Source organism: Chenopodium album, chromosome 10 (genome assembly GCF_948465745.1).
Source record: "Chenopodium album chromosome 10, dcCheAlbu1.1, whole genome shotgun sequence".
Classification (NCBI taxonomy): domain Eukaryota; kingdom Viridiplantae; phylum Streptophyta; class Magnoliopsida; order Caryophyllales; family Amaranthaceae; genus Chenopodium; species Chenopodium album.
Genome location: NC_137843.1, coordinates 12797901 through 12869989, shown reverse-complemented (window position 1 = coordinate 12869989; position 72089 = coordinate 12797901). Strand labels below are relative to the sequence as shown.

At 34.0% G+C, this 72089-nt stretch overlaps 6 protein-coding genes and 1 long non-coding RNA gene across 11 annotated transcripts; all 7 read right to left on the bottom strand.

Moving 5' to 3' along the window:
- Positions 1-6680: 6680 nt before the first annotated feature.
- LOC145563600 (scopoletin glucosyltransferase-like) lies at positions 6681-8479 on the bottom strand. The gene has a single exon (XM_081624047.1). It carries the CDS (start codon positions 8392-8394, stop codon positions 6934-6936), a length of 1461 nt encoding a protein of 486 aa, XP_081480173.1. The 5' UTR covers positions 8395-8479; the 3' UTR covers positions 6681-6933.
- Positions 8480-14253: 5774 nt separating this feature from the next.
- On the bottom strand, positions 14254-16012 carry LOC145564835 (scopoletin glucosyltransferase-like). The gene has a single exon (XM_081625018.1). The coding sequence runs from the start codon at positions 15742-15744 to the stop codon at positions 14254-14256; it is 1491 nt and encodes a 496-aa protein (XP_081481144.1). The 5' UTR covers positions 15745-16012.
- A 1785-nt stretch (positions 16013-17797) lies between these two features.
- LOC145562263 (uncharacterized) lies at positions 17798-24246 on the bottom strand. Of its 3 annotated transcripts, XR_014094304.1 has the most exons (4): positions 24026-24246; positions 21456-21656; positions 19782-20073; positions 17798-18515 (listed from the first exon to the last, which is right to left on the bottom strand). It is a non-coding gene; the product is annotated as an uncharacterized LOC145562263 (long non-coding RNA). The 3 variants fall into 3 exon arrangements; XR_014094305.1 differs by lacking the exon at positions 21456-21656 and having other exon boundaries at positions 17805-18515; positions 24026-24236; XR_014094303.1 differs by lacking the exons at positions 21456-21656; positions 24026-24246 and adding an exon at positions 20750-20908 and having other exon boundaries at positions 17806-18515.
- A 1142-nt stretch (positions 24247-25388) lies between these two features.
- LOC145563599 (inorganic pyrophosphatase TTM2-like) lies at positions 25389-35376 on the bottom strand. 2 transcript variants are annotated; one of them, XM_081624045.1, is made up of 12 exons: positions 35154-35376; positions 33945-34307; positions 32791-32905; positions 31612-31807; positions 31412-31525; positions 31125-31298; positions 29461-29655; positions 28644-28766; positions 28445-28566; positions 26832-26946; positions 26440-26712; positions 25389-25927 (listed from the first exon to the last, which is right to left on the bottom strand). In XM_081624045.1, exons 2-12 carry the CDS (start codon positions 34285-34287, stop codon positions 25697-25699), a joined length of 2001 nt encoding a protein of 666 aa, XP_081480171.1. In that variant the 5' UTR covers positions 34288-34307; positions 35154-35376; the 3' UTR covers positions 25389-25696. The 2 variants fall into 2 exon arrangements, with proteins under 2 accessions (XP_081480171.1, XP_081480172.1); XM_081624046.1 differs by having other exon boundaries at positions 33945-34299.
- Positions 35377-36887: 1511 nt separating this feature from the next.
- On the bottom strand, positions 36888-38475 carry LOC145563597 (peroxidase 11-like). The gene is made up of 4 exons (XM_081624044.1): positions 38193-38475; positions 37889-38080; positions 37594-37759; positions 36888-37424 (listed from the first exon to the last, which is right to left on the bottom strand). Exons 1-4 carry the CDS (start codon positions 38418-38420, stop codon positions 36985-36987), a joined length of 1026 nt encoding a protein of 341 aa, XP_081480170.1. The 5' UTR covers positions 38421-38475; the 3' UTR covers positions 36888-36984.
- Positions 38476-40503: 2028 nt separating this feature from the next.
- On the bottom strand, positions 40504-45137 carry LOC145563596 (uncharacterized). The gene is made up of 2 exons (XM_081624043.1): positions 44809-45137; positions 40504-41409 (listed from the first exon to the last, which is right to left on the bottom strand). Exon 2 carries the CDS (start codon positions 41381-41383, stop codon positions 40577-40579), a length of 807 nt encoding a protein of 268 aa, XP_081480169.1. The 5' UTR covers positions 41384-41409; positions 44809-45137; the 3' UTR covers positions 40504-40576.
- A 2461-nt stretch (positions 45138-47598) lies between these two features.
- On the bottom strand, positions 47599-65112 carry LOC145563595 (ceramide synthase 1 LOH3-like). 2 transcript variants are annotated; one of them, XM_081624041.1, is made up of 7 exons: positions 64771-65112; positions 62809-63035; positions 62563-62718; positions 58593-58778; positions 56571-56755; positions 48183-48249; positions 47599-47976 (listed from the first exon to the last, which is right to left on the bottom strand). In XM_081624041.1, the coding sequence occupies exons 1-6, from the start codon at positions 64906-64908 to the stop codon at positions 48224-48226; spliced, it is 918 nt and encodes a 305-aa protein (XP_081480167.1). In that variant the 5' UTR covers positions 64909-65112; the 3' UTR covers positions 47599-47976; positions 48183-48223. The 2 variants fall into 2 exon arrangements, with proteins under 2 accessions (XP_081480167.1, XP_081480168.1); XM_081624042.1 differs by having other exon boundaries at positions 48190-48249.
- Positions 65113-72089: the final 6977 nt, after the last annotated feature.

Here is a 72089-nt window from a genome sequence, read left to right as displayed (position 1 = left end):
AATTATTATATGCCAGTCATTGATGAATACTGCACTAACTGATGCAACATTGTAATGGGTGACCGACAAACTCAATATTTTTAATGTCATCTAGTATCACAATTTCTATGGTATTCGACTATTTAGCGACCCAATATCAATCGTTGGTCCTTACAGGTGTCTATATGGTACTTTGTACAGCCGTTTGTTAGAGAAAACATAATAAAAAAAAAAATAATGAACATATAGTTATATTGAAAAGAACATATTATTAAAATATAATGAACATATACTTAAAATAAAAAAAACATATTATAATATAACAGAGTAAAAAGAACATATTTGTATCAAAAAAGAATGAGAAGAATATATGTCCATGTACTTTGATTGTCAATGTAATGTACTTTTATTTGTGTCAAATTTTTCATTGCATATTGTGAAATGTTCTTTGAATTTTATCTTCAAATTATAAAGGGTACATATAAATAACGTTCATTACATACTATTATCATGTTTTTTTATTAATATTACAGATGTTCTTCGGATAATAAAAAAATTTAAAAAAAAAAAAACTATATGTTCTAACCGCGTTTTTTGTATGTATCAAGCGTAGTACAGCCGTCTGTACCTTAAAATTTTCAACCAAATATTACCTATACAAATCTCTTTCTCATTCTCCCTTTATTTCCCCAGTTGTTATACTTTTGTCACTTCTATTTGAATTTAGGTTCAGCCTGAACGGTTTTACAAGGTTCAAAATATGATGAGGCCCAAGCTGTACATGGCTTAAAATTTGATGAGCCCAGTTTATCTATAAATGCTTATTAACTCTTCACAATAATTAGGTTAAGTCCCGTGCCATACACAGTCATATTTAAATTTTTGCAATAAATAACGGTATTAAATCAATAATGATTTATCCAATAAAATATTTGTAACAAAATAATTTGAATTTTTGGACCTGTTTACATTTATTGAGCTGAATTGAACTGAACTGATTAGAGTTAAATGAATTGAATTCAACTAAAATGATTTGGAGCTAAAGTGAAGTGAACTGAACTGAATAGAGCTGAAATAAATATTTTATAAGAGAAGGAAATTAGGAGCTGAATTGAACTGAATGATTAGAGCTGAACTATACTGATTGGAGCTGAATTGAACTGAACTGAAATTAAGCTGAAGTGAACAAGCCCTTAATATATACCAATACCAAATACGTAAAAGTTATTGCATTAAATTATGTATATATATATATATATATATATATATATATATATATATATATATATATATAATAGAAATTTAGAAGTTATATATAAGGTTTTACATAAGAAAATGAAAATATTAGCTCAGGTTAGTACTCATATACGAACTCATATACATTTGACCTTATATATTGTTGACACACTTTGACCGGTATAATTTGAAATTTAATTGATTTTATTTTACTTTAGGATAATTAGTATTCCATAATTAACTTTTTAAAATATAATTTTAGTGAATAGTAGGTTATTTTTTTTAGAATAATCACATGAATATGTAGAGTAATTAGATTGAATTTTCCAATATATGTTATGTATAATATAACAAAATGATTTCATTCGGTTGTTCTTATAAATGTTATGTATAATTTAAAGATTTATACTCCCTCTGTTCCTGAAAGTTTGATTCACTTTGCACTTGCACGGTCTCTAATGAACATCTTTGATCATTAATAACTTCGCCTAAGAATAAGTAAAATTTTTAAAAAGTTGATATTTGAAATTTTTTCCATAAGAGGAATCTAATAAGATCAAACTTGTTAATTTATTTTGATTATATAAATCATAAAATGTGGTCAAAGTTATTGTATTTTGACCACATGAATAGTAAGTGAGTCAAACTTTTAGTAACGGAGGTAGTACAAAGTATGCTAGCAAAATGATTTTTCTATTTTAATAAAAATAAATTTTAGTCAAATGATAAAATTAAAGTTGGAGAAAAAAATTGATAGTATTATAATAATCTTGGATAATAATATATTTCCAATACCTTTTCAATCTACATTAGCATCTTTATAACTAAAAGTTTCCTAGTATATAGATTATATGTAAAAAAACAAATGAACTAAGTATAATTGGATTGAATACGTTGTCAAAATGGAAATAATAAGTATCATTACAAATTCGCAAAAAAAAATTAAAAAAAAAATGGGCGGGAAAATTTTTAACCAAGAAGTGACAAGTGTTATTTCTGGTTTCGTATCTTACATTCATATTTTAACTTAAAATTTTCAAAATACCAAAATATACTAAAATACAGAACTGTTCATAACAGAATACACAAATATCATTAACAAAAAACTCAAAATTATATGAAATTCCGAAACTCAAATCTAGCCATGGTAATTTAAATAATGGGATCTCATCGAAAAATAATCATACCCGTTATCTTAACCACCTTCTCCTCGTCGAAACCGCCTTTTCCAGCTTCACTTCATTGAGGAAACTCCATTAACTAAGCTTCAAATTGAAAATTGAAGAAAATGAAATTTGAATTTAATCTATGGTGATCAACAATGGTGATGAAGGAATTCAATCTATAATGATAAAAAAAAATGGTGATAAGACATTTCAATCAGAAACAAAATGATGAATGAATTCAAGAGAGAGAAAAATAAACTAGAGAGAAAAATAGAGGAGAAAAAAATGAAAAGAGAGAAATAAAAAATTAGAAAAGTGTGAGAGGAGGAGAGGAGAAGAGAAGGAATATGTTTTTACTTAGTGGTTCACTTAGATAAAATTTTGCGATTGTTCATATATTTTAACTAAATGTTCAATATTACAGACGTGGTGGACCTATTATGGTGCACCTTAAAATTTGCGAACTATCTAGTGTTATACAAGTTAATACTCGAGACTTGTTCTCTTCAACTTGTTTCAAAGACTTATTACATATTCCTTAATAAATTCAGGTCAGATCAAATCAGAACAAAACTATTCAGATCAATCAGATTAGAAGTTTTAATTATTATTTACTTATTACTAAATGCCGTTAATTGCGTATTGATTGTTTTTTATTAAAATTACATATTTAAAAAGTTCATAGTGAGATGAATCTAATAATATCCATTTTGATAATGTTTTTGCTTTATACGAAGTATATAATTAGTATTAAAATACGGTTAAAATTTAGTCAAATTATTAAATTAGATTAGACCACATCAGATAATATAAATTCAAATAAGACCCTATTAAAATCATATCAGATCTCCTTATTTCAGGTGAAGATAATAGATTCGGTTGTTGGGCTAAATGGTACGGTTATGCGCTTGTGTTTTTTTGTTGTTACAGGTTTCAGGCTCAAGAGATTTTTTTTTTTTTTTTTTGAACTTCCAGCTCAAGAGCATATTTGGCATCTTGTCAAAAAAAAAAAAAAAAAAAAAAAGCATATTTGGCATTGGCAGCACTTAACTTTCTGATAACTTATCTAACAATTCTTTTGGTTGCATTTTTATTTCTGTTGTTATTACTCAAGATAATTTTTAGTAGGCTCTTTGATGGTATATATTTGATTTTGTACTTGACATATATTTGATTTTGTAGTGTGATTTGATTGGCCCCTATGATATTTTATGGAGTAATATTTTGTATTTATTTGCACCGGCTTTAATTTAAATTGTGAGTTTTGTAATTTGATTGGCCCCCATAAGGATATAATGTCAAGATCCGGCACTGGTTATATTTGATAGATTTTGGAATGCTACATAAAATTAATTTCAATTTTGATATCAAGAACAATCTTTCACTATTCAGTATGTACATAATTGTGTCTTGTTGATTTGATTTTTTTGTTTTTTGATTGAAAAGTTCAAGGAGATAGATGATACGAGGTTGATAAGAGGATTTTCAGAGGGTACAGTGTCATACCATTGCTAAAATTTGGGTTCCGTCACTGTGCACTCTCAAACTACTAATAGTTGATAGTTTGGATTTTGCTATTTTAAAGAATGTGTTAAGTGATTTTGAACCAAAGTTCTTTTTTTGTATTTTCTTAATTATTATTATTATATATATATTTTTTTTATATGGGTCATTGCTTAATAAAGTCTTAAATAGGTCAGAATAAAATTTGATAGATTTTGGAATATTAAGTAAAATAAATTTGAATCTTGATATTAAGAACATTTTTTAATTTCACGATTACTGTGCGGTACGTTGTTGTGTCTTGATTTATGTTTTTTAATTGAAAAGTTTAAGGAGATGGGCTTGTTAAGAGTATTTCCAAAATATACAATGCCCTTACATTGTTAAAATTTTGACTTCGCCACTTTACATATAAATCGTATATGAAATGTAAAAGAACAATTTAAGCTTATATGCTTATGTCACTTAACATTTGAGTATATTTGTTTTTTCTTCTCATATTTGAATGCATACTCCAAACAAATTTAGTTTTACCTTATACATACTCACGGGCACACAATCTAAAGGAAGTACTAGAGCATGTTTGGTAAGAGTAATTTTAAGCTAAGGTTGGAAACGGATTTAAATAAATTATAAACGTTATCAAATTTAAGCGATTTCTTTCATTATTTAAACCAAACAAATAAAAAACTAACGGTTAAATAATTTCTTTCATCTCCTTTTTTGTTTCCTTTTTCTACTCCATTTCCAATATTCATACCAAATGCCTCCTTACATTAGAAGTGAACAAGTGATAAATTTGATTCCTGCAATTTAGTGAGTGTTAAAAATGGTGGAAATAATAAGAAAGTAAAAATATAAGAAAAACGTTGAATTAATCTAACGCTTTCTCATTCAGTTGAAAACTAACAGGTGCCTATCATATGGATCGACTTGCAATAGGAATTGAAGGATTTCACTAAAAAAAATAGGAAACTAAAAAAAACATGCAATGCTACCTAGGATGAATATGCCTACTATTTAAGATCATGCACTAAGACACTAACTATCTACATAGAGTAGCTGTTGATACTATTCCATGATTATAGCCCACTATTACTCTACTTAATTTTCTAATTTGACTAAGTAACAATATTAAAACTAAATAAGTAACCAACTTTGAAGCACATACCCCTTTGCTTCAAAGTTTGTTAAAAATAAATTAATGAAGCATGCACTTTTCTTCAACTATAATGCACTTCTTATCTTGCACAAATGTTGTTGATACACATTATTACCAACCATCAATGTTTGCTTCTTGATGCACATCTCACCAACATACTATTTGGATTTTGAAGTACATAAAATTCTTTATGGTGCACTTCTCATCCACAACTCTAATATAGATTCTTTTTTACGTCCACTTGTGCCATGGTCGTTTTCTCTTCACCTTTGGACTTACAATTCTTTGCCATGTACCAAAACTTTTTAAAGTTAAAACACTTATGTTTCCCCTTATGCCAACAATCTTTTTCCTCATGACCAATTTTGTGACAATTGTTGTATTGAAGGGACTTGCCTTTCCCCTCTTGATAAGGAAACTTTGCTAGAAGGACTTTTTTACTCTTGTTTTTAACATTTTCATTTCTCATAGACCTCCATGGACCTCCTTTAATGAAACGCATGTAGTGAATTGATCAACTCCGAAACTGTCAACTTTGAGAAATTTTTTTATATCTTCAACTGAAGAAAGTTTAGTTTTGTACCTTTCCGGAAGATTAACAAGAAATTTGTCCACCACTCTTTGACTGTCATTTTCTCCGCCGAGTAATTTGATTTGATTTTCGATGGACATTAGTCGACTCCCGTATTCCTTGACACCTTCACTTCCTTTCATCCCCATCATTACAAACTCTCCTTTAAGGTTCAAAATTTGCATGAGTTTAGTTTGACAGTTTCCTTCATATTCCTCTTTAAATTTTTTTTCCCATGTTTCTTTAGGAGTATCACAACTCATAATAATTGTGATGATTTCCTCCGATACCTTTGAATGTAGATGACACGAAAGTTCCTTTGCTATTTTTGCCATAACCACATCATATTTTTTTGATTTGGGTTGTGGTTGGATTTTGTGATCAAAGAGGAATTAGATAAACACCACTCTCAATTGCTTCCCATAAACTCGTGACTTTCAAATATGATTACACTTTATCAGCCCAAGTATAATAGTTACTTTTAATGTGAGAATGGAAAGTGAAAAATTGTTTGGGTAGACATTAGAAATTTTTTATGTACTCTCATGATTTTTTTAACCTCACAAGTCCTATGGATGATCGTCAAAATGGCTTTTGATACCAATTTGTTGGAAATAGAAGTCGAAAATAGAAGAAAAACAGTGAATTGAACTAATGCTTCCGTATACATGCAATTGAAAACTAACAAAGGTGCCTATTACATAGGCTTACAATAGGAAGAATTTCACTAAAAAAAAGGGAAACTAAAAAACATGCAATGCTATGCGGGATGAACAATGTGCCTACTATATAAGATCATGCACTAAGCCACTATCTACACGGAGTAGTTGTTGATCATGCAATGCTACGCGGGATGAATGTGCCTACTATGATTTTTTTAGCTCACTATTACTTTACTTAACTTCTAATTTGATTAAAGGTATGTTTTGTTCACCTTATTTTTGCTTATCTGATCTATTCTCTTTGATAAGATTTAATGGTCTTATTTGACCAAACTTTGAATATATGTGTACGATAATCAGTAAAGAAGATTTAATATATATCCAGTGAGGTCTTGTTATATTCATATTAATGTATTAGCATGTAATTTTTATAATTTTTTCATTACGTAATTAAAGATATTTAGCGATAAAAAATCGTACATAAAACGATGATCAGATCTGAACTTTTTTTTTCTGATCTAAACTTATTTTTTCTTAAATAAGTCAAAATAAGTTGAACTAAACAACACCTAAGTTACAATATTAAAACTAAATAACTAACTTTGAAAGACTAACTTTAACATACAATAGCAGAATAGCTCCATCCTATACCTTCTAGGCTCTTACATTATACGAGCTCAATTCTTGTATTAAATAATTCATATCACAATAAGATGATCCACCAACTTCAACAGCCTTCCTTGCTAACTCTTTCAACTTCTTTGCCCTGCTTCTTATCTCCAAAGCCTCTTCACCCACCATAATTTTTGTTATAGCTTTCTTTATATCTTCCGATTTTACATTCTCCGCTACTCTACTCCATTTCTTAGCTCCGACACCAACCCCGGTCCTCAAAACCTGAGTCACTAACTTTTCATTATAAAACTGCTCGGCGAACACTGGCCAAGTTACCATAGGAACTCCACATGATATACCTTCCAATGTCGAGTTCCACCCACAATGTGTCACGAATGCTCCTACAGCTTCGTGGTCCAAAATTAGCATTTGAGGCGCCCATCCCCTTATAATTAGTCCTTTTCCTTCCATCCTTTTCTCGAATTCATGTGGTAGCCACTCTTCATTTTTCTCAACCTCAGCATTATTGCTTCTCCTCGCCGCCCATATAAAATCTTGTTCGGAAGCTTCTAGGCCCCTCGCGATCTCTTGGAGTTGCAAGGTTGAGACTTCAGCTATGCTACCAAAACAAATGTAAACAACCGACTTGGGCTTCTTCGAATTCAGCCACTTTAAGCACTCATGCTCATTAATAGAAGAATCCTTCCCCCTTTGAAACTTAGCTTCTTTTTCGCGGTTGCATAGTGAAACAGGACCTATATGCCATGCCCTCCTACCCATAACCTTCGTATTATAATAAGCATACTCGGGCTCGAGCTCATAAAAGCTATTCATAATGGTTCCATAGCTCCTCCCCTCAGCTTCAATAGCACGAGCAAATATTTTCATCCATTCTTCCACACCTAGCTCTTTAACAGCAGAAACTACCTGAGATCTTGTAAGTCTTATTTCATGAGGAAGTTTAGGTACAACAAATTCCTCATCGTCACATGTTACATCTTTTAGAGGCTCGTACTTCATCAACGCGTGCCCCACACATTGTGAGAAGTAGTTACTTCCATGGAATACTAACCTTGGTACACCAAATTTGGCTGCTACATCAGTTGCAAAAGGATACATCATATCCGCGACTAGGCAACTAGGCTTGTACTTCTCCATGACTTGTTCAAGTGATTCTTGTAGCAAATCGGTTGCCTTTAAAAACTTAATAAATAATTCATTAGACGTCATTTGGTCGCAATTCTCTATTCCCCCCGGAATACCACCTTCCTTAGATGGGAATGGTACGATTTCAACATCAATTGTTGGTAGACTGGCATTCTTGTAGGACGTCGATTGAAGTGCTTTAGTAAAAACTGGTGCGTTATGTGGGGTTGTGATGATGGTGGTTTTGACATTGTTGGCTGCGAACAGCTTTGCGATGTCTAAGGTTGGGATCATGTGACCAGCAGCCAAAAATGGAAAGAGGACTACATGAAGTCTCTGTGGTTCAGCACCCATTATATGTCAATGGGAGTTTATTTTAAGCTAAAGTTTTGATGTTTTGGGTAATTTGTATGTGTTTATGGGATATATGAACATAAACAAAGTTGCTTATATATATGTGAAGTGAAAATAGTCCTGCTATCTTGTGCATTCTTTTATGTCATTCCCTACGTCACTATATTTGGCAATTTCATTAGATGTCATGTGACAAGGATGTGTTGTAGTATTGGACGATTTAGCAATTTCATTAGATGTCATGTGACAAGCATGTGTTGTAGTATTGGACGATTTATAAAAATATATATATATATATATATGTATATATATATATATGTATATGTATATATATATATATATATAAAGGCAATTTATAAAATTAATTATATTTGCATTGGAATAATACTACAAATTTACCAAACTACATATTGTTCATGTGGGCTTGGTAAGAGATTTGTTTTTTTTTTTTTTTTTTTTTTTTTTTTTTTAAGGTAAAACCACTATTATTTACCAGATTCAGTATCTAGTTTTTTTTTAACAAAACACTACTTCCTGTGATTTAGGAATCAAATTTAACTAATGTAAATTATTTAAGATGAGTTGAATTTATCTAATTTATAGTTTAAGGAAGATATAACACCTCAACCTCATCATAAACGTCATCAGTTTACATTGTTTTGTCAAAGGTTCCTTTTTCTACTATTATAAAAATGACAAGGGAATTATTTGCTCAGTACAGAAAACTATAAATATAAATAAGATAAAAATTTTACGGATGATATCAAAAGTTTGGATGAAATACTTGGATGAGAGATCTCGAGGAACATTGGGGATACAAAATAAAGCTTCTAGATGGAGAGACAAGACAAACTAATTATCCCTAACATAAATTATAATATTATATATACCACCCATATGCTGAAGATGAATACGTACTGCATGCAATGTTGCAAATGGGTGGCCGATCCGATAAACTCATTATTTTGTGGCGGATTCTTGTTTGTCTTCTGCTATCTTATACGGAGTACGAAGTAGTTTTGGCTTTGTTGTAATTAGACCTGGCAATCTTGACCCATGTCCGATGACTCGACCCGAATGAATCGACCTATGATCCGAAATTGACCCGAAAACAGTGACCCGTAATTGACCCAAAACCTGAATCAACCCAACCCGACCCATACCCGACCCGAAGTGAAATTGACCCGACCTTGACCCGAAACCTGAAATGACCCGATCTGAAACGACCCGACCCGAGATGACCCGACCCGAAGTTGACCCGAGATCCGAAATGACCCGACCCAAAGTTGATCCGAGACCCGAAGTGACCCGAGACCGGAAGTTGACCCGATATCCAAAGTGACCTGACCTAAAACTTGAATAGACTCGAAACCTAAAGTGACCCGAAGCAAAATTATCTTATACCTTAAATGACCAGATCTATTTAAGCTAAAGACTTGACCTGAGCAAACCGACACGAAATAGAAAAAAACGGCAATCAAACTGACTTAATTTTTTTTTTTTTAATTATTTTGTAATGTGTAACAGTGTAAGTAATTTACATATTTTGAGCATAACTTTTCTCGATTTCTTCGGTCTTTTATCTGTACAAGTTATTAAAAATTCGTAAAAAGATTGAAATTTAACGACTATTCTACAGAGTTTGTCCATAAGATTAAAAAATTTAACTAAAGCTCGAAATAAAAGTCACAATTCTCACAAGTCTAGAAAAAAAAAATAGTACAATAATAATGCGTACATAACATAATGTTCAATACCAAATGAAATTACAAAATATTTTATAGTCAAACAATTACTATATTCCATGAAAAAAGTTGCCTTAATAAATATAGTGAGTTTCTCATCAAAAAATAATTAATTATATATACAGAGTTGAATTTAACCCAATACATCGACCCGACCCGAAGTTGATCCGAAAATTGGACCCAAAGATTGACCCGACCCGAAAATTGACCCGACCCTAACTGACCCGATCCAAACTTGACCCAACCCAAACTCGACCCAAAATGTTGACCCGATACCCGACCCGATCCAATTATCAGTCGACCCGAAATCAACCCAAAACCCAAAATGACCCGACCCGACCCGAACTTGACCCGATAACTTTTTGACCCGAACTTGACCCGACCCATACCCGATCCGAATGATCCATTTGCCAGGTCTAGTTGTAATAAGATGGTCCAAATTAAGGGGTTGCAATAGTTACTACTTACTACAATAATTTTTTAATGCAATAATGTTTGAAAATTTACCCTACTTACGCAATGTTAATGATGACCTTCTTTAGTGATATAACCATTGGAGAAAATATACTTGTATGTGGCCGTAGGATCTTACTCTCTCCTTGCCTAAAAATTTGACCTTTTTGGCCTAATTTTAGTCACAAAATAATTGACCCATTTATATTAAAATACCCACCAATTAACAATAATTTTTGTGCAAAATTAGCTTCTCTATATAAAATTTTGAATTTTCATGTATTTTTAATACTTTATCTCTCTACTTTTTTACAAACCCCATGACCCATGTAAATTTATTTTACAATATATTTTTACTTCTTTTTATTTAATTTTTTTAATACCAGCGAAATTAACCCAAAAGGGTCGTTCGTTCTTTCGGGACGGAAGGAGTATTAAAGATATTAATGACATAATTTTCTTTTTGAAGGAATTAATGACATAAATTGTGTATTGACAACAGTGAAATTTTTTATTTGATTAAAAATAATGAACGCATGAAGCAATAACGGATCTATGTAAAGTAAGCCTAGGTGGCACAAGTCCCACCACAATCAGATTCTTTTTTTTTTCTTTTTTAAAAAAAAAAAATTATGTAAGGTGTAATTTAGTAGCTTAACTAGTTAGCGTCCGATCCATGCTCGAATTTTTCAAAATACATAATTATTGGATTATTTTTATGCATAATATGGTAAATAAATTTTGTATGTCGATTTACTTAGTTCTTTTTTTAATTCAGTCAAATTGAACATAGGATTATGTATGTTAAAATTGAAAATTTTCTAGCTTATCTTTTACCCTGATAAAATTAATTTTTATTTATTGACTGTTTTTAAATTTCAAGCTTTATAAGTAACTTGAAATTATTTATTTTTAATGAAAAAAAAGCAATGTTTTTGGCTGGAAATTTTTTTATGTGGCGTTAATATGTGTAATCTAAGAATATTAATGGGGATTACTTTAGTATAATACGAAGTATATAGATTATTTACAACTTTTCAATGTCTGGTACTGCACTTACATTTGGTCTTAGGTTCAATCCTTAGAACAAATATCTTTCTTACTCCCTCCATGTCTTAATAAGTGTTACAATTTGACCGGAGCATAATTTTAGGCAATTTAATTAAATAAAATAAAATAATAGGTAAGTGGGATAGTTGGAGTATTAAAAAAATGTAAAAGAAGGATAATAAAGTTAATACTCCGTAGTTTATTAAAAGTAATGAATGTGATAGGAAAGAAATAATAAATAAAATAGTAGTGAGTTTGGGTGGCCTAGGGACCATGAGAGGAGAGAAATATAATATTAAAATATATTCTCTCCATCCCCAAAATTTCGACCCTTTTAGCCTAATTTTAGTCCCAAAATGATCGACCCATTTGCATTAAAATACCCACCAATTTACAACATAATATGTGCAAAATTAGCTTCTCCATATAAAATTTTGTTTTTTCATGTATTTTTAAAACTTTATCTTTCTACTTTTTTACAAACCCCAAGTAAATTTATCTTTCCAATATGTTTTTATTTCTTTTTATTTAAGTTTCTTAATAACCGCAAAATCAACCCAAAAGGTCGAAGTTTTGGGGACGGAGGGAGTAGTTTTTTTCCAAAAAAAGAAGTGTAACACCTATTAAAATACGACCTCATTTGGTAAGTGAAATATTTATTAAAACACGGAGGGAATATTATTTTTAATATTTTTCTACTAAGTGCCCCTCCAAACTAAAATTTCTACCTATATGTCAATGGGAGGAAGTACAGTATTACTCCTTAAATACTCATTTATGAACAATTAATCCCTACCTTTTAAAAAGTAGGAGAAAACTCTAATAAATAGTGTTGAGTATGCCCCTAAAAATGTTTATTTATGTATTTAACGTGTTTTAAAAGTATGACTACAATTTTATGAATAATGTTGACACGATTATGCCCCTAAAATGTTCATTTATATATTTTCCTTCATTAATGTTAATTATTTTTTTAACTCTTGAAAATAATATTTGGAGTTCTATACTCTTAAAAATATTTGTTTAACGCTAGTAACAACTAAAGTTATAACATAACGCCAAATGATCAAATAATCGAAAGAATTTTCTGGTCATAGCTAGCTATGACGCGCGCGCTAGATGCCTTAGTTACAATCAAAATTTCATGTCTGATCTAATAATACATTCCAAAAATCCATGGTATTTGATTGATTAGCATGTAATTGAGCTTCCGTACGAAGCTAAGTCAAACTAGTTTTCACTCAACAAACTGTTGCTATATCTTACCACCTTACAGTAAGCTGAAGTCCATCAACACCTCAATTATTATCATATTACTATAGTAGATAGAGAGGAAACACTCTTCATATCATACCTTAAACCTACCACGAATTTTTCAACATCAGATGCTACTTCTCGAAAGACATTTCAATGAATACATAAAATATTGTAATATTATAAGTGTATTCAATCTCATACGGAGTATTAAAGATTAACTTTATCCATTCATACACTTCAAAACAATGACAACTTCTTGGAATTTGATGCATTTAAGAATATATAGAAGAGTATAAAAACCAATATCTTTAGCAAGTGCACTAAAAACCTGTTATTAATACTAATGATTTCAATGTAAAATATATAAGTTGGCTGATTGGCTCTATAAAGATAAATTGATACACTCATACAATTTAATTTGTCAACCGATTTATTGCGTGTGACTAGGCCTGGTAATTGGACAGGGCTACCCAATGGCAAAAGGGCCGGGCTCATAATTAAAGGGTCTTGACCCTTTTTAATTTTAATGGACAGGGTATTTACAGGGTCATATCTTATAGGGCTGTTATAGGGTTTTTCAGTTAAAGCCCAATAATTAAGGAAATACTAATAGACAGCCCAATAAGAGCTTAAGAGTTACGTTCTCTACTTCTCTCTAACTCTGAAATTTTAGTCTCTTTTTTATTCAGTCAAAATCCCTAATTCTCAACCCCAAATCCCTAATTTCCTAAAAAATTCATCTACTCTGTACTTCGTAATCAAAATCAAATTCTGATTTTATTCTAATTCTCAACTTCTTCTCTTTTCGATTTTAATTTACTTTTTATCAAAATAAAATCCATCTATTTCCAAGATGACGGTGGGGAGATTCAAGGAAATTGATGATAAGGTTGCAATTGACAATATCAAGCAAATGACTAGGTAAGATTGCAATTGAGATTTTTGGAAATTTGGGAAAGATGAAGTATTGAAGGTAAGAATGTCAATTTAATATCAACTGAAGGTAACATTGCAAATTGCAATTGAGATTTTGGAAGATTTGGGGAAGATGATGCATTGAAGCCCCTGCCATAGAGCACGCATGGATGGAGAGTGAGAGAGGAGGAGAGAGAATATGAAGATGAGTATGTAAATATTATGAGATTTTTGGGTATGATTTTTAGTTTTTGACTTAAATTAATTGATTTTGAATTTTAGCACTGACCCTCTATTGACCCTTTAAATTTTGCACTGACCCTGACCCGCCCCTGACCCACAACGACCCTGACCTGCCCCTGACCCGCTAAATATTTCTCTTGAACCGCAATCGACCCGCCCCGCTAATGACCCGCACTGACCCGCCCAATAACCAGGCCTACGTGTGACTAATAGGCCCATCACGTACACCAAATAAGCTCAATTCTTGTATTAAGGAATTCATACTACAATATGATGATCCACCAACTTCAACAGCATTCCTTGCTAATTCTTTCAACTTCTTTGCCCTGCTTCTTATCTCAAAGGCTTCTTCACCCACCATAACTCTTCTTATAGCTTCCTTTATATCTTCCGATTTTACGTTCTCCACTATTCTACAATATTTCTTAGCTCCAACGACAACCCCAGTCCTCAAAACCTTAGTCACCATCTTTTCATTGAAAAATTGCTCGGCAAACACTGGCCAAGTTACCATAGGAACCCCACATGATATGCCTTCTAATGTCGAATTCCATCCACAATGTGTCACGAATGCTCCTATAGCTTCGTGGTCCAAAATTAGCATTTGAGGTGCCCATCCCCTTATTATTAGTCCTTTTCCTTCCATCCTTTTTTCAAATTCATATGGTAACCGATCTTCAATTTTCACCTCCTCATTGTCAGTGCTTCTCCTCACCACCCATATAAAATCTTGCTCCGAAGCTTCTAGGCCGATTGCGATCTCTTGCAGTTGCAGGGTTGAGACTTTGGCTATGCTACCAAAGCAAATGTAAACAACCGACTTAGGCTTCTTTGAATCGAGCCACTTCAAGCACTCATGCTCATCAATCGAGCAATCATCCCCCCGTTGGAATTTAGCTTCTTTTTCGCGGTTGCATAGTGAAACAGGACCTATATGCCATGCCTTCCTACCCATAACCTTTGTATAATAATCTACATAATCGGGCTCAAGCTCATAAAAGCTATTCATAATGATTCCATAGCTCCTCTCAGCAGCCTCCATAGCACGACCAAGTATTTTCTTCCATTCTTCCGAGACCTTATCTTTTACTTGCTCGTTCATAGTAGGATCTAGTTGAGATCTTGTAAGTATTATTCCATGAGGAATTTCAGGGACGACAAACTCCTCATCGTTGGATGAGACTAATTTCTGAGGCTCATATTTCATCATCGCGTGCCCCACACATTGTGCAAAGTAGCTAGTTCCATGAAACACCAAGCTTGGCACGTTAAATTTGGCTGCAACATCAGCAGCAAAAGGATACATCATATCCGCGACTAAGCAATTAGGCTTGTATTTTTCCATGACTTGCTCAAGTGATTCTTGTAGCAAGTCAGTGGCCTTGAAAAATTTGATAAATAATTCATCAGAAGTTATTTGGCCACAATTCTCTATTCCCTCCGGAATGCCACCTTCCTTATATGGAAATGGTACAATTTCAACATCGATTAATGGAAGACCAACATCTTTGTAGGCCGTCGATTGAAGTGCTTTATTAATAGTTGGTGCATTGAGAGGGGTTGTGATGATGGTAGTTTTGACATGGTTGGCTGCAAACAGCTTCGCGATATCTATGATTGGGAGCACATGGCCAGCAGCCATAAGCGGAAAGAGGACTACATGAAGCCTTTGTGGTTCGGCACCCATTATTTATCAAGAGATTTTATTTTTAAGCTAGGCTTTGGTTATTTGGTGTTACTTAGTTTGTGGGATAATGGGATATATATGAACAAGCTAAGTTGCTAGCTTATATAACAGTGACTCAAGTGTTAGGAATTCGATCTAGTGTATAATTCATAAAATCATAATTGTATGTCATTGTCATTCCCCACGTCACTTTATTTGTCCACCCATTGTTACTAGATATTTGCAATTTTGCATGCATGTTCATTTAATGGTTGATTAGTTTAGTGAAAATTCATGTAATGGACGTTATGTAATCATGTTGATAATTAAGTTTGAATATAAGTGTTCTGCAGAGTTCTAGCCTTCTAGGTTGATACTCTCTCTAACAAAAATAATTTCTCCTGTTTAAGTACATCACCTTTTTTTTTTTTTTAACAAGTACATCATTTCCTTCATAAACTTTTGTTTGATTCTATTTTTATGTATTTGTTAATTTAGATTTTATTTATAAAAAGCGTTGATTTTTTATTAATGTAATAATTTTGTTAAAAAAAACTATATCATTTCCTTTTAAAGACATTTTCTCTACATTTTTTAAAATTAATTATACGAAGTATCTCTCTTCTCACGTGTCTCCAGTCCAACTTACATATATAATTTACAAGCCCCTCGATTTTTAAATATGGTAATTGAAATTAAAATATACGTATATAGATTACCAAACAAACCCCACCTAGACAATATTTTACTCTATTCAACTCACCTTCATAAAACTTTGTGCCAATCAAACTGGTGCAAATAAAGATTTCATTTAGTTTCTTGCTACCTCAATCTTGTTCTTGTTTTAACTTTGCCCGATCTTCAAGATATATGTACATTTAAATATTTACCGCTAATTCTAACACTGCACTAATCATGGAGGTTATCTATTTATTTATAGAAGGATTCTTTGTAATATATATATACAGTATAACAAAAAAATTTAGGAAATTTTTTTGAAAACCATCTTATAAAAATCAAATTTTGTTGAAAAACATCTTATAAATTTATTTTTGTCAAAGCACACCTGTTTCAAATTTTTTTTGTCAAAGCACACCTGTTTTAAAAAATTTTTGTTAAGTCCCACCATTCCCCCGGATTCCGACTAATTACTTACAATTTCGGCGTTGACTAACATGTGCATCTCACGTAACCCACTTAACCCTACTTTTCTTTTATTTATACCCCCTTTTCCCCATTCATTCCCCTCTTCGTCACCCCTCTTCATCATAATTTGGTTATAATAACCTTTAATACAATTGCACAGAAATGTAAGTGACGAAGGGGGAATGAATGGAGGGAAAAGGGGGGGATAAATAATAGAAAAGTGGAGTTAAGTGGGTCATGTGAGGTGCACATGCTAATCAACGCTGGAAGTGTCAATCAATAGTCGAAATCCGAAAAGTGGTGGGATTCAACAAGAAAAAAAAAATTAAAACAGGTGTGCTTTGACAAAAAATAATTTATAAGATGATTTTCAATAAAATTTGGTTTTTATAAGATGATATTCAACAAATTTTCCAAAAATTTAAGGGTTGTATCAAAAGTGAGAACTTGTGGAATGTGAGAGAGTTTCTAGATGGAGAAATGAGACAAGCTGTATGTGATGGTTTGTTTTAACCCGTGATACTGCACCGCATGCAATATTGTTTGTGTCGGATACTAGTTTGTCTCCTACTATCAACTGTACTGGCTTTGTTGTAATAAGATGGTCCATAAGAGGTCCCAATAATTAATACTAAGTTATATAATATGAGTAATATATTACGAGTAATAATTTTAGATGAATGATTGAATGGTGTCTACTAGTTTATGTGTTGGACGAGTCCGGCTCTAGACTGTACTTTAAAGATTTTAACACAAATAGAATCTTCTACATTAATGGCTTTTCAACGGTTTAAAACATAATCAAGGGTTTAAAACATGATATAAGAAATACTGAACACCTCAAACAGAGCAGGTTGTAGTTCAAAGAACATCAGAATTACAGGTTAAGAGATGATCCTTACAAAGACTAATTTTTTCAGGTGTATAAGGTTGAAGCACGACACCTACATGGCTAGTCATGAGAACTAAATTACAGACAGGGCCGATGCAGATATGGAAAGCCTAAACATCATGTGAACCCTCAACCACACCAGTATACCACATTGCATATATAATTACAAATCGTCAGATTTTACACACTGCACTTACAAATTTCATTTTCTCAAGCAGCAGGAAACTCAGAATTAACTAGATGAATCTGCCAGATACGCAATTAAATTTCACACTTATACTCAGCCATATAAGAGAGATGATGGAAGGCAGAAAATGGAGCGAGAAGGTTCAAACTGAATAAGCTCAATGCAGCAAAGGAGCTCTAAGCCAGTACACCTCTCTAATTGAAGTTTGACTTTTGGGTAAGCAAACCACAAACATGAAGGCCATTTTATTAGAGTATGTATCCAAGGATCATTATCATGTGGCCGTCTAAAAGATATTACAAATTTCTGTACAACATGGCAGTGTTTACAGATTTCGATGACAAGCATCTCGAAGTTCAATTTGCAGACAAATAGTTTCTCCCACACCATCAAACAGTGACAGTTTCCAGATTCCAAGCATCCCACCTCTAATCCTCTATGGCCTTATCAGCAACTAGCATCACATTTCATTTTTTGTAAAATGTGGTTTGTAACACATCCCCTTAACAGATTAGAAGCATCTCATGGAACAAATCAAGCTTTAATCATAGCATATGGTAGTAAGGCCTGAATCAGATGATCACGAATTCTCAAAATACCAACTGGGGTCAACAAAGAAACAAAAACGCACTTATAAACAAGCAAGCAAACAAACAGGATCACAAAGACGAATGACCTCCAATTCTCAAAATACCTATATGTAATTAAAATTTTCAGAAGGATCAATGGTCTCATTTCTCTCATCCTAGCCATCTCTTTCAGTATTAGATCTAGCAAATCTCTCCTTTTTCTCTGCTTCTATCCCTAGTTTTTTTAACTTAGTATTGCTAATTGAAGCAATATAGACAGTTTTCACAAGCTCTTCATTAATAAATCCAGCTCCTGAATATCCTTTCTTTTTCTCTTCTTCTCCATTACAGACTGTATGTTTTCAATAAACTCATCGCACATTTGGTATTCAACCAAACCAGCATGACCAATACATTCATATCCCGGGTTTTTATAACAGCAGCAGTACTTTCTCCTTTCATGTTAATTAGATCTAACAGATTTTCTTCCTTTTACAGCATTTAATCCTGCTGCCTTCTGCATCACTGATTGCATTGACATGGCTGTCATTAAAAACTCCAGAAGTTCTTTAAATGAAAAGGCAGCCCCCAAAACCTCCCCAACCTTTTACATTTTTTGCTTCTCAATCACCAAAAGTTCAACTTTCCTGGTAAACTCATGATTAGTTTAAATTCAATAAAACTAGCATCACGAATAGTATCATTTACACCAGGATAACTAGCATCACCAACAGTATCATCTACACCAGGAAAACCAGCATCTTTAATTTTTCAGTTTTATTTCTCTTTTACTTTTTCTGCACCTGTTCATTGCTAATATTGCCTCTAAACCTATTATCTTCTCTACCACTAACTGCACGCAAATGGCTACTATGCAGTCTACGCCTCAAATCTTCTTTACTTGACAAACCATCTCCCATATCCTCTATTTCATTCTTTACCCTCTTGTTCTTGATAGACACACCCTTTTTAGTAATATTATGATGTTTTCGGAATTCAAGAAAACTAACATGACCAATATTACCATTTAGGTTCTTCATTCCTTTAGATTTTACTTATTTCTTCAACCCCAGCATCAGATTTAAAACACCATTCTTCCAGGGATATGCTGGGCAAACTCTTCATTAATCAAAGTACCAACAATTTTATTTAGCATGCAATATAAACCTCGAAAAGACTAGTGCATACTCAGATTCACAAACAAGAAACTACAAAAAGATTAGCTACAGGCAGCGGGTTAATTGGTATTTAAGAGAAGACATACATTTTCTCAAGTATTCATTGAATGTGTTTAGGGATTTCGCCTTTGTTCAAGAGAGATAACGAGTACTCTGCAGCATCTATGAGGTCAGCAACATTGTGTAGGGACTTCTCTTCAGATCCCAGCATGAAGATAGCGCGAACCTCAGCTTTCTTGGCCATTCTTGCTGCAAAGGGCAGCGGTAAGTCTGGAGAATTGAGACTTCGCAATATTTGTCTGTACAAAGATAGAACTCGACCCTTATTCCTCATTAAATCCTCCGTTGTTGCCCATATCAGACCTTTTGCCATTCGATCTGTTGCATCAATCATATCACAACTTCTGAATCAGAAACCCAATTAACTTATGCAGCAGGCTCATTATACATTACACAACCTTACAAACCAAATGTCAGTTCATATGTAACATACAAGGTTATCAAAAATCAGGATTCTACTTTGGATGGGAAGAGTCGCAAATTGGATCATAGAATCGATCAATCCAAGAAATATTGCACAATATGAAACTACACTCAACTATGTCAAATGTTTACTCATTATGTAAAGCATGAATAAAATTCAATTTTTTTAACATCTAAAATCTAACCCATAAAATGGAATTACTAATCAAGAAATATAGCAGAATAAGCATAATCAAGAAATATAGCAGACTAAGCATTATCAAGAAATTTAAATGAAGAATATAAAAGAGCATAATCAAATAATCAGCTTGGAATGAGCATAATTAATTAAATGGAGGAAAATCAAGAAAAATTAACCATATAAAACTGGAAATCTAGATTCAATTTGGTGACAATGTTTGCCTATTTAGGATTTTATTGAAAAATTCAGCTTCAGTGAAATCCTTTTGAACTTGATTGAAAAATCGAGGCAGCAACAGTAAGGGTTTCGTTGTGTAGTGTGAACAGTGAAAGATTAACAGTTGATTGTCAAACTGATAGTCGAGATTAAAAGAAGAAAAAAAAATGTAACCTGAGAAGCTGGTTCAATGGAGGAGAGATAGCTCACAAATCGCTTCAGCCATAAATTTAGAGTACGCTTCAATGGAGGAGAAATAGGAGGAGTGGTGTGAATTGTGAAGAGAAAAAGACTTCTAAGTGTAGAACCGTAGATAAAGTGTTACACTTACTAAATACTCGTTAATGTAGCCATTGTTTATATGTTACTCCGTACTTCTTTATTTTTAGCAAATTATTACACTTTTATTTTTATTTTTTTTTGAATAATAATTATTACATGTTTATACTCCCTACTTTGTAAGTATTATTATGAAATACTTACTTCGGAGTAGTATTCAACAACAATTCACATAAAACATTGGAGTACTTTGTATCTTTTACATAAATTAATTTTTACAAAAATTTATAGTCAAATTTGACACTTCGTATGTGAAAAGTATAAAATGTCAAATTGTCTCATTTATTGTAAGGAGTAAAAGGGAGGGAGACGTATATTTAAACATCAAAGCTTGGTTTTAAAAAGCGAGAGGCGCACCTAGGCGCAAAGGGTCCCCAGAGCCTAGGCGCGAGGCGCAAAGCGGAGGCGCGCGCCTCTTGGATATGAGGCGCACCTTAAGTGCCCAAAACCTTATAATTTACTTCTAGACCAAGATATAAGCCTTAAATAATCAAAATAACATATTATAAATGCATAAATTAACAAAGGAACTACAAGATACCCTTAAAAGGCGCTAATGGCATGAAACTCTCTAAAGCCACCAACTAAGTGTTGTTTCAAACGATGTGCCCCTCCCTTAGTCACTTTACCACAAAAACTACAATGCCAATTAACTCTATTATTAGGTTCCGGTTTTCCATATTTTCTAGCCGGGTCAAGATCGGATGATCCGGTGGAAGGAAGAGACTCTTCATCCATGTTCCTATAACAGAAAACAGTAACAATTTTCGTCAAAAAAAAAACAGTAACAAAATAAATATATATAAACAGAGAAAAACAAAAAAAATTAGAACCAAAAAACTAAAATAAATAAACTGGAAAGCCAAACAAAAAAAAAAAAAAAAAAAAAAAAAAACAGTAACAAAATAAATATATATAAACAGAGAAAAACAAAAAAAATTGGAACCAAAAAACTAAAATAAATAAACTGGAAAGCCAAAAAAAAAAAAAAAAAAAAAAAAAAAAAAAAAAAAAAAAAAAAAAAAAAAAAACAGAATATAAAATCAGAATACAGAAGTTAAAAAACAAATTTTAAAAACAAAAGAAAAAAAAGAAGCAGGTATACAATTTTAAAGAGAACGAAGAAGGTATACAATTCCTAAAAAAAAAAATAAAAAAAAAGAAGCAGTACAAAAAACGAAAAAAAATAAATAAAGCAAGCTAACCTGGTTTTCGGCGAGATCCACCACTGCTTGGGTCGTTTCCTGCGAGAATCGGCAGGTTTCCGGGAGAACCAGCAAGTTCCGGCGAGATTTGGCAGGTTTCCGGCGAGAATTGGTTGAGACCCAACGTGAATTGCCTGGTTTCTGGAAGCTAGGGTTTTACTTTTCAAATAGATTTGTTTTCTCTCTCTTCTATTTCTTTAATTAAAGCTTTTTTTTTTTAATAAATTGAAGTTGCACGTGCGTATAAAGGCCTAAGATCTACAAGGCGTCGCCTCACAGCGCCTCACGCCTCAAGGCTTAAGCGCTGAGGCGCGCGCCTCCTAGACTTCGCCACGCTTTTACACAGTGAGGCGCTTTGCAGCCCGCCTCGCGCCTCAAGTGCGCCTAGGCGCGCTTTTTTAAACTAAGCGTCAAAGTAATAATTACTTGTTTTAATTCCATTGTAACAACAATTACTTCCTCTGTTTTTCTAATTTCTACCCTATTGTCCTCGTTAAAGTAAGAGTACGCACAAGCAGTAACTTGGAAAACAAAGTGAGTATTTCATTTTTCCCATCTCAATTTAGGCAATGTTCGCTCTATAAAAATTAGTAATTTCTAAATAAAAATGTATATATTATAAAGAAAAAATTACATAATTTAAATTCAGTATAAGTAATTTTATTTTAGCAAATTTAATTTAATTTCAATAAAAATAATTTCAATTTAAAAAATAAAGTAAAAAAAAAAAAACCAAATACTTTTCCTTTGTTTTTTTTTACTTGACCTTTTTTTTTTTTTTTTTTTTTTATTTTTACGCTTACAATTTTTCTTTTACTCAACTATTCAAATGTATCCTTACCTTAAATTGGATAATAATATTCGCTGGTAAACAAGCCACAATCAAAATATAAAGAAAATAACTCATCTAAATTATCTATGGATATTCAAACCCCACAACCTAAAGAACAGGAGAAGGAAGAAATACACAAACAGATACATAAGCTATAGGCAAACTAGAACATAATCTTTATAAATTAAACTCAATCAAACAAAATTATAGACCTTAACACTATTTTTGGATTGAAGGAAATCGAGGAAAAGGAAGTGAAGAGAAATGGAGGGATGGATTATGTTTCATTTAAATAACAAATGAAGAAGGAAGGGAATTGGAGAGAAGAGAAACAGAGGAATTAAATAGAAAGAAATTGATCTTGATCTCTCCAACAATGAAAGATTTGAAAGGAAATTGCTTTATTCTCCCTCCCTTCCCCTTCCCTTCCCACCTCCTCCCCTCCCCTTCTTTACCTTCCCATTTCTCTATCCAAACACGCTGTAAGTGTCTGAAAAAGCAACCAACTCCCACTTGTCACGTATATGGGGAGTTAAGCAGCCTTTCCAATTAGCAGGTAGACTGTTGCCAAGGATCATTAATCATGGGTTATTCTCTCAATCAAATGCAACCCCAAACAAAGCACAAATACATTGAGCTAAATCAATCATTGACTCAAGAGTCGAGAGACTATTAAAGTAAACACTTTCCATTCAATCTATTTCAACCCCAAACAAAGCCCTAAATTGGTGAATGCAGAAAACATTTTTGGACCCCAGAAACTCCTTTCAATCCTAAATATGTGGTGCCAATATCTAACCCTAATTTCCAACAGCAGATAAAATTAAATTGGGTTTCCAAAACAAACAAGCAAACTCATTCAGAACAACCAGTAGTCTAAATCGATCGATTTCAACTATTTCAAATAACCCCAACTCTGAAATATCAATGTACACCTCTCAAAATTAATAGCGATAATCCAACAATTTACAAATTCAATTGAATGAAACCAAAGCACGCATAATAATAGTGAATTGAAACTAAATTTGAAAAATAAATAAATAAATAAATAAATGTAATAATCCAGAGAAATACCTGAATTAGAGAGGATGGCGGGGAATTTTTTGAAGAAGATAATTGAGCACAATCGGAATTAGAATTTGAGAACGTCAGACTTTGAGTTTGAGCTCGCGTCGAAAGAGTGGAGGACTGGAAAATGTGGGGAATTATGGATGAACTGAAGCCTATACGACTAACGAGTCCCCAAAGGATCGGGGATTTGGGGACTGGGGTTAAGAGGATACTCGTGGAGCCGGCAAAAACTGACCTGCTAAGTTGTCAACTTAAATTGAACTTATTACGAATTACAATAATAACAAGTTGGGTTGAAGTTTTTAACTCGTTTAATCAAATGGTTTGGATTCAATTACTAATAGCTAGATCCGGCTAGCAACTATACTATTGTTAATTTGTATGTTCCTAGTGTTTTAAAAGTTCAAGTATTGTTCCCTAAGAATATGACACTTAAATCGTTTTTATTTAAGTGTTAGAATATGTTTTGAATCAGTTACCCCATTTAAATTCAAATAAATCTACCTCTAGGTTTTGTAAGTATAATTTAAATTGACTTAAGGTTTAACTAGCCCTTATTTAGTAATATTTACTTTCCCTAATATCAATAAAGGAATGTATTTTATGAGTCAGACTCACTTCCATTTTTTTTAAAGTGCATCCACTTCCTTTATTTTGATTTTTTGAGTTCACCTTATAATCATAGAATTTTTTTATATTTTTTTTCGGTGTTTAGAGAGCTACAAGAGCGAGGTGAGAATCGATCTCATTATATCCTGAAACCAAAAGGAGACTCTAACCATTTAAGCTATCCCTTACACTCATAGTCATAGAATTTTGAATTTATGAGTCCCACCTAAACATAAAATGTTTGATTATGTTTGACCAATAATTCATCCCTCTGTCTTTCTTAATTTCTTCATTATTACCACAACCAAATGTTTAAATTAAAAACTTAACTTTTTTTTTAAGATGCCGACTCGGTTCACCGGATCTTAACTCCAACTACATCCAGATCCGACTCGAATAGCACACCTGGCTTATGGTGGGTGAATTTCCCAACAAGAGTTTCTACATACAGTGAGGCTCGAACTCGAAACCTCCCCGAGACCTCCCGTAAGCGACATCAAGTTGCTTACCACTTAGCCAACTCTTGTTGGTTAACTTACTATTAAACTGTGTATTACACGAGCATACTTTTTCTATATTGTCAATGACATCTTATACTTATAGACAGACTAATACGAAGCATTAACGAGTCAATAGCTAGTATTATTCCCAGCAATGACATAACACTGGAAATATATACAGTATTTATGCACCAACTATTAATACGCAGTATAAATCTAGAACTTATGTATCGTTCAATGCAGTACTGTAAATTCCTGTGAGCGACCAATTTGGTTAACAACAAATATTTATGGTTTTAGAAAATTTTCTAGGACCTACTTAACTGTCAATTAGCTTACAAAATTTTTCTTTAAGCCCTTCTTTTAACTTCAACTACTCTCAGAGAACCTTAAAGGACCTATTCAATGCCTTCAAGATCTCAAAAACATCGATCAATTACACGACCTTCAAGTAATATATTTCCCGAGCAGAAGGGCAAAAATGTCAAAATTAGTATTGAATAAGAAAATTATGAGGGAACCCAAAAAATGTTTAGTAATGAAAAATACTGCAATTAGTGTCCGATCAGTTTCGAGCCCAATGCTTGTATAGGGCAATTCCTAGTCCACCAAAAGCTAATGAACAGGCCACAGCCATAGAAAGACTAATGGGTTCAACATCAGCTGCAATGTTCCTTTTCCCCTCATTTCTTCCTCGACGAGACTTCTCCCTCTCTCCCAAGTTCTCTCGAAAGAGAGTGCAAAGATTTTCCAATTGATGCATAATTTGACGCTGTCCTCGTGCAATTCCGTGTAGCTGAAGATAAAAAGGACCACAAACCAGATTACAAAAATATCATGTGAGCAAGAAAAGTGTTGTCAGAAGCATTTTCATTTCAAGTCTAACTTTACTTACCTAAGCAATGTTAGCATGTAATGCATTTTATGACAACACAGGTTTAACAAAAATGTTCTCCATAGGTACTTTCGTTTGGTTGATGAAGAATTACTCCACAATTTAACATGACAAAAATTCATTTATGCAAGGAATGGATGGTAGGTATCTGACATTAAAATTAAAAAATTGTTCGAAAAAACTTAACCAATGGTCACTTAAAATCTCAGACAAAGAAAAGAAGAGGGGGAAGATGCACAATTATACCGACTGTATCACCAAACAGAATAAAAAAAGCCATCAACACCATTTAAAGATACCAACACATAATTAGAAATGATACTAACCTACTCACTACCTCAAACCTTACCCAGCAGAACAGGAACCTACATGCAGATTAAAAAGCTGAAAAGCACAAGGGATAGCCAACTTACCTCGTCTATTAAAGGTGACTCTTTATTCAACTGGGAAGATGATGAGATACTGGGCAAAATAGAGCCAGTCAATGACCCATTGCTCAAGCCAGAAACAAAATAAGATGTTGGGGCAGAGCCATTGCAGGTTTCAGACTGCAGAATCATATTTTGCTGGCTGGGGGACAATTTCTTGACCATTAATTTAGAGCTCAGCTCTTCAATCCTTGATGTAAATTCGTCCATCCGATCATTTAATGTTGATATCTGATCTGACAATTGTGTAACAACTCCCTAAAAGACATGTAAAAAAAAAAAAAACAAGAATCATAATGTAAGAAAATACAATTAAGTTGCAGAATAATGTCAGGCTAATTGACCATCACATATAAAAACTTCCCGCATCCACAAACCTTATTTTCCAAAGTTGCAACTGATTCACAATTTCTCTCATCATATCTTCTGGTACTCACATCATACTTAGAAGCATTCTTGTCTCTTTGATTAGAGTACGAGCGTGACATACCACTGCACCAATGTTGAATTTTGCATAGTTAAACACGGCCATGCTCTCTTAGCTAACAGAAAGAGCAAAGTCCATAATACAAATCAACAACCATCATTCCCCCCCCCCCCCCCCCCCCCCAATTCCAAATTATGAAGCACATGGCTCTTACAGAAAGTAAAAGTTGTGTTCAGCTTCGACAACATCTATCAGTCTATAAACAAAAAAAATGCTAGAAAACTCTTCATTTATTATTATTTCTAAACACTTCATAGGTCACATAATAAAAGACACTGCAATAGGCCAATAAAAGTAGAAAATGACTAAATTAGTTAACACTGCATTCAGCATAATCAAATATACGTAGTATTAATACAAAAATTGGCAGCAAATGTCCAATGGGCATATAATAAAATGGTGATTTGGGTTTGATTCCATATACAGGTTGTAACTTCGGTTTTGGTACACAGCCTAAAACAATTGGTAGTAATAAGAATTATGTTTTTACCCACAGAAAAAGGCGAGAGACCATAAGAAGCACAATGGTCAAAACTCCAAAGTCTGTTACCCCTTACTATTTATTTCAATGTGTCTATCCAAGGGACCATAAAGTACACAGGTTCTAAGTAATTGCTTTGTAATTTGTAGCTTATAATTAACCTATAATGCATTCATAAACATCTGGAAGTACCTTTGGTGGTTTTCAAAAGTTTCTGCTTTTTCCTAAAGCATTATTATCAGCCCTGTTATAAAATCCTTTGGCTACTATCAGACTTAGAATATTAGCTTTAGTCCTGGATCTGCAATTTGCAGCCCCAAAAACCTCGAGAATATTCATACAACAACAACAAAGCTAAATATGTTTCTAATTATATGTTACGATAGAGAGAAATGGAGGGAAAAGAAGAGAAGAGAAAATAAAGGATGCATCATCTATTGTTTGGATACCTTATGCAAGGAGGGAAGGGGAGGAAATTGTGAGTATCCATTTTCCTTCCCCTTTAAATAAACCAAATCCTTCCATTGCTGGAGAGATTTGGAAGGAAAATGGAAGGTCACCTTCTCCCTCCCCCAGTCCCCTCACCTCCCTTTCCCTTCCCTTTTTTTCCTTCCCCTCCCTTTCCCTTCACTATTGTTATCCAAACATAGTGTAAAGCACAGTCATCTGAACTGGTAATAACAAAACAATTTGACCCTAAGAAAGTAATCTTGACAAGGAGAGAATGGCTTGTAGTTGATAAAAAAAAAAGTCAGCTCAATCTACATGCCTTAAGACTGTTAATAGTAACTGAGTCAGCATTTTTATTAGTAGCAGCAACATTTCACCCTCCCTCCTCATCCCTCTCTCTCCTACACACACAAAATGCAAAGAGAAAAAAATGGAAGGCTGTGTAGACATAAATGCATGAGAAAGAAAACTCCCAAGGAATCACAATAAGCAAGTAATAAAACTGTTTAGGTGAAGCTTTTATCAACACATACACCAGGATGAGCAACATTTTTTAAGAAAATATACCACACCTTTTAAGGTTCTTGTGCCTCCATGCAATCCTATCAGCAGATGCTCGAGATAGGGCTTCTTGGGGACTAGAAACCCAATCATCATCTAGGCTGAGCTTTGTCTTTAAATCTTCTGGTAGTGCCTTAAAGATGCACAGACCAAACTTTACACCTAGCAACACATTAAAAGAAATACATAACATGACTAGCATTTCCATACCATGACTTCTTTCACAAGCTTCTCAAGTTGAATTTGCTCAATGTAAGTGCGAGGAATGTAGGATCCTTCCAATCCCAGCTGCTCAGCAATAGATCTTACAAGCAAGCGATCTCTTCCTTGCACCTTAACAGATAATAAAACAGAACTCTAAACAAAAATCCTCACATAAAACATCCAATTGAGCTGAGAACCAATATTTATGTGTACCCAATTAGGGTTCAGTTCAAGCTTATTTAAGCAAATATTTCCTTATTCAGAAATGATCAGACCATACCATATCAGATTTTTATTTTTATTTGCAATTACTTATCACTAAATATCTTTAATTCTGCAGTTTAAAAATAATAAAAGTTTCATGTTTGGAAACTATACATTAATACGTCTAATGACATCTCATTTGATATTTTTTTAATCGTAAGGAATAAGGATTAACGTACAAATAAGGTCCAAGTTTAGTCTAATGTGGAAATCAGATCAAATGAGAATTTCAGACTATATATTTATCTACATATTTATAGTATCAGTAACGATACTATATCTATCTATCTATCTACAAATTCAAATTCAGCTTTGTTGATCTATCACTCACATATGTTTCTTTTCTGTTTTTTTTTCAAAAAAAAAAAAAAGAAACCACTCATAAATGTTTATATGTACATGTGGTTTAGAGGCTTTTACTGCCTTTTAGATTATTTAGAATTCCTAATACATTGAAGAGTTGAGATAGCCTTACATATTAGTTAAAAAGAACATTGGTAGTCAGGGAAAGACATTTATAGTAGTGAAAAAGAATTACAAATATTTTATTAGACAGTACCTGGATATACTGACGATTGAGTTGTTCCAGCCAATCAATCTTCACAGTCACCCTACCATCCGTGAACACATGGCTGTTTCTTTTGAGAATAGTTGCTATTGTATATCCCAGGGCCATGAGCCCACCAAGAAGACGCACGCTGACTTCAAATGTTATCCTAGGTGATATGATGAATGGATTTTCTTTTAATACTTCCTGAAGTATCCAACTATCTCATCAGAAAATACATTTTAAAAAGATTACAATCCCCCAAATTCAACATTTTCTTTACAATTAGAAGAGAAAACACAAAGAATTTTCAATAATGACAAATACAAAAGTCAGTTTTTTCTTTTATTTCACAAATCAATTGAATTTCAAATGGTCAGAAAGTCCAGGACACAAACAAAACTTTAAGGTGGATCAGAGACTAAACTTAAGATGAATTCTACATCAGAGAATCACAAGTCATATGAGGAATAGAGGATGACAAAAGTGAACCCAGCTTGCTTGCCAGACAACCATATCCGAACTTATATCTATGTAAAAGTGTGTTGCATCAGGTACCCAATGTTTCTTGACTGTCCTCAACCCTTCTTCTTACACATTTTAAAAATTCTACACATCCTCTTAGCAGGTCATTGACATCAAAGATACAATCCCATAACCAATGCTTTTGTTTTCAGGATCACATAATTTAACTAATTTGCTTCACATTATATGCGTAAAATAATCATGTATTCCCTGATTCCTGACAGACATGTGATAGTCTGGTATACCCTCTAAAATGCGCATTTTCACTTCCCTAAAATTAATGATAAATTTAAGCGAGACAATAGAAGAACTAGAAAAAAAAATACAAAAGAATTCAGGTTCACTTTGATACTTCATCTCATCTTTTTGGTTTTGTTTTTTCCACTTCTTTCGACTACAAGGGTACATAGCCATCAATCTTAATGTCTTTCCAAGGGTAGCCCAATCAATATAATACAATAGCAATATTGTCTACATTACAGTTGAGATAAACAGAGGGAAGTAGCTGTGGAAAAAGAGGAGTACAAGCCTATGCAAAAAAGGCACATATGCCCATACTCCATACATAGGCCTTATTTGCAATCATCTTCAGTTTGACTCCTATTCCTATATTATGAAATAAGTTCTCATGTCTGTGCCAGAATTATGTCTTTTGCCAAATATGTATTAAAGACAAACCCACCACGCTACAGGTCTTAAGCCACATCCCTTAATGACCAGCGAAAAATAGAATCTACAACAATCTACCTGTCTCCAGCACAAGAAATATATTCATCTGGTAAGGTTATATTTCTTTTCCCAGTTCCTATCATCAGTTTGTACCTCCAAATTGATTAATGCCAAACAAGGTACTTTTGAATTTTATAAAGAGACATTTGTAAAGTAAGAAATTCAATAGCTAAAATACACTTTATTTAATCCATACAGTCATTGCAGTTCATATAGGGTGAGAAAATAGGGGAAAAAACAAAACAATACAAAAAGATCACATAACTCTTCAAGTGACACCTAGTGCACATGACTTGAAACAGTATTCAGTTTCCCAAAATAACATGCCACCTTAAATACTTTTCACATCTTCACAAGTGTTTCACAATTTCACAGAAGACATAGGTCACCAATATTAAGATAAATAGGTTGGAATAACAAACCTCAAACATAAGATTGTATTTTCCATCTTTATTTCTCATTCTAAGATATGATTGGCATGATTCCGGATCTTCACCAGGCGGTAGAAGATATATATCATAGGTCTGCTCAACAGATTCCTTCAGATTCTCGGCCAAAACAGCTTTAATAAGATCTTCTGATATAGACTTCAACGACTGTAGAAATGGAAAGGCTTAAGTGATTGAGACGCAGCAGTATAAATACATCCAGGCATTGCCTAAGTCCAGCATCGCAGTATGTCAATAGTCAACTGCTAAGTAGGAATTACCTTTAAGATAAAGGTAGCATTCTCAAATCCAGTAAATGGATTGAACTTGTTTTCAATCTTTATATGTGCTGTTTCTAAATCTGGCTCGATAAAAGCCTTATACATTGGATAGACCTGTACAGGAAGACATTAATACTTCAGAAATGCAGGGTCTTTACAGATATTTAAATAAGTGCATTATAAAGGCAGAGTAAACAAACTGTTTCAGATATTTGCTGGATGATCTCCTCTGGCTCTTGGTCAGCACGTTGTATATCTCTTAAAACTCGTTTAACAAGGTCATTGTGAACTCCACCAGTCACAGAGACCCTTAGGTCTACTAAAGGACGCAGTTTTTCACTTAAAGCATATATGCCCTCGATTATCACAATGCGCGAGCTAGGAGCTTCAACTGTCCTGCATTAATTTGCATCTTTATGAGTTTTGATACATGAACAGCCACATCATGATATAAGAACTTGTGGGAGTGGACAGGAAAGAGCCACATCATGATATAAGTGTATCAACTTACAGATCCAAGCCTTCGAATAGCAATTAGAGGCATCAATATTGAAGCAGAAGGCAAATGTAACTAGTAAACTTAAAGAAAAGATTACTCTCTTATGAGATATTTCATGTTGAAGCAATAGTATATTAAACAAATAAAGTAATCTGCAAACAGAGGAGATGAAGATGCAATTACACAGCTTGATATATTTCCATTGAAAGTGTTTTGGTGAATAAGATTATGTCATGTTTTTCACAAACTGTTCATTTGAATCAAACAACAACCTCAGACAGGTTAAACTAAGCCCCCATTTTTATTAAATGCTAATTATGTTCCCTTACCAATTGAGAAGCTTAAAATATAAGAGAAATTATTGCACTTTTTCATCTGATATGAAACTCAAGTTAATCATAAAAAATAGAAGAAAAAAATTTTTAAAGAAAAAAAAAAATTGTTGGCATGTTATCACAACATAACATGACACTAAACATCACAAGATTCATCACATAAGGGTTTATTATAGAATCACTGGTTGGAAGCCTGAATACTACCTCTATTTTTTATTAGTTGACACGTTTTGACTTTAGCACTATTCACACACCTCCCTTTGACCATGTTTTGTGTTTTATATGTAAGGAAAAATATAGTCAAGTGGGATCTTGTTAGATTCGTCACAATGTATATTTTCAAAATATCAACTTTTTATAATTTTTGCTTATGGATAATTAAAGATATCAATGATTTAATTTGTGCATTTGCAAACGTGACTAAAGAAACGTGTCAACTAAAAAGAAACGGAGGAAGTATATATTTAAAAAAACCACAGTTCTCAAAAATCCTGCCATAAGAGTAACAGGTCATCTAGACCCAAAAAAAAGTCTTAGAAAAGAACCTGTATCCTACACGGGAGCTTGTTTTGAAATCATAGATGGGCACCTGGACTGCCTTTCCAGCCTTAAGGTCATTTATATTCTGAAGCAATGTATCAAAATCTGTCAAACGTGGATCTGTTCATAAAAAACACCCACATAAGAACAAAGACAAGTGTCAACCAGCTAGTCCCGACTACAGAGCATGATGTTTGTCAATGCTAAAAACATAACTAATAACGTGACAATTTGGGAGTCATTGAAGAGTGACAGCCACAAAAAGATAACATAACCACTGATTGTCCTCCAAATATTTGTCGATATGCATAGAATAGATCATACAAGAGGTCTAGAACTAAAATTTACTCTAATACTTTGCTATTACCAAAAGGTTCTTTATGTTTGTCTGCAGACTGGATTTTTAAACACACAACACGCACAGAAAAGAAAGATCTTACCAGAGGTCTAGAAATAAAATGTACACTAGTACTTAGCTATCTAAAGCAAATTGCAAGCAACCTTCCCCCCTCCCTCTAATGTAAACCAAGAGTAGCAATGTTGAGCTATGTCAAATTCAAAGGTCAAATTCTGTTTCTGCCTATGCTACATCAACTTACATCTTCCCAAGATCCCAATTATACATATCCCAGAGGGATCAGGACATCAGGTTGTACTGTTATAGTCATTTTCAGGATTTTTAACGAAATCAAACCAGCATCCCATACAGTCCCCAATAAAGGGGTGTTCAAGATCATGTCAGACAGACATAAAGTATTGGTTCACTACACATGACACCATATGAACAATATGCTCATAATATATTTTATTGCGTGCAGGGATAGAAGAACGAAATGGTACGCAGAAACAAAATGCAGCAAAGAACCAACAAACTAATCAAGATCAATGTATTGCAACAAAACAAGATGAGATGAGCCAAAATTTTATTCAACACCCAGTCAAATAGTGTCTAGTATTATGGATGGAGATGGTAACTCACCTGGACACCGTATTTGCTGAGGCATATATATTATCAGCATAAAATGATTACTCAGAACAAGATGCATTCTAAGCACATGGAAAACTAAGACATACAAAGAACTTAATCAAGCATTTGCTAATAAACTATTCACACTTATTTAGGTATTTCAAGGAAATAGTAGTGGAAAAAAAATATTACCATCGAAATTGCCATCAACTATTCGACTAGCATCATTGTAATTGTCCATTGATATGACGACAATGCTTGGCATAAAGTTCAGAATTTTCTCAGTAAAAACAGTTTTTCCAGCTCCAGATGGACCAGCTAATCCTACTAGGGTTATTCCTTCATTTTTTTGAGCCAGCAATTGGCATGCACGAATAACAACAAAAAATCCTTTCTCAAATGATAGTGATGCCTTAATTGGAACAATCTCATAACGGCCGGTATCTTTTCTCTTGCTTAATCGAACTTGATCCTTTAACAAGCCTGCCTTTCTATGATGTGACCCAGAATTAGAACCATCCTCAGCCATTGACATAATCTAATTTTCCTGCAATCCTGAGATAATTACAAAATGACAAACACATCCAAAATTGAATATATTATATGAATAACAATCTTGGTTGCCCACATACGAAAAATGTGAATTAAAAATAATGTCAACATTTATACAGTAACATGCTTAATGAGAATATAACTAATTGTAATACCAGCTTCATCACTCATCAGCTAATATTTTACTAGCAATAAATCTAAGCAACAACCATATCAACAATTTTCTTCCTAGATTACTTTTGGCATTACAAAGTATTATAATTTCGCGTTATTTCTGCACCAATACCTCAGATCATCCACAAAGCTCAGAGATAAACAATAGAGAAACAGTGCATACATGTTATGACCTCGGAACAATGCAGAACAAGCTGCACATCATGATACCCAAACAATTAAATAAACACAAATTTACATAAAACAAACAACAACATACCAACTTGACTACTTGCAACAACAACATTAACAACAGCAAATGATCACACAAAACCAACATTCTACTTATCAGACTGTTGTGATAACCACATTTAAATGTCTAAAATAAATCATGAACATAAGAATTAAATGATCTTATATAACCAAAACACAAAACTAATGATCAGCCAGATGAAATTTGACCAATATAAACACACCCAGATGCATAAAATTCACAATTATTGGAATTATCAGCCAAAAAAATAAAAATAAGCCAGCTTCAAATACAAATATGGATCTAAAAAACTCCAAAAATCCACAAAAAAAAAATATTAAATAACAAAAACAAAAATTAAAAGCATACCCAAATTATATAAATGAAGTAATGAACAAAACTCAGATTATAAAAATTACAAATTCAAGCGAAAATTTACTTACCAAAGTAGGGATATTCACTAGCAAGTCAAGTTGTGTTCACAAAATTAATTCTCGGGATTTGGGCTTTTATTAATATATATATTTTTTTTCTCTTGTAGAAAAATAAGAGAAAAAAAATGATATTGTGAGATATTTTTTCAAAAAAAATCGATTAATTAATGCCGAAAAAATTCTGTTAAATAGATGACTGAGGAAAGAGAGGCAAAAAGGGTGGAGAATTTGGGCTTTGAATGCCGAAGAGGCGAGAGAAAAAAATTAAGCCTATTTAAAGCGTTGGTGTAAATAAGCAAAAATTTTAAATTAAAAATTAAAAAAAATCTGTATTTTTTTCTTTAAAAAAACCAATAAAATCTGTACTTTTTATATTTGAAAATAATAAAAATTTAATTAATTTAGTGAATTAAATATTGCTTTTTTGGGGAGTTTATTAACTTTTTAATAAAAAAATATTAAAATATGATTGTTGATGTTTCAGCATTTCATAGGAGGAAGGACATCGTGAAGCTATCAATTAAGAGTTGAGAATCAAGGGCGGTTGGGTTACGTGGAACAGTAATAAATGTGCAATTCTTGTATTTTTAGGTTTATTTTTGTTTTCTTTCTATACATGGAAATATATGATTTTGTGCCTTAAGGTTTTGTTATCCATACATCTTGGGGAGAGAGAGAGTAGATGAGTGATCTCGGTAACTAGAGAGCATATTATGTACACTCGGGTATACCGTACACGCGGGTCATTTACTCATTTGTTGATTAAATTTTACATAAATAGGGCGTTTTAAAAAGTACAGTAAATTTAACATATACCATATATCGAGTTTAACTATTTAGAGAATGGAAGTAACAAATTGGTAGCTTTAAAGATATCTATTTGTGTGTATAATTCACAAATTTATATGATAAAAGTTTTTAGGAAATAAGGAGCTCAAAAAGGAAATCAAGTTTTTATTACAAGATTTACGTACTTTGTAATTATCTTACTTTGACAAATAAATCTTAGTTGGAATAAGATTTTCTAGAATATTTTGGATTTATATTGATTTTAAGGCTTCTGAAAACTATTATTATTGATTTGATGAGAAGAAAAAAAAAAAAAAAAAAAAAGGGTCTCAAAATACATATATTTTGAGAAATAAAAATTCCGCAATCTACCATTCTGTACAAATAGTTTTTTTTTTCTTTTTTTTAGGAATTTTACAAATAGTTCCTTACAGATTGATCAAATACTCATAATTTGGAAAACTCCACCTATTAGTAGTTGTTTGGAAAATATTTTGTTTTCTTTCATCATTTTTTCTTGTGGCAATAACATTTGAAAGGATGATGAGTATAAAAAGGAAAAGAAACGGTTTTGAAGGTAACTAAAAAAGTGAGAATTTTGTGAAATCTACCGTATTATGTAATTGAACCTGTCTAGATTAAATTTTATTTTGTTATCATCTAGATTGAATTGTCAAAGGCCTGTGTTATTCCTAGGAGGTAAATATGAATTCTTTCAACATTGGTTGATGCAGGGAGATTCAACGTCGCCGTGCCCAATCAAATTTTAATCCATGACCCAGTAAAACTAAGCCTACTGAATGCACAAGTTGTCCATGAATGAGTTGAAAGAGTTAAAAGACAGTAGTTAACAAAAGGAGTAGCTAGCAAAGTAGTTATTAATGATCATATAGATTTAGTTAAATACAGCATGACCCATGCATTGTAGGTTCAAAATTTTAACATCTTTTACACATTTCTGATCTCATACTGAATTGATTCCGAGCATTAAATTAAATCTCTTGAATTTGGTCACAAAACATGACCACAAGGTCCAGTTTACACCGAAAACTCATTCAGTGTGGCTCAACGAGTTGATAAACCTGCAGTTGTTCCTGACTTCTCCATTGACAAAACTATCAGCATTTGTAATATTTCCCATCTTCACCATAGATTCAGCGAACTGCTTGAAAAATTGCAAGGGATCTTCTGCATATTTCCGCACTAGGTACTTGGTTTGGATCCCAAACATGCTGGAATACATTTCTTGATCCGAGTTCAGGAGCCCCTGACCTTTTAGCAGGATCTGATAGTATGAGTTGTCGAAAAGATCAGGAGTTTCGTAATCTAATGCTGATACATTATTGTTGTTACCCCCTACTGCAGGACAAACAGATCTTAGGTTGCTAAGGTGAGCCTCTGACAGAGGGTCTTTTTCTGATGTCAAATCGAAGTCTCCATAGATTCTTGCCCTGAAATTCTCACATCGTGCCATTCCGATGGTGTGAGCACCTACAGATTCAATACATAGCAATTCATAAGCTATCATGATCAAATTTCAACTCACAATGTTATTTGGGATCTTTCACCAAATATTTTGTACAGAACTTTGTTACTAGTAATTAGCAGGCAGTAGTAAACACGAAATGTATTGTGCTATTCAAAGTTTGAATGAACTAACCTGAGAGGGCTACCATATCAGTGACAGACAGACCCTGATAAGCGAACTTTGAGATGAGGGAAAGAAGGCCTTCGTTAGCACCAGGAATGTTAGCCTCGGCCAGTTCAGGGTTTGTACTTCGAGCATCCTTCCTTCCCAACGGAACATCCCAGTAAGGCCCTCCAACCTTCAGAAAAATAGCACAATGATATCAAAAATCTAATTTGCCAAAGAAATGAACTAGTCACAAACTCACAGTTACTAATATATTGTGACATAAATTTGTAAGCTTTATCATTTGTTCTAAATTAGTTACCAAAATAACCGCGTCTCTAGCTGCAAGAGTGAGGATATCAGCACAAGATACAACTCCGGGACACTCAGACTCCACCATCATCTTAATCCTATCCATAATCTTAAACCCTCTTAAGGAATGCTTATTTTGACTAGCTTTCTTTTCTCCTTTAAGTGTCAACGTATCATCCAATAGCACTGATCCATCGCACCCCTGTAACCAAATTCACAACACAAAGTCCATTCATACATTATTAATATCATCAAACTTGTACATAATATAGTTTTTAAAAATTCAAATCGAAGGTGCTCGAATCTAGACCAACCTGGACAAAGCAATCATGCATGTGTAAACGTACAATAGTAGCTGCATTACGAGGGTCAGAAAGAACAGCACACTCCATTTCTTTCCTTACAATACTAAGCAATCGAGGACACGTAGACTTGTAATATTCCAATGTTAAAGGAGGGCTAGATGTATCAGCACTAATCAAGCTTATCGCCGCCAAAACTAACAACATGACTACACTTTTCGAAACATCAGTTAGCGCCATTTTCGCTACAAAATCTATTATTTTGCTTTCTCAAGGGAAGAATGAGAGACAGTGTTAGAGTATACAAGTATTTAAGTGTAAAGAATGGCGGCCTATGCTTTAATTTTATATACAACTAAGTTTGTCTTGTAATTGTTAATTACTGTCGTGTTACAAGCTAAAGTTAAAGTCAAGAGAAGATGCAACTAATATTAAGGTAGTTGAGAACACCCTAATTCAAGTTATATGTACAAAAGTGAAATAGATCAAAAGTAACAAAGAAAAAAATAAGAGCATTATTGAATGTCAAAGATTAATTAATTATTAGAGGGTAAGTCACCAACTTAAATATATGATTTAGATAATTAGTTAGGATTATGAAGTAGTACAAATATTGAGAAAACCTTAAAATTCTTCGTCGTTTTGTTGTCTGAGGATCATGTGAAAAAGGTTATTGAATCACTGAAGTATCACTGACTAATTAAAGTTGATTTTTTTTTTTTTTTTAATTTTATTTTATATATTTACTCCATAAAACTTACTTTTACTTTAGTGCTTTCATTTTGCATGAAAATATGATGCAAATGAGTTAAATTGCTCTATTTTTACGGTGTGAAATTATCAAAAAAAAGAAGAGTTCTATTACTTTCAAATTTTAAATATGATTAATATTGTACTATACTGTGTTAACTCAAGAAATTTCACCTGACTCATGAGTATTCAATTCGCACTCGATTCGAAATAAATTTTTGTTGATACTACTCCATAGTGAGGTGATGATTAAATCTAAGTAGGTGTAAGATATTCTTGAGTAAAATTTAAACTTTAGTCATAATTCAAGATTCTATAGATATTAATATGTTTAATGATTTTCTTAACATCTAAAATATTCCATGGTTTTCACATTCTCAACTTTACCACCTCATAATCATCATGGGATCTATAACTTTTTATTAAGATAGAGCTTTTAATTGTAGTTGAATATTCTACAAAGTATATAACAATATATAAAAACCATTCATAAGAAAGTAAAAATATCCCAGGACACCTTTTTAATGAATTAAAAACATGTTAAGTTATTAACTCAACATGCTTGTCAAAAAAAAAGTTATTATACTCAACATGAACAATACTTTTGTATCAAAAAATAAGAGGTTGAAAAAAAATGATGAGTAATTTCTAAAGACTATAAAAATGCTTAATATAGATTTGAATCAAAGATGAAAGAAAATTAAAGTTAAAAGTCTCACCGCCTTGTTATTTATAAATTCTTCTTTCATACTTAACTCCAAATTTCAAATATACCTAACTTGGATTTTGGATGTATATTTTCATTTTGTGTTATTATTTTTCATTGGTTCATTAATCTACTAGCTTAAGGCACCAATAATTAGCATTGTTTCTATTCTTTTCTTGAGAGGAAAGTTAGTAAAGTAAAAGGCATACTATTATGGTGAAGAAAAACTAGTACTGAGCTGAAAATATAGATTCCCAAAAGTAGGTCACCTGACTGCTCTGCTAGTGGAAATCAATCCTGCTGTTCCTATCATATTCATCCTTCTACTACTACAAAATTCAATTAGACTTTAAGAGAGTAGAACTATTCAAACATACTCGTAAGAGTTTATCTAGAAGCAACCCAAATAGAAGTTGCTTTCGCTGTCAAATTTCTTAAGCTGTTAAACTCTTACAGATGAAGGAAATGAGAATGAATAATATGGTCAAACTAATTGGTTGTTAGAACATGGTCATCAAAGCAGAAGCCGAGAATTTGCACCCAAAAACCGGTGCCAATGGAGGGAGCCAGAAGCATAGAAGTTACATACTAAAAAAACCGGTGCCACTGGAGGTAGCCAGAAGCATAGAAATTACATACTAATTGTGAAGGATCATCTTCCGTTGTTTCATATTTGTTTCAAAAAAAAATCTTCCGTTGTTTCATTTTCTTAATTTTGCAGACAAAAAAATTTACTAAAATGTTAAGCAGAATCAATAAAATACTGAGCCAAAAAGACTGAATGGCAACATTACCACTGCATATACTTCATGTATCCTCAAAACGTGATAATTTTTCAACCTAAAGCTTAAAATTGTTCAAGGTATAATATCTTTCTCAATAAGCACTTTCTTTTAGATGGAAATATGAAGTCCGTCTAACGCAACTACAATGAACCTTATCAGGTGTACAACTCCGTATCAAGCAGAGGATTCTTAAGCCAACTAGACTTCATCTCATTTTCATAGCTTGAAGAAGAGAAATCAAAACCAGGCAGGATATCCTTTACCAGAAGAGATCTAACCAACTGCATCACAGGTATACCATAATCAGGCCAGGAAACGCACAAAATACCTCGGATATTGTTGATCTGGCATCGGGCCAACAGAGCAGCAGCAAGACCGTCCACCACACTTCCTGATGGAAAGTAGTCCATGTCCTTCAGAAGGGATGGTCCACTAGAGGCTTCACCAGAACCTTTTCTTTCCGAGGATGTCTCAAGCTTGTAGGCCACAGTATCATCCCTTGATAACTTCCCACGAAACTTCTGTATCTGAACAGAATCTAAGACCAATACCCTCTCTGGAACAATCTTTTCAGTGAGAAACAGTTTTGAAACAGCGTGACATCTCTCTGCAGGTACATTTAACTGGACACAAACAAGGAGGACTAGCTTTTCAGTATCATTTAGTGAGTAAATATTGCAAGATTTATTCTTCAAAGAGGGCGCAATGGTGTTTCCAGAGAAAGGAATTTCAGGGAGAATGAGCGTTCCTATGAGTTTTTTAGAGGACAAATGATGAAATATATGAAGAGATGGGGGTGAAATGGCAAAGATAAGAAGTGAAGGACGAAGAGTTTCATTAGTATAAGAATCTGTGAGCACAATGAATGGAGTTGGAAGTGAAGGAGATGGAGGGACAAAGATGTTGAGATCCTCATCGGAGAACCTTGAAGGTGGGGGAATGTCAGTCAGCACATCATCCATGCCTTATAAAACTTGAAATGATCACTCTGCAAATTGCAACATTGGAAAGTTAGCAAAGCTTGAAAACTTTGTGGCTAAGGAATCTAGCAAATTAATTAATAAAGCACTAAATTTATAGCATAATTCAGATTTCAGAAAGTAGCAATGGTCATATAATAAAGATTAACCATTCCCTTTTGTTATAGTAATCCCGCCAACCGTTAAAAAAGTATACATACTATATAAAGTAGTTGCCTTTGCTAAAATAGTACTCTCATTGTCAACTTTTATTCAAGTTAGAAATAAAAAGAATAAGCAAACATAGCTTAAATTCTGTTTCACATCTTTATTTTTTTACTTCCACCAAATCATCATTTAATCTGTACTCTGTTGCATTTTAAAATTACTGACTTCATACATTACCATAGACATAGAGCCTGAAAATTCAATCACAAGGTCTAAAAATGGAAAACTTCACAAATAGTCATTTGATGAAGAATAACACCATTAGGTTTATAATTTCCAATACCCTTTTCTTTTGTTTTATCTGAGTGAACATATCAGGGTTCCGGGCTGGTGAGTGGTGGCTAATAACACAGAAGATATAGCCCAATACCTTAACTGTGAATGCAAAACCTAGTTGTTTGGTTGACCTAGGCCCGGGAGAAGAAATACAGCCAAATAAACCTCAATGACTCAATATATAAAGTGTATTCTGGCAGTAAGCTTTTGACTGCTCCTTGGATTTCTCAATATTATTCTTCACATCCTCAATCAATCAAAACGATAATCCAATAAGTGGAGTCAGCTACATAAACCAAAATGATTATTCAATAATCCATATACTTCATATCCTTTCTAACTCCTTCCCTTACGATAAAATGCCTCATGCTCATACAAATCCATATACTTCATATCCTTCCTAACTCCTTCCAACCAAGTCATTTTCGGTCTCCCTCCCCCTTGCTTAACCCCTCCATGGTCCCACTCTTCCACTCTCCGTACCGGTGTAGTCTCAGGTCTCCGTCTTACATGCCCGAACCAACAGGGTGATTTTCCCTTACTTTGTGAACAATGTTTGCCACACCCACTTTCTTGTGAATAATCTCATTTCTAATTCTATCTCTTAGAGTGTTTCCACACATCCATCATAACATGCGCATTTCCGTAACCTCCATCATTTTTATGTGCTCCTTCTTAAAAACCCAACATTCTATACCATAGAGCAACACTACTCTTATGGTAGATTTCCTTTTCAACTGTAGGGGAATGCTACGGTCACATAATACTCTCGTAGCCACTCTCCATTTAAGTCACCCCAATTTAATCCTGTGGACCACGTCTTGATCAATGTCAACATTTTTCTGGATGATAGACCCAAGATATTTAAAACATTCATCCATTCATGGTCAAGTCCTTTATGTCCTTTCTGTCCAAACTCAAGGCGCACTAAAGCGAGAGGGGTTCTACTGCGCCTAGTTGCGCCTAAGGCACGCCTCACTATATGGGCAGTTAAAGTGCGCCTCAAGTGCTTTTTGTGCGCCTAACCCAAAACGCCTCGCCTAGACTAAAATAAGCGCTCACCCTGATCGCCTTGCGCCTAAGCGCGCTTTTTCAAACACTGAACTCAATACATCATCGCTTGTCCTTCTCTGTGTAACAAAGCAGCAAACCAAATATTCAATCTTACCCCGACTTAACTTAAATCATATAGATTCCAACCTTTGCCTCTATTGCTCCAATTTGGCATTAACCCCATCTTTAGTTTCACCCATCAAAACGATATCATCCGCAAACAACATACATCATGGAACCAAACTATAAAGTTATGACACACAAATTCTTAATCTAAGGAACTCATAAATTCTATAGGTAGCTTGTGTTCATATCTCTAAAAGATACTCTCTACATTGTAGCAATAACTATCTAACTTCAACCATCTTAGAAAGAAGTGTACTTGTCCAATTTGTTCAGAACAGCACCTCCACCCAATAGGGATAAATATGCATATATTATCACATCCCTGGACCTTTTCTGCAATCGCATCTTCATCAAACTTTGTGGACGGTGAACCTTGTGGTTAGTAATGCTGTAGCAAAAATAACCAAGTGAATCTCCCATACATCCTCTTATTCCAACAATTCTTGTAGTTCTCATCAAAATAATATGTCCTTGAAGTTCTTTGTTCTATCATTTGCAGCAAAACAAACCTAATATCATAGCCTAAAGTATGATATTGTTGAATTATGTCTCATACTTATCTCATTAATTAATTAATATAAATCAAGTACCTAGGCCCTAGGGAATAGATTCTTTGCTAGTCCAGACTGCACACATCTAATCCCCCACTACATCACCCTGGTGGATGACTAGAAGCCTATTAACAAAAATTGATTGAGAAAATTCTATCGAAAAAATCAAGTGTACTAGAGCAACGGAATCTGTGAGCAAACACATACCACCCTCCAGGCCTACAACATCCCTGACCACTACAGTAACATTAGACTTGCAACTGGCAACGCATGTTGTAAGTCACTGTAACACCTGTGAATCTTTACCACTACATGCAAGACAAAAGTAACATTCATTCTAGCACATTTGCCACTATCATCCTCACCAGGGATGTCAACAATGAAATTAATACTGGTTTTCATTTCTTTTCTATTATGCTTTTCATTGTGTGTGTACAAATCAATATAATCCTTATAACTTGTTCACCCTCATCAAAAAAGTAGGAACACACCAACAACACTCACTCCAAAAGTAAACACAAAAGGTGAGATCATTCATTGTAATTATACTCCGTAATTCAACGTGACTAGTGAAGTAGACAGACAAATGATAACTCCATACCTTCTCAAACATCATCTTCAACGGTTCTAAAATTTCTTATTTCTCCTCTAAACCACCTCATACGGAACCTAATCAATGGCGTATTTCGAGATTTGGAAGCCTTAGGCTGGTCATTTCTATTAACTCTTAATTTCATTTCAAACCCTTTATTCTGTCGTCAACAGATTCCAACATTTTACTCTCAATGATGAAAACTCAACGGAATTTCAGAAATTTTCTGCATTAAAAAAACCTATTTACACACATACCCAATTTGAATTCAAGCTTAAACAAACTTTTTCTAGTGTTACTTGAATTTCATTGTACCACAAATTGTACAAAATAACCTAATCATCAAAACAACGAATTACCCCAATCTTCCTAATCAGAAAAATCAAGTTTATATCTCTTTCTTCTTCTTCAAGATACATAAAAATAAACAACATTTACATAAATTGATCGACTGATTTCACCCAAAAAAAAAAAAGAAAAAAAACCCCTAAAATTGAGATCGGAATAACCAAAACAACGGTGAATATTAAATTGAGGTAACATTGAAAACCTCAAATACTGAATTAATTGAAAATGAAAAGAGATTGAAGAGAGAGAAATACCTCGAGCTAGGGTAAGTTTCCAACGGTGGTTATGACGGCGGAGAGTAGAAGAACACGGCGGCCGGAAAAGAGAAGACGACGTAGAAGAGTTCAGTGGAAGTGGAACGGAAATGGAGTACGGAGTTTAATGTTTTATTTTGGAGTATTTTTTGGGGATGGGAAAAGTGTAGCTACTCTATTTCTTAACAACTCCTTTTGCATGTCCCCGGTTTACAATAATTTTATTGTACATCGAACATTTTTGCAAAAAGTTACCCTTTTTCTATATAAAAGTGATCATTTTTCTTTACAAAAGTGACCCTTTTTATTACAGAAGTGATCCATATTTTCACAAAAGTGACCGTTTTTTTTTTTACAAAAGTAACTCTTTTTTTTTTCACAAAAGTGGCCCTTTTTTCACAAAAGTGACCCTTTTTTTTCACAAAAACAGAGTATCAAAATTAAAAAAATAAACACAAAATGCAAAAGTTAACCCAATGGCTCTACTTTCATCCCATATCTTTATCTCTCCTCAAAACTAAACATTTCCACCATTAACAAACTTTCAAATTCTTTCTTCGCTAGCAACGCCGATAGCGACCATCGCCGATTCCACCATTTCCGACCATCTCACCGAGCAAAGTGGCAACGATGACGATGACGACGACTATGCACTTCAAGCTTATTAACTGCGAAATTCCATTAAATAACAAAAATCAATAAATAAAAAAGGCAAAAACCTTTGAATCTCAAAATCAATAGAGATAAATCATGGAAGGAAATGAACTGCAGCAAAAAAGAAGAGAAGAGGAAGTGTGGAGAGAGAAAGTGAAAGAAGAAAGCACTCAAAGAAGATGAGGATCCAGAAAATGAAAAAGATAGGAAGAAGGTGCTCACGTGCGAGTCCAAAGAAGCTGATTTACAATATTGATATTGTAAACCCGATTTTAATAAACTTTTGTCATTTCTTAATTGCAAACCTTTTTTATTTTTTTTCTTTACTCCGGTCTCCGTACTTTGTTACTGTAGCTTATGCCTTCTTTTTTTGTTTTTCAAAAGCTTTTTCTTTCTTTTTTGTATGGCAACATTGGCAAGTAAAGAAATGCATATCAAATTATCAATAATAGCTTAGAATCTTAAATTTGGTTTAGATTAATCAAGGATTCAAGGTGTTAGATTTGAGTTTTGAGAACAGTGACACTTGTTGAAAGAGTTTTTTTTTTTTCTTAATTGAAATTTTCAAGCTTGAGTTCAGATCAGTCAGAATCTAATAGGCCCTAAAAAAAAAAAGATGTCAATTTTTCATGAACAACAATTATATAATTAGGGATTGCAAGAGTATATTGCCTTTGTTGATGATAAACATAAACCTCTAATTTATTGCTTGTTTGGCATCATTTTTGGTTTTTAGTTTCCTGTTTTTTTGAAAACCAAAAACCAAAAACATGAAACAAGAAAAAGGTGTTTCCACTTTTCTGTTGTCAGTTTTCAAAATTATCATGATTTTAATAAGTTTAAATAATTTTTTATTCATTATGGAGCATATATCATATACTTTTTTAAAAAAAAAAACAAAAAACAGAAAACCACATCAATGTCAAACGAACCCTTAGAAAATACCTAAAGATGTCTCTGGGTCGTGTCAGGTCACGCCTCGTGCACGGCCCAGGCCCACGTGCCATCGTACCGGGCTTACGTGACTAAGCAAAATTACGTTGATTTTAGCATGCTTTGTCATACCGGGCCCGGTCGTGCCATGCCTTACCATGCTTCTCCCATATAAAGGCGGCCCAAGGCCTACACACACAACACTGTACCGTATCGTATTTTTTTTTGTGTCCATGTCGTACCGTGCTTTTTTCGTGCTGGGTCATGCCGGGCTTCGGGTCGGCCTGACAGTGCCATCTTTAGAAATACCCCAATTTTTCAAGGCATTCTATAAATAGAAGTGCATGTGACTAATAAACTTAGCTTCCCAACGAAAAAAGATGAGAAAATCCAAGGACAATCACCTTGTTGTCCAATTCTAAAGCTCCTTTATAATTATAATTATGTTCTCCTTCCGTGTTTTAATAAGTGTTACAGTTTGACTTTTTTCACTATTCACATAAATACATAATGGTTTTGACTTGATTAATTCACTAATATATTAAAAACAAATTATATTGTATAATACGTTGTTGTATTCGTTATAATGTTTACTTTCATAATATGAATTTTCCTATAATTTGATGTTATAATGTTTACTATAATCGGAGGGAGTAACATTGATCTTCTTTCGAATACACTTAAAAACACTTAAAATAGTACATGTGATAATGTTTATCACCAAACAAAGTAGACATTCACATAAATCCATCTTGATTACTCTTTTTACAAATCCAAATACTTTTCACTTTTCATACCAAGCAAAGCTTGATGAACTTGGTGGGGAACTCACCTTGTAATTTTGAGGTCACAAGTTTGAGTCATACCTACTACATTTCCTAGAAAGTAGGGAAATTCCCTTATCTCCGCCCCAACCCCCCCTCCCCTCTCAAGGGTTGGCCTGCGGAGCTAGCTTAACCTGTAAAAGGTGCTAGTTCAATAGGGTCTTTTATCTAACCTTTAAGAGGAAAAAAATAAAATTGCATTTTCCATCCTGTACGCGCTTTTAATCTTACAATCCCTTTCATCTTAGCTAAAGAAAGCAATTCTTGTCATACTAACCTTATCAAGACGCATGCATATCGGTATACTCTACCTTTGCTGCTTGCTTTAAGGTTCACGAACATAGAAGAGAGAGCGCAAGAGTGCAAGATGGCAATAGATTAGCAATTTACACACTGTCCGACAGTCTTATTCGATTCAGAAATATCAAATAATAGAATGAAGTTTCTTGGAATGTCAGAGACCTTGAGTAGACTAAATTATGTTACACTTGAATACTGCACAAGATGGCTGAGACCTCGAATATCTTTGGTTATATGTGGAAAACTGTTAACTATCACAAAAAAATTGCTATGAATTGCTCGACTGTTGGAACAAAAGATTACAAGAAAGGTGCATCTTGAGAACCCTACTAGTTAAAAAGAATCCCTTGAATGCAGCGTCTCAAACTCTCTTCAAGTCGAGGGTTACATTAGTGTTGTTGAATGGCTAATATGCAAATCGAATTGCCACTTCACTACGCCTTCAGTACAGTACGCCCTGTACAAGAATAGCAAATGCAAGTTGTCAGTAAATAATACCGTAAGCAGAAAATGGTTTTCAAAGAAAAACAAATGCTTACAGCATAAGCCCTTGACTATGATGCAAGATGGTGAACAGCTAAATTGGCAGTCCTTCCCCAAAGTCCACACAAAAATTAAAGAGAACAGAAAGAGGAGAGAAAAGGGAAAAGAAATACAGCATACATGCTACCTCTGCAACATCTAGTGTTATGATCCCTTTTAGATCAATCTTCATGTTCGTCTTCAGAATCTACAGAATAACAATAATAGCAATCAGAATATCATTGACGTTGACAATCAAACAAGAAATGCAGACAGATTTTATAATTGATATTAAAGTTGTACACAACAAATAATTTGCATTGGTGGCATGAGTTCCGATGCAAAATTTAGAAACCCTTGTGGTGGGAGCTTATTCATAATTTTGCTTTGAACTTCTCAATCTATGCTATCAATGGGAACGAGAGGAGGAGAGCATGAGAAGGGAAGGGACAAACAATGGAGGCTGAAGGAACCTAGGCAGTAATGGAGGTGCGGTGGGGCAGCAGCAAGCTAACTTTGGCAGGTCTATACAATCAGTTCAACAGTAATCAGGGAAGGGGGAATTGGTGGGGATCGTTTAGAAAGTAATAAAAGGTGGGTAAGCAGGTAAGTGGAAGTATATTGGTCAAAAAGAGAGACTGCCTTTCCAGAAGTGATACTCTCTCCGTTGTTCTTCCTTCAATGTTTTCAATGCCAACTTTAATCATGCATTTGTTACGAGTCTCACGATTCACAAATCTGACAAGATCCCACATGATGACATGATAAAATTTCTTTATATAAGTAGGTGCACAGTTTGATTGTAATCGAGACATTCCTTCCAAGAAGAGCAAATAGGAACGGGGGGAGTACATAGCAACTGAATTTAGATGAGCATAGATGACATTTGTAGGATTGAAACAAGTTGAGAGGAGAAAGAAAACAAAGCCAAAATTTTAAAATAGCTGGGGTCGGTTGCATGAACCGAGAATTTATTCCCTATATCCACAAATACAGTCTTCCTCCATCAGACTGTTTTGACTGCTAAATTCTCTTGCAAACCCACTTTATTCATGTCTTTACTCCCTTCAATCAAGTCATCTTTAACTTCCCTTGACTTCTCTTGAAATCTCCATTATCCCAATCCTCTACCTTCCTTACAGGTACATCCCCTAGTTTACATCCCACATTCCTTAAAAGACCTAAACCAACGTAGTTGATTATCCCTTTATAATACACAATATGCAAAATTATTCCTTAAGGTGTTCTCACACATTCATCAACATAAACAACCCTGATATACTAGTCTTCTTAAAATGCTCCTTAGAAGGTCAATATTTTTGCCACAAATAATAATGCCAACCTAATTGACTGAAGTATAAGATCACACAACAATAAATTCTACAACTCGTTAATCACCCCAAAGTCCCAGACTTAGGGCCTATTCCGATTTACTGAAAACAACTGAACTGAATTGATTGGGGCTCAACTGAACTAAATAGAGCTGAAATGATTTGCTTATGAGAGAAGGAAATTAGGAATTGAACTGAAGTGAAGTGATTGGAGCTGAACTGAACTGAACTAAATTGAACAGAACAGGCCCGGCCCTTACCCTTATTGATTAGCCAGATTAAGAGTTAAGGTCAATGACGGGAAATATGTCAAAGGTGTCATTATCATGCTTCTAAGGATGCTTTTGATGGTCAATAGTTGAAATGGAGGACGAGCAGCACAAAAGGGAAAATGAAATCAAACTGGACCTCCAAATCACAGTTTAAATATCAGCAAAATGCTCCTGAAAGACCTCTGTGCTATACAAGAAAAGAATTAAAAAAGGAGTCCAATAGTCCATCTACGTAAAATGAGATGGGTATAGTTCCTGATATGAGAACCAAAATAGTATAACTAAGTCTTTTCTATTTAAATTACAAGTGTACACTGAAGCCAAATCACTTTCCCCGATAAAACATAAGATGAGTAAAGATTCATTTAAAATTTCTGAATACTTTGAAGACAAATCAGTAATCTCTGTAAGAAATGCCTATCCACCTACGTAGTATGTATAAATTTGATCCTCAATTAGCCATTTGGTTGTGGGAAATCTCACTGATCAAACTTTAGCAATCTCACATACTGGAGCTTTATGGTGACAGTTCATCACGTAATAAGAATCCAAATATATAGATACAGACCATCCGCATTAACAATCTTTATATAAAAAGATAAATAATATTATCCATTTATTATCATAAACTGTCATTAACCCAGTATTATCATCAATATGCTTCAATGCTTCATACTCATAAATAACTAAGGGTTCCAGGGTTACTCCAAAACATTACCTGAAATCTAAAAAGATGAATCCCATAATATAATCTTTATCTAAACAAGTCATATTTCTTGACTACCCATTAACAACTTTCATGCTCCCCACGATAACATCTTATGACTAATATTTTTTCCTACTATTCTCATCATGATTCTCATCCAGATACCTAAACAACTCAATCAGAAATTCTTTTCTCGTACTTTGATTTTTTTTTTTTTATGGGTCTACAAACTTAACTATGGATCATAGACACAACCATTTGTGGATGCACCAAAAAAAAAAAAGAAGCAAAGAAATACTCATTAATGCATATTACAATTCCATTTTTGCAGCTATACAAGTTGTGGATTTGAACTTGAATGTTGATAGCGGACCTAGCAAAAAGTAAATGACGGCTACTAATTTTATTATGGCGGTGAACATGAAAAAAACTCCTCCCGCCGGTCCTGGATAAAGGAGGAGGGTTACAGAAGGCCAGTGTACAACTTTGTCACATCGCTTGACATGAGCCACAATGATTGAGAGTATTATTAGGATGGGTGACCTCGTGGGAAGTCCTCAAGTTGGTTAATGTAGCCAACTCCACTTAAAGGATTAAGGATGTGTTCTATTCACCTGATTTTTCACTTTTCTGAACAAAACTAAACTTATATGAATTTATTTTTCCTGAACTTAACTTAACCAAACTTATATTAACTTAGGGTGTGTTCTATTCACCTCACCTCTTATCTGAACTTATTAGTCCTTATTAGAACTTATTTTAGTCATAAATTGAACTTGGGTAGCCCTGATATGTTGAAAATAAGCTAATAATCTAGAAAATTCTTGAAATATCTTGTGTAAGAAAAAAAATCTAAGCATAAATATCTAGTAGTTAGAAGGACCTAGATAAAAGTCTACCACCTAAATTTATCTAGATAAAAATAGAAACATGTAGAAGTAAATTGTTGAGGTAAGTCGGTGGAATTATAACCGACAATACATAGTATAAATAGGAGCATACTTGCATGTACTCACTTCACTTAAGCCATGCAATAAATACATCATCATCATTGACTTCAATTCATTTCCCACAATACAAATTCATCATAACTTTCCACTACAAACCCACTACGTAGCTACTCCTCCAATTTCTTACATTTGATATCAAGAGCAAAGTTAATCCAAAGCCTCCATTTTTATCATCCATCTTCAAACCTCATTTTAACACCAACTCTACCTAAATACAAATGGCCTCCCCTTCTTCAAACACAAACTTAAACACAAACACAAACAATTTTAATCCCCAAGTTAATTGGGTACCTACATTTAAGGAGGAAAAATTTGATCACTGGAGTATGCAAATGAAATCAATCTTCATCACCCAAGATATTTGGGAAATTATTGAAGATGGCTATGAGAAACCCAAATATGCCAATGAAGAGGCTTCTTAGGATGCCTCTAAGAGAGGCCAATATAAACAAAACATAAGAAGGGATCATTTTGCCCTTTCCATAATTTATCGTGGGGTAGATGAAACAATACTACCTACGATCATGGCCGCTACAACGGCGAAGGAGGCGAGGAGTATCCTGGAGACAAAATATAGAGGCTCGGAAAAGGTAATACTTTTTAAACTTCAATATTTGTGGGGTCAATTTGATAGTCTACAAATGACCGATAATGAATCAATTCAATCCTATGTTGATCGAGTCTCAAATATTGTAAACCAAATTCAATCTAATGGAGACACAATTGAAGATGTTAAAATAATCCAAAAAAATTTACGCACTCTTACCAAAAAATTTGATCACATAGTGGCTGCTATAGAAGAGTCTAATAAAGATTTAAAATTGCTCAACATGACTGAGCTAATGGGCTCTCTATTGGCTCATGAAGAAAGAATGCGAAGATTTGATGAGCAGCCGGTAAAACAAGCTTTTCAGGCTAAATTAAAATTTTCAAATGGAGAAAATAAAAATGGCCATGAAAATAATTTTCAACCAAAAAAGAAAAATGTTAATAACCGTGGTCAGGGAAAAGGAAATTATAAAAACCAAGGGAACCGACACAATAACTCTTTTGGCATATTATGTAAGAAAAATGGTCATAATACAAGAGATTGTCGGTAAAAATGCAAAAGATGTACACTACACTCTCATTTTGAAAAGGATTGTTATTTCCGACAAAAAGAAGAGGCCAACTTTACATAAAATAATAACTCTAATAATCAACTATTTTATACCTGTTTAAATGCTCAAGAAGAGCAAAATGACATATGGTATATAGATAGTGGTTGTTCCAACCACATGACCGGAAATAAAAATTTCTTTGTCACTCTTAATGAAAATATAAAATCACAAATTACTCTTGGTGATGGGAGTAATCAAGAAGTTTCCGAAAAGGGAACAATTGTTGTTAAAACAAAAAATGGCTCCTTCAAATTCATCCCCGACGTCTTTTATGTCCCTGCTGGCACAAAATTTACTAAGTGTGGGCCAATTAGTCCAAAAGGGCTATATGGTGAAATTTGATAATAATCAATGCCACATATATGACAAGAAAAAGGGGTAACTAATCACTACCACTAAAATGACTCCAAATAAAATATTTCCACTTAAAATGCAATTGGAGTCAAACACTGCCCTAAGTATAACAGTGGATGAATCCACCTTGTGGCATTTGAGATTCGGGCATTTAAATTTTGACAGTTTAAAACTGTTAAAAAATAGAGAAATGGTAATTGGGCTACCACCAATCACCAATGAAAAGAAAATTTGTGAGGGTTGTATCTATGGCAAAATGCATAGATCACCATTCCCAACCTCATCTTGGTGTCCATGCTAATATATGGGGTCCTACCAAGAATCCGTCTCTTGGCGGAAAAAGATACTTTTTGTTGATTGTTGATGATTTTTCACGCATGATGTGGGTATATTTCTTGGAGAAAAAATCAGAAGCATTATTCCACTTCATGCAATTTAAAACCCTCACAGAAAAACAAAGTGGGCATTCAATAAAGGTTCTAAGAACCGATCGTGGGGGAGAATTCACAAGCTACGAATTCAACAAATTCTGTAAAGAACACTGCATCAAAAAGGAGCTCACAATCAGACGCACACCACAACAAAATGGTGTTGCAGAGAGGAGAAACAGGACAATTACTGAAATGGCTCGGAGTATGATGCAAGGAAAAAATCTGCCTAAACATTTTTGGGCAGAAGCCGTCCACACAGCTATTTACATCCTTAACAGGACTCCCACGAAAGCAATAAGAAGCATGATGCCATACGAAGCTTGGCACAAACGAAAGCCAAGAGTTAAGCACCTCAAACTTTTCGGGTGCATTGCATATGCCCACGTCCCAAAGGAGAAACGGGATAAGCTAGACGGAAAAGGAGAAAAATGTATCTTCATTGGAAACAGAGACGAGTCAAAAGGATATCGTCTCTATCAGCCCGAATCAAAGGAGTTGATCATCTCCAGAGATATCATATTCAAAGAAGGAGCACGATGGAAATGGAACGAGAGCAATCCACAATCTAGAATTTCCAACAGCAATCATTCAACCTCCAAGCCCATATCAAGGCGAAGGCCCAGCCAAGATCAACACCAAGCAGCCCAAGATCACCACCGAGCAGCCCAATGTCACCATCAAACTCAAGTTCAACGCTAGAATCAAGTCCAACACAAGAAGTTCGACGATCACGACCCAGGTGTCCTCCAACCTACTTGGATAAATATCAGTGTAATCATGCTATCATGGCTCTCATTGCCAGCGAGCCACAAGGTTTTCAAGAGGCAGCATGAGAAGAAAAATGGATTGACGCCATGAATGAAGAAATCAAGATGATCGAGAAGAACCACACATGGGAGCTTGTTGAAAAGCCTCAAGACAAAGAAATAATAGGCCTTAAATGGGTCTACAAGATCAAATACAATGAAAATGGCTCCATTCAAAAATACAAGGCTCGCCTAGTTGCAAAAGGCTATTCACAACAACTTGGAGTTGATTTCAACGAGACATATGCTCCATTTGTTCGAATGGAGACAATCAAGTCAGTCCTTGCACTTGCAGCTCAACTTAAATTACAAGTCTTTCAATTAGATGTCAAGTCTGCTTTTCTTAACGGAGAGCTAAAAGAAGAAGTATATGTTGAGCAACCGCAAGGATATGTAATCGAAGGCAAGGAAGAAAAGGTGTATCGCCTTCGAAAGGCCCTCTATGGGCTCAAGCACGCTCCTCGTGCATGGAATAGCAATATCGATGGCTATCTTAAAAATGGGTTTACAAAAAGCCCTACATCAAGACCCAAGGTCACATGATTTTCTCATCTTGTGCCTTTATGTAGATGATCTTATCTACATGGGCACTAACCCAAAAATAATCGAAGATTTCAAGAAAGCAATGATGTCAGAATATGAGATGACCGACCTTGGAGCTATGAAATACTTCCTTGGCATGCAAGTCAAGCAAAGTCCAGGAAGAATTTTTCTCTCACAAGAGAAATATGTTGAAGATATGCTCAAAAATTTCAACATGAGCGATTGCAAGCCAATGGCCACACCAATGGCTACAAATGAGAAACTCTCCAAATATGATGGAAAGGAGAAAGTAGATGCATCGAATATGATGGAAAGGAGAAAGTAGATGCATCGATCTATCATAGCATGGTCGGATCTCTCATCTATTTCACAAACACAAGGCCCGACATAGTACATGCAGTGAGCATTGTCTCTAGGTTCATGAGTGAACCTAGCAAGACACATCTTGCAGCAGTAAAGAGGATTCTCTGGTATATCAAAGGGACGAAGAGCCATGGAATAATGTACGAGTCCGAGAACAACTACAAGCTCACAAGCTATACAGACAGCGACTGGGTTGGAAGCATTGATGATCGAAGAAGTACGAGTGGATACGTGTTCCAGATAGGATCGAAGTCCATCTCCTGGTCATCAAAGAAACAGGCAACAGTGGCACTATCATCATCAGAAGCAGAATACATATCAGCTACAAGCGCAGCATGTGAAGCAGTCTGGCTAAGGAGAATTCTTCAAGATCTACGGCAAGACACGGATGATCCAACAACCATCCATTGCGACAATATGTCAGCTATTGAGGCATGACAAGGAATCCAGTCTTCCATAGTCGCACGAAGCATATTGAGATACGACATCACTTCATCCGAGAACTGGTCGATAAACAGGAGATCGAGCTATAATTCAACAAGACCAACAGATAAATTCCTCCATTTCGAAGACAATTCGGTGTTCAAGATTTTTCTGATTAAGGGAGAGTGTTGAAAATAAGCTAATAATCTAGAAAATTTTTGAAATATCTTGCTTAAGAAAAAAATCTAGCATAAATATCTAGTAGTTAGAAGGACCTAGATAAAAGTCTACCACCTAGATTTATCTAGATAAAAATAGAAACATGTAGAAGTAAATCGTTGAGGTAAGTCGGTGGAATTATAACCGAAAATACATAGTATAAATAGGAGCATACTTGCATGTACTCACTTCACTTAAGCCATGCAATAAATACATCATCATCATTGACTTCAATTCATTTCCCACAATACAAATTCATCACAACTTTCCACTACAAACCCACTACGTAGCTACTCCTCCAATTTCTTACATGATGAACCCTTATCACAACTTATCTGAACTTATCTAAACTTATTTTTCCTAAACTTATCTTATCTGAACTTATTAACCCTTATCTGAACTTATTTTTTTTGAAATAAGTGGAAATAAGGTGAACAAAACACGGCCTTAACTTAACTTATCTGAACTTATTACGCTAAAAATAAGTAAAATAATTCAAGTTGAAGAATGAGGTGAACATGGAAAAGAAGTATCTTTTTCATATTAATAAATGCATGATAACACATAACCTTGAGTGCAAAATTTTAGACAAAGAATACAAGGACAAGAATGAGAAACATTCTTTTCTTAATATAACTAAATGCGAGATAACACAGATCTGCAAGTGTTTTACACTTTTACTACGTTTTCATAAGTGTTATTTTCCATTTTTTACGCACCAAAAGGAATGTTGTCATTCTCAAAAGCTTTCCAGTGAACAAAATAAAAGAGGAAAAAAAAAAAGAGCCAACTCTGATAGTTGTTATGGTGCTCATCATAGCTAGTCAGCATAGAACCATAGAAACACTAGCTTGGTTACAATTTCAGAGAATTGAGGAAAATTAGATTAAGAAATTTAGCAAGAAGCTTACCTGAACGAACATCGTCACTTAGCTGACCTCTAGCTTGGACTTGCTTCACAAGCATTCGATACATTAGCACCCACCAATAAATATGAAGAACAAGCAAGCAGTACAGGAGAGTGTTGAACAAGTAGTAATAAATAGGTCCCTCTATTGGATGTTTCGACTTATCAACTGACTGGATAACTTCATAGCTGTCATACAAAAGAGAAGACATGTATTTACTATATATAGGAGGGGAAATAACCAAGAAACCGAAGTAGCTGGAAGCCTGGAGCAAGAGCAGCTACAACAATAACAAAGCAGCAACAACATGCACCCCTTATCCGCAATAAAGAAGACATCTCCCAAAAGCCCCTTAAAGGAAACAATTTCAGAATATATGAAAATACTAAGGGTCTGTTTGGCCAAGCTTCTGGAAACAATTTCTGTTTCCTAGAAGTAATTTTTCAGAAACTGTTCCTAGAAAAAAAACTTGTTAGAGACATATTTGTTTGGCAACAAAATTTTAGAAGTGCTTTTGAGAAATAGAACAATTTTACATTGTTTGGCCCATTGTAAAGTGGCATAGTACGGCCATGCTTATTTGATAAAATAAGATTACTGTGTATTTGATAAAAGAAGATTAATTTGTATGAAGTATTTGATAAAAAGAAGATTAATGTTTATTTGATAATTAAAGATTAATTTTATTTGATAAATGAAAATGAGTGGAGTACATGTTATTCAATTTTTTTTTAATGATATAAGACCCATTATCTTTCTCACATATCTCTGTCTTTCCCTGCTAGTGCTACTGCTGTAAGCCATTATCTTTAACACTAGTGCTACTGCTTCAAACCACCACGGCACCATCACTTGCTATTCTTAATATGTCACTTGCTAAACCCATAAAAATCCATCCTAAAAATCATCGGATACATCAATCCGGCCTCCCACCCGCTCCTCTACAAGTTCACCAATTTCGCCACCACAATCTCCACCAGGTCAGCGATAATAGAGCTTCGGGGTTTTAATTGCAAATACAAAGCATGTTTTGATGGAGTTGTGGTCAAATTTACAAAGATAAAGATAGAGGAGAGTGAGGATAAAGGGCTTGATTATATGAGGATATATGGTCATTTTAACTTTTTTTAAGGGTATATTGGTCCACATAAATTTTCATTTAATGGAATAAAACTCCTCCCCGAGAAACTGAACCAAGAAACTACAAATTGTAGCTTCTACTTCTACAGCGTATTATATTCCATAGTGGGCTTCTCGAGAAGCTGAATTTACTTATATAAATCAGACTGTTTGGCCTAGTTTCTCCTTTTACCACTTAGAAGCACTTTGAGAAACCCGGCCAAACAGGCACTAAATAGTAAAGATTCAGTAATATTCCTGCCTTCAGCCCAGAATATGTGATCCAGATATAATCTTTATAAGTTAGAAAACAAGGAATCTGAAATTTAAACAATAAGAGAATAAAGTAGACAGAACTGGAGCAATAAAAAATAAAAAAAAATAAAAAAAATAAAAAACAAAAAGAGTGAATGACTCGGCTACTTTGTCCAGAAAAAATGGCAGGGCCATTGGACTTCAATCATAAATTCATAATTATAGGTCAAGAGGTTTTTCAATTCAGTAAATTAAGGATATGTACTCTTCAACTTAAATAAGGTGTCCTGATTCTGGACTGGTCCAAATCATACTGCTTTGGTTTATTCTGACCTGATGTCCAGGTCTAAATAAATTTTGACCATTTACACTCGTATATAAAGAGAAAAAGAAAGAAAGAAAGAAAGACGAAAAAAAACATTATCAAGTGGGATCATGTTGTATTCGTGTATGTATAATCCAAATTTTTAATATTCACAATTTATATTATTACCCAACTATAAATATTTAGTGATAACTAAACCAGATTGAAGCTCTGGTGTGATTCTTTTTGGTCTGCTTAATCTGATTTGATTATGAGAAGAACAAGTTTATGAAGTGAGGTAAAGAAGACTGGTTTTCATAAACAAGTGAATGTGTCAAAGAACTAACCTTGTACTCCAAAGAATCCAAAATGGGTAGTATATGAGGCGGAGCAAGATCCAAGATATAACAAAGAAAATGAAAGAGACGCTAGCAATTGCTTCAAAACCACTGTATTTCGACATCTTCCCAACCTCAAGAAACACATCACTTGCATCATGGAGAGCTAAGATCATCGAACCAGCTCGAGCAAATCTGCACATTCAAGGAAAAAAAAAATAATAAATAAATAAATTGGCACAAAAACATGAGATTTGCATGCTCAAGCACATCTAAAATGTAGTCAAAGCTGTATTTACTACATTCATATTAAGATACCCTGATATAATTAATTCTCAATGTTTACAAGATGGTACCCTTTGAAGCACATAATGATAATGTTACTGGTTCATAATAGCAGCATGGAGCACTGTTGCTTTTGATGAAGCCATATTTAACTTCCACTTCATTCATGCTAAAACAAATGCCTCCTATATAGTATATACTACGACAAGTGTTAACATCATCATCAACAACAACAAATTTGGGATTGGCTAACATGAATCTTCATAAGGAACATCAACAGAAAAAAGGACACAACAAAATAACCAGTTTGAAAAAAGGTGTACAAACAGAGAAAAAAAATGAGCATCCAAGTAAAATTTAAGAGAGTTTTAAAAGAGTATCAAAGAATAAAATTTAAGAAAGTTTTAAATGAGTGATAAAAACGAGTAAAAAACATAATGGTTTGAGAAAACTTTAGCAAAGAAATCAATACAGTTTATAAAACAAAATTGAGTAAATTAATACAAGTAAAAGTGTATATATATATATATATATATATATATATATATATATATATATATAAGTTGGTTTTATGCTGTGAGGGTCAGTCATCAAAGCAGATTATTCATTTTAAAAAATTATGAATTGTTAAGCTGGAAAGATTTCATAAGAATTGGTCGACGGATTTTCAGCTTTGAGTTTATGAATTCAAGGAGATTCATATTAGAACTTCTTTCCTACCAAGGATATTTGATGTCTGCAGCTCCAGCTAAAGATCACCTTTCTCCAAGGTAGCAGCCAAGGGGAATATTCCAGGTAAAGAATTTCAGTGAAGCAAGAAGATAGATTTTAGTACAGAAATTAAAAGCTATTAGAGTTTCTCTTCATTTGAAACTTCATTGGGTTAGACCAGAAATTCCAATCTTTTCCTGTTGCCTTGGACAATAAGGATGGAAACAAAATGGCATACAGGTGCTGATGGAGATAAGTACCTTAAAACCCAGCATAATAATATAATATCACAGCCATTTACCTTTTCACAACTGAGTCTGCATAAGATCCCCACTACAACATTATTCTTCCTTTTCCCTAACCCCTTACTTGCCTAAGTATAATCAAAGAAAGAGAGAAAAGACTGGAGAGAAAGACAAGTAGTAAATGTCTGTGAGAAGCTTTAAGTGAGGGCATCTATCAACAATTTCAAAAAAAAAGATCAAGCACTTAGACCCTGAATTCATTGACCTTCAATTGGGAGGGTCGTAAGTCTCATAACCTGTTACCCCATTTCCAACTCATATGGAAACTCCAGTCGTGAGAGTATCAGGTCAGCACGGTATATGCCTTTGTTCATAAAAGTTGGAGCATCATTAAATTGAAATTTGAAAGCCAATGTTCTTTTCAATCTAGTGATGCATGTGGATGGAATCTATCAAAGCCTTACTCCTATAAGTGGGGTCAGCTACATGAACCAAAAGTGATTATTGTGTGTAGTCATCGACAAAAAATCTTCCTACTCCATCCGTTACGATCCAATGTCTCATCCTCATGCAAATCCATATACTTAATATTCTTCCTAACTCCTTCCACCAAGTCATTTTCGGTCTCTCTCTCCCTCGTTTAACCCCTCCATGGTCCCACTCTTCCACTCTTCATACTGGTGCGCTCAAGGGTCTCCGCCTTACATGTCCAAACCAACGCAGACGATTTTCCCTTAATTTGGCTGCAATGCCTATCACGCCTACTTTCTTGCGTATAACCTCATTTTTTATTCTATCTCCTAAAGTGCTCCCGCACATCCACCTTAACATGCACATCTCCGTAACCTTCATCCTTTACTGTGCTCCTTCTTAGAAGCCAAACATTTGGTACTATAAAGCAACACTGGTCTCATAGCAGTCCTGTACAATTTTCCCTTCAATTACAAGGGAATGCTTCGATCACATAGCACTCTCGTAGCCGCTATCCATTTAAGCCACCCCGTGCGCCACGTCTTGATCAACGTCACCATTTTTCTAGACGATCGTTCCAAGATATTTAAAACATTCACTCATGGTCAAGTCCTTTCCATTCAAACTCACCACATCATCACTTGTCCCCCTCTGAGTACCAAAGCGGCATACCAAATATTCAGTCTTACTCCAACTTTGCTTAAACCCTCTAGATTCCAACCCTTGGCTCCATTGCTCCAATTTGGCATTTACCCCATCTTTAGTTTCATCCACTAGATGGAAAATACTAACAAATTATGAAGAGAAAGCTTTGTCATCAGAATTTGAGGTTTTCTGTTCAATGGTAGTTTTGATGCTACATTACCTTATAGAAAGGGCCAACTGGCCAAGTGCTTAGTCACTTGCCTACTCTAGAATTTTATACACAAATTTTTATATAAATCTTTAGAATGAATGATAGTTGTTATGCATGAAACTCAATAGGATCAATTGCATGAAATTTTCAATTGATGTTATCTGGTGCAGAAATTTCAAGGCAGCAATTTTGGAAGCACATGCTTTAGAAGCAGAAAAATTAAAACTGTTATCAAATTTGGACTACATTTCAAGAAATTCAGAAGGTAAGCAACAAAGAGGTGAAGATTGAGAAGCGTAATATGTTCCCTAGAAAACTAGGTATATAATTTTGCACCAGTTACTATACTTATCAAAGTAAAGCAAATTGGAAATTAAACACAGAAGAATATGTAGTTCGTTGCAGTTGCAAGTCTGCAACTAAAATATATAGCTTTCAAAGTATGGCACAGAGTACTGCGGAGCTCGATGGATCAGACAACAACGAAGTATGATTACTTTAAAATGGTGGTAGATGAGATGACTTGGGGGGGGGGGGGGGATAATGCAGATATCCTGAAAGTAGCAAGAATATATGAAATTGCTCCTTATGACGATTCAGGTTAGACGACCACGAATCATTTTGGGACTAAGGTTTTGTTGTTGTTGTTTACAACCAGAATCGCTCCTAAATATGCAGTAAACTTGATACTGAAAGATGGACTTGACCATACACTCATACGGCCATACATCATTGATCTCTTACGGAATATTGCTCCTTCTGAATTTTAATAACAGCAATAAATGGCATAGCCAAAGCCATAAGTTGCGAAAAATATTGTTTAGGTTTATATACTTTCTGCAGTTTAACCTTTTCTTGTTTTCTGTTCCTTTTTCAAGTAATAATCTAGAGAGGGGTGTGGATCAATGCATCTAAGACATATCACGCATGTAAAAAGATATCAATACGAAAAGTACAGTTTAAAGAACTAAATGCGATGGAGAATCAGACAATCTACCTTATCGAGTCTTGATCAATAAAGTTTATTGATTATCTATTCAAATTACAACAATATTGGGTAATCTTGTTCAAATCTACCCTTAACTTACCTCCTTCAGCTACCTATTAATATACTACCATCTTTCCGATTCCACCCGATAACAAAATCTATAAGATTGAATTATATTTGTGCCAAAATGACATTGTTCCTTATTAACCTAAAAGAGTAAAAGTGACAGTGTCTAATTAACACAGGTTTATTTTTAGTAAAGAATAAACGTGATAAACTACAGGTGGTTTGTAAAACAAACCAAGTTATTATAATTTGGCAAATAACTCCATGCAACAGAACCATCAAGATACTGCATTTCAATAAGACTGAACAATCTGAAACGCAATATGTATGTAAGGAATAAACTGTCAGAAAATATACCTGGCAGTATAAGACAGAACAATAAGAATGACAGTTGCAACATGATGCCCCATCGAAACACCAAAGTCAGAACGCCTTGTTTCCCAAAAAATAAGTGCAAAGATTGAATATGTGTAGAACCCAGCTGTATACATATAAAGGCCTTTCAACTTCATCCTGCATAGAGAACAATAAGAGAATGCATACAACATAAAGCTTTGACAAGCAAGCAGAAAAGTGGCCATAGAAGAGAGTAAAGTATCTTACTTTGTTTTCTGGTCAGGCCAGATCTGATCACCAGGCCCCACCCAAAAATATTTTGTCTGGGTGAACCAAGGCTCACTATAAGTCACAGAAAGAGCAAGAATTTCTGCAGACAGATAATACACACATTTCCAAGCTGATTCCTTGAACTTTCTTAGCTTCTTCTTCCCATCAGCATCACCATCTTTTATATGATAATTCTTTCCAAAAATCAACCTTTTCCCTATTTTCTGCACCAAATAAACAAATGTTAGATCAAGATAGAACACAGCTGTAGAATGCTAGCATAAATACTGAAGTAGCTCAGAAGGCCTTAACAAGATAAAATCAGAATCAAACCCCTTCAATTTACAAATTGAACTTCAAGCTCATAACTACAAAATACCACTAGCAACTAACTTTGCACTATGGCATGATTTCCAGAATCGCAAGTCTGGATCCACTTGTTAAAATAAGAATGATGACTAAGTAAAAGTGAGACTAAAACTGCAAAAGAGGGCTACTAAGCCCATTATAAATTTTATATTATAGATAATTTGAGATCCCAATAAGGCAGTAAAGTTTGATCTAGACAAGACGCCTAGCAAAACCTATCGCTTTAGGTTCGGAAAATGGTGTAGAAGAAAGCATACCATGGCACCCCACCTCTCTGAATAGCCTTAAGTACACTATCACCAGATGATGCAAAGATCGCATTACAATAGTTTAAAATTTAGACACAATCACACAATGAGACTTATAGCATTGGTATCCATCTAGTCCTTACTCAATACATTGTAATCTCATTGTTTCCTGATATTCACTCCTATATGAGAAACAGGAGGGGTTAGCCAATGATCCTATGACAAAATATGAGATAAGGACGCCTCAAAGAAATATGACCATTACTCTGAACTTGATATTAGTTTTTCCATCTACAAAGTACTCAATAAATATAGCAACACTCCCTATCATTTTTGTGCTAGAGAAATTACATTTCTTGCAAAAAGGCATTATAACATTAATGAAGAGCAAAAGCATGGGTTATCACATAAAGACCTTGCTTTTCTAACTGACTCGGAGTGGGTGAACTGTTTATTCAATCCCCATAAGAGGTAGAGGAATTTTAGGCGACGCCAACTTACTCTATGTTTGGATAAAGAGAAATGGAGGTTAGGAAGAAAAGAGACATGGAGGGATGCGTCATCCTTTGTTCGGATATCTAATGCAAGGAGGGAAGGGGAGAAAATTGGAAGGATCCATTTTCCTTCCCCTTTTAATAAACCAAATCCCTCCATTGTTGGAGAGATTTGGAAGGAAAATGGAAATTCACCTTCTCCCTCCCGTCCCTTTTCCTTCCCTCTTTTTCCTTCCCCTCCCTTTCCCTTCACTATTGTTATCCAAACATAGTGTTAAGCAACAATTCGAACAACACTGGAGTGCTGGACTAAACTGAATTACCACAACCCATAATTCAGTTAAACACAAACATGTTAACATGTTCGTTCAACACTCAGGCCATAAAATTACACCTTTTACAGCAATTGACATAACATAATTGGAGTAGGAATAAAGTTGTGTATATAATCTTACACAAAAAGACTACTTTAGAATTCTATATTTTAACCATCACTTAGAAATCCAGGCCGAAAAGACTAACTTTAACTAATGCTTGGATATATAGTTTGGGCATTCGGGGCACTTGCAAATTCTTGTATCAGACGGTCTAACAGTTTATATCACCCTAATAAAAACCCGCAAATTCTTGTATCAGACGGTCTAACAATTAAAAACCACGTACCACAAAAACAATCAAATTAGTAACCCAATAGTTCCAACATATAATGTCAATCATAACGTAGTTTTAGACCAATCAATCAATACAATGAATCACTCAATTGACAAAAGCATAATACAAAAAATAATAAAAAAAATTGTAATAAAACTAAAAATTGATGAGATAAGATTGAAGGGATTAGATTATACCTCAAAAACAACTCTATCCAAGAAGAAACGAACGGAAGGAAAGAATAGAGCAAAAAAGGGAAGAACAATGAAATCATGAGAACTGGGGTCAGATTCTTGTTGCCAATCAATGGAAGTGAAGAAATCGATCAAACCCATGATTAGTTTCGTGAATCAGATTTAGGGGAGAATATAATCTAGAATTTAGAGAGAGAAAGGAGAGATCTTTTCTTCTTGTTAATCTTCAGAGAAGAAGAGAAGGCTGACATAAGTCGTCGTCTCCTCTGTTTCTTTCTCTCTTCTCTACAAATTCTGCCAATTTGCCAGAGTAGTGGAAGAATTGACTAGGCTAAGCTACTAGTTCGGCTGCTACCATAAAAGGTTGATCATCATTAATCCTTAAACGTACCTCTTTGATTTGGACAAAAGAAATCTAGTGAATAAAGATTTAAAGATAAAATATTTTGATTTTACAAAACTTAAAATAAGAGAGTGGACGAGGGGGGTAAATGGAGTGGTTAAAGCTTTTCTATCAAGTTTAGATGATTTTGGGATTCACCGATAAGAAGAAAGTGATACTATATGTTTGATTTCTATGGTCATTCAATGCATTTTGATCTATTGTTTGCAAAAGGATATAGTACTTCCTTGGTATATTTTTTTTAAAATGCATCACTTAAAAAATCATGGACTTCTAAACAAATTTTTTTTTTTTCTATGTACTCCCTCTGTCCCACAATATATTGTTTCTATTTTCCTATGTTAGAGACTCAAAATGTTGTTTCTATTTCTATCTTTGGATAGTATGTAAAGACCATTATGCTTTTAATTTTTTAACTTTATTCATTGAACTTCCTAATTTACCTTTAAATTATCCACTTGCATTGTACTTTTCCACTTTCTCTCTAAGGCACCGTTCTTTAGAGCTGCTCTGCTCTGCTTTGCTCTGCTGAGCCCTGCTCTGCTCAAAAGAAATCTGCTCTGCTCTGCTCTATTCTGCACTGCTCTGCTCTATTCTGCACTGCTCTGCTCTGCACTATTTTCAAATAATAATTAATAATAACAATAATGATAATTAATATTCAATAATAATAATAATTAATATTGTATTGATGATAATAATTTATTATTTTGAATAATTATAATAATTATTAATAAAATAATTATAATAATTATTAATATTAATGATAATTAATATTTATTAATCATAATAATAATTAATAATAATAGTTATTATTATTAATATTTAATAATTCAAACTATTAAGAATTAATATTTAATAATATTATTAATTAATAATTTCTAATAATTATAACAATTCTTTCAAAAAAAATAAATAATAATAATAACAATTAATAACAATTTCTTTTATAAACATTTGATATTCGAATCACAATGTGTAGAAACATTATATGTATGTGGGTATTGATTGTTAGTTCATTGAGTTGAATTATTTTTCAAATCTTTCCATACAATTTAAGAATTAAAAAAAAGAGGTTGTTTTCAAGTAGTACTTTGTATATCATTATTATATTTAGGGTATAAAATATATGATTAAGACAAATTTATTAGTAAAATCATTATTACTCATTAAATTATTTTATTTTAAAATTTTTGTGAAATAAATATAAGTAAACCGTTGTCTTTTATCTTTCTACTATTAACATATGTTAAATATGGTATACATATATTTATGTTTTCACTCACCTAAATCAATGGTATATGCACTTAGTAATAGTAATAGTAATAGTTATAATAATAACAACAACATTAATAATAATAACATTAATAATAGTATGACTTTATTGTAGATAGAGGAGTGGGGGCCCAGATTGTATCTTGGCTTCCCACTAATTTATTGTAGATTGTATGACTTTTGTTTTTGAGATAATAACAATAATAATCGTAATAATAATAATAATAATAATAATAATAATAACAACATTAATAATAATAACATTAATAATAGTATTAATATTAATGTAGAAATCTGCTCTGCTTGGCTCGGCTCTGCTCTGCTCTGCTCTACTATCCTGAAATTTAATCTGCTCTGCTCTGCTAACCCCTGCTCTGCTCTGCCCATAAGCTCTAAAGAACAGGGCCTAACTTTTGTATATAATTGTATTTTTCACTTTTTTCCCCTTAAATTATCCACTTACCTTATACTTTTGTCTAGCTTTTTTTCCACTTTTAAGGTTCTTTTTCTACTTCTCCTCCCATTTCTTAAATACCGTGAAAAAAACATAATAGGAACTATATTATGGGACGGAGAGAGTAGATGAAATGGATATATAGGGAAAATACATGTGATATGAGATATAAAGAGAATTTATTAATTAAAGATAAAAGTGATGCATCTAAATTAAAACTTTCATAAACAAAAAGTGATGTGCATCTACAAAAAAACCAAAGTGATAAAATATGACATTGTTTAGTTGGCATCGTGCGTATAAAGTTGAGGTTGTTGCATGTTCAAATGTTGTACAAACCAATTACATATCTCAATAAGTAGGTAAGTAGAGTATTCATGTTCATTCTAGTCACTAGGATGAGGTAATTTTGAAATTAAAATGGTAATAAAAGGTTGAATGATGAGTTAAAATGTTATCCATCCCTTTTTTTCCATACATTTTTAATACGTATATATGGATGTTTTTTTTATAGAAATAGCTCTCACATAATCATAAATAGTGCTAAAATAAATTTAAAATTATTAATTTTCATTAAATGTCTTTTAAAAGTAAAACGCAATAGTAATTTTGAATGGATTGAAGAATAGTACACCATGACGTGGTATATACCATGATGTGGTATAAAACTATACCATTGATGGAGTTCAATGGTATACATTTTTCCCACTTCTCCTTGCTATGGCGTAATTTTGTACCATTGGTATGGATGCTCTTAGAGGTATGTTAGACATGACTCAATTGAGGAAATCAACAAAAGCTTAAGCGGTCTTGGCTTTGGTTATTACACAAGTCAAAGCAACAATATGTACTGAAAATGCACAAATAAAGATGGCACATCATATCGTGTTTCCTAGGTGATGTAGGGGTATTAAAAGGTGAGCAAAATGAAAGCCACATGTTTTATTCGAAGTTGTACCGATGTGCCACACAATTTGGCATGCTCCTACAAGGTTAACGCGCCCATGCATGCCAAAAGTTACATGCCAATGCAACCTATGTTTAATTTCTTGACTTCAATAGAATCTAGTTAGGGTTTTGTACATGCCATGCCCTTACCACATTGAAAATCGTGGATACATCATACATATATGTCAAAAATGTTTCGGCTCATTAATATTTTATGAGACATATTATAAGTGCTATTGTAGCTGATTTTGAAAAAAATAAAGTAGAGTTTGAGAAAAAGTTCTTTTGGGTCAACCTTTGGGCATTGTGAGAGAGAATAAATGAGAAGAAAATACTTTTACTAACATCAATTAATCATCATTAATACAAATACGAAGTATAATTAAATTTTTTTCTCTCCCGACTCTTGTGTCAACATCTCCTTTACTTTTAAATTTCTTACTCCCTCCGTTAAATACTTAATTGCTCAATTTCTATTTTTTACACTATTCATTTGTCCTACTTTGACTAATGTTTGTGATTTATACATAAGAAAAAATAGTCTTGTGGGTACTCGTTGGAATCGTCTTAATGAATAGATTATTGATTATTAATTGTTAGAGTTTATACTTATTGAGAATTAAAGATATTATTGATCGAAGATTAGCATCGGCATACATGCCCAAGAGAAAGAACGATTTCCCTAGCAATTGTTTAAATCAAAATTAATTCCTACTTTGGGTCGTTTTAAAAACATATTCCCTGAATAGTATCCACGTAGGATCGGATCCCTAATTTTTTCAAACATTTTTTAATATGTAAACCTCTAGTGGCAATTACGGTTTAAATAATAAAACCGCAATCAATATTAGCGGTTTTATCATTAAAACTGCAATCAACATTGGCGGTTTATTAATAAAACTGATGACATGTTTTTTTTAATGCCTAACCTTTTGTATTCTTCTTCACTTGGTTCTATTCTCCCACGATCATCTTCTTCACTTAGTCTTTTTTCACAATAGCAAAGCAGGGCAATACTCTTAACCATAATTCTATCAATCGTCAATTGTCATTGCCAACGGTCTTCAACGTCGTCAGTAGGTGGCGCCACCGCCTGATTATCGTCATCCTAATCGTCATTCATATATCTCAGGTTAGCCCTAATTATTTCCATTGTTAATTTTATCATTCATCATGAATGTTTTGTTTTATTCTTAAATAGAGTCGAAATTATGGTTAATTTTTGGGCATAAAGTTGAAAAATTCATGAAGTTGAACAATTATCATTTTAGGGTTTATTTAATTGAATGTTTTGGTGTATTGCAGTGGTTTATTTTTTGTATCTATACTTTGGCTTCTATACCTATGTATAATGCATGTAGTAAGTAGATGTTTACAAAATTAAATTTTGAATTTTTGTTTTTTAATCTATTAGAAATATTGGTCTTATGTTACTTATATATGCTAAAATTCTGAATTTAGAATAGTATGGAGCTCTCAAACTTCCCCCTACTATGTTATTTGAGTGGGGAACTTGTGGACGAAGGAGATGTGTCGTATGTAGGTGGGGAGAATAGGTTTCTATTCATTAGTCATGTTATGAGTTTCTTAGAGGTTTTGAGTAAAATATATGAAGTTTTTGGGTGTGATAGACAAAATCTAGAGTTGAAGATGCAAGGGAGGTACCCTATACATAACTCATACACAACTGTTCGGTTGCATGATGATTGCTCATTGAGAGACATGTGGGTGGTTGTGAGAAAGAATTCAATGTCTAATATGCAATTGTACATGGAATTGGTTCCCAAGCAACAAAGAGTGGTTGACAACATTGGTTCTTTTCCTACCGTGGATTCTTTGTCGGGTATGCTTTCAAACTCAAAGGGAACAATTCCTAATGAAGGGATGGGATCATTTACAAGAATGTTCACCGATGATCATTACATTTTTGATCATTTATTAGATGTGTCTTCCCCAACTCCTCTCTCGCCTCGTACAGGTTATGCTTCTTTTGGTGATTATAACTCATTAAACCCCGAGCTAGATTTGCTAGGTGATGATGTTATGGTGGATAGTGATGAGGGTGAAGATGATGATGTAAGAGAAGCTAATGAGATTCTTATTAAGGAAAGTGCACCAACATAAGATTTTAACAATGTTCCAGAGGTAGACCTAATAGTGCTTGATTCATGGAGAACTTGGTCAGGGAACAACAAATTTTGTGCTGAGGGTGAGTTTATAATTGGTCAAGAGTTTGATACTTTGCACCAATTAAAAGATGCTGTCAAACTATACTCTATACGCAAAAATCAAACATTTTGAGTGAAGGAAGTGAAACCAGAAACATATGTTGTCGAGTGCATAAGAAAAGAAAAATGCAAATGTCCGTGGATCGGAGGTTGCGTGCAATCAAGTTACCAGCCCTTCCCACATTAGAATTGTGAAGTATGAAGGACCTCATGCAAGCACATGTGTAGGGGATATTAATAAGGTTGATCATCCCCTTTTGACTTCGGATTTTGTGGTGTTATAATTGATCTCATACGAGCTGACCCCTCCTTTAAAATTTGTGCTATAGTGCAAGTTATCAAAGATCGATTTCATTATACCATGACATACAAGAGGGCTTGGTTAGCCAAGCAAAAGGCAATCACCACTATTTTTGGGGATTTTGGGGATTGAGAGAGATCATATGAAGAGTTGTCCAAATTTATGCAAGCATTAAGAGAATCAAATGAAGGTACCGTGGTTCATTGGTGTAAGATACCAACACTAGACCCTTCTACACATATTTTCCAGAGAGTTTTTTGGGCTTCTAAGCCATCTATTGATGGGTTTAAACATTGCCGGCCACTTATTACCATTGATGGAACCCATCTTTATGGAAAATATAAGGGCACACTTCTCATTGCCATGGCCACATATGCGAATTTTCAGTTGTTTCCTCTTGCTTTTGTTGTTGTTGAAGGAGAGACTGGTGTCGCATGGGAATGGTTTATGTTATGCATACGACAATCAGTTACCCAAAGAGAGGGTCTTTGTGTCATTTCAGATAGGCATGCCTCAATTTTGAAGACAATGACTGGGGGGTAGTGGATGGAAAGAGCTACATGCTCACCATAGGTTTTGTATTCGTCATTTAGCGTCAAATTTCAATACCAAATTTAAGAATGCTCACTTGAAAAACTTACTTGGCAGTGCCGCAGATGCACGTCAAAAAAATAAGTTTATTTACTACTTCAACATAACTGGTGAATTGAACTTAAAAGCTCGCGAATGGTTGGCAGAGAAACCATTGTATGAGAGGTCAATCTATCATGATGGTGGGTTGAGATACGGTATACGAACCACAAATATGTCAGAATGCTTCAATGGTGTGATGAAAGGAGCTCAATTTTTACCTATCACTGCTCTAGTTAGAATGACATTCTATAGAGCGAATGCCTACTTTGTGACTCGACGTGGTTGGGGTAAAAGAAGACTACAAGAAGGTTATGACTATAGCAAAAAGGCATCAAAAACTATTGAAAATAACTTGAAAAAATCAGAAACACATAAGGTTGATCCTTTTGATTATGAGAAGGGTTTGTTTGTTGTAGAAACTGGTTGTGGTGAACGTGAAGGATTTATGTCTTCGTCGTGTGCAATTACTAAATATATAAATGGATCAAATTATGGAGATAATTAAGTTCGGACATTTGGGTCGTCGTTTTATCATAGCTAGAGGTACTAACGATCTTTGGGCTAGTAAAATAGCCTAAAGCCCAATTGGACGGATCCTATAAGGTCACACAAAGGGTCTAGATCGGGCACGAGAGGACAAGGCCCATTATGGGCCTTATCCTCTAGTATGGCCGACCATATGGAGTAAGTTTGAGGGTTTTGGGCTTCCTAACCCTAGTCTAATTATAATATGATTATAAATAGACTAGGTGCCTAGGGTTTGCTAAGTTGTATGCAATTATCTGATCAGTGTGATCAAACCCTAATTAGCAAACACGAGACCAACCCCTCTCAAACTCTCCTCTCTCTCACGGCTTTCTCCTCCTCCCTTGCGCCAGTGTGGTGGTTCGTGGTGGTGGTGGATCGTGGTGGTCGGCTTAGTCTATTAAAGGTGGTGATCGCGGTTTTCCTCAATCACTCGACCAATCTAGTATTAGTGGACAGCTCGTTGGAAGCTCGTGGACTAAGTAGAGGAGCAACGCTTGGGGCTCTATTGTCTCCCTGATTTGTCAATCAAATTGCTACGTGGAATTCACACTT

Excerpts from the sequence above, each read along its gene's own strand:
- LOC145563600 (XM_081624047.1), bottom strand. The coding sequence starts at position 8,394 with ATGGGTGCTGAACCACAGAGACTTCATGTAGTCCTCTTTCCATTTTTG.
- LOC145564835 (XM_081625018.1), bottom strand. The coding sequence starts at position 15,744 with ATGGGTGCCGAACCACAAAGGCTTCATGTAGTCCTCTTTCCGCTTATG.
- LOC145563599 (XM_081624045.1), bottom strand. The coding sequence starts at position 34,287 with ATGTCAATGGCTGAGGATGGTTCTAATTCTGGGTCACATCATAGAAAG. Across the intron at positions 31,299-31,411 it reads ATGCTACCTTTATCTTAAAG|TCGTTGAAGTCTATATCAGA; the intron begins GTAATTCCTACT and ends CCATTTCTACAG. Across the intron at positions 25,928-26,439 it reads AGTCACCTTTAATAGACGAG|CTACACGGAATTGCACGAGG; the intron begins GTAAGTTGGCTA and ends TTTTATCTTCAG.
- LOC145563597 (XM_081624044.1), bottom strand. The coding sequence starts at position 38,420 with ATGGCGCTAACTGATGTTTCGAAAAGTGTAGTCATGTTGTTAGTTTTG. Across the intron at positions 37,760-37,888 it reads CTAGAGACGCGGTTATTTTG|GTTGGAGGGCCTTACTGGGA; the intron begins GTAACTAATTTA and ends ATTTTTCTGAAG. Across the intron at positions 37,425-37,593 it reads TGATATGGTAGCCCTCTCAG|GTGCTCACACCATCGGAATG; the intron begins GTTAGTTCATTC and ends TTGAATCTGTAG.
- LOC145563596 (XM_081624043.1), bottom strand. The coding sequence starts at position 41,383 with ATGGATGATGTGCTGACTGACATTCCCCCACCTTCAAGGTTCTCCGAT.
- LOC145563595 (XM_081624041.1), bottom strand. The coding sequence starts at position 64,908 with ATGGGTTTGATCGATTTCTTCACTTCCATTGATTGGCAACAAGAATCT. Across the intron at positions 62,719-62,808 it reads TGGCCTGACCAGAAAACAAA|GATGAAGTTGAAAGGCCTTT; the intron begins GTAAGATACTTT and ends TTCTCTATGCAG. Across the intron at positions 56,756-58,592 it reads TGGATTCTTTGGAGTACAAG|CTATGAAGTTATCCAGTCAG; the intron begins GTTAGTTCTTTG and ends TTTGTATGACAG.